Source organism: Nuphar pumila, chromosome 6, assembly GCF_984573655.1.
Source record: "Nuphar pumila chromosome 6, dmNupPumi1.hap1.1, whole genome shotgun sequence".
NCBI lineage: Eukaryota > Viridiplantae > Streptophyta > Magnoliopsida > Nymphaeales > Nymphaeaceae > Nuphar > Nuphar pumila.
The window spans coordinates 90,647,438-90,719,526 of record NC_143254.1 but is presented as its reverse complement, the minus strand read 5'-3'; the positions used below and the strand labels follow the sequence as shown (position 1 = coordinate 90,719,526).

General features: G+C 37.8%; 2 protein-coding genes and 1 long non-coding RNA gene across 5 annotated transcripts; 2 read left to right on the top strand and 1 right to left on the bottom strand.

Moving 5' to 3' along the window:
• Positions 1-2,539: 2,539 nt before the first annotated feature.
• Positions 2,540-5,605, top strand: LOC149835122 (microtubule-associated protein 70-2-like). 2 transcript variants are annotated; one of them, XR_016432596.1, is made up of 3 exons: positions 2,540-3,119; positions 3,325-3,478; positions 4,642-5,605. XR_016432596.1 is itself a non-coding variant. In XM_090010416.1 (3 exons), exons 1-3 carry the CDS (start codon positions 2,996-2,998, stop codon positions 4,666-4,668), a joined length of 237 nt encoding a protein of 78 aa, XP_089866542.1. In that variant the 5' UTR covers positions 2,540-2,995; the 3' UTR covers positions 4,669-5,605. The 2 variants fall into 2 exon arrangements, 1 of the variants encoding a protein (XP_089866542.1); XM_090010416.1 differs by having other exon boundaries at positions 3,393-3,478.
• A 412-nt stretch (positions 5,606-6,017) lies between these two features.
• Positions 6,018-8,511, bottom strand: LOC149835121 (uncharacterized). The gene is made up of 2 exons (XR_016432595.1): positions 7,924-8,511; positions 6,018-6,198 (listed from the first exon to the last, which is right to left on the bottom strand). It is a non-coding gene; the product is annotated as an uncharacterized LOC149835121 (long non-coding RNA).
• A 20,320-nt stretch (positions 8,512-28,831) lies between these two features.
• LOC149835120 (B3 domain-containing protein Os03g0212300-like) lies at positions 28,832-51,988 on the top strand. Of its 2 annotated transcripts, none has more exons than XM_090010414.1 (3): positions 28,832-29,156; positions 29,523-29,939; positions 51,424-51,988. In XM_090010414.1, the coding sequence occupies exons 1-3, from the start codon at positions 28,905-28,907 to the stop codon at positions 51,694-51,696; spliced, it is 942 nt and encodes a 313-aa protein (XP_089866540.1). In that variant the 5' UTR covers positions 28,832-28,904; the 3' UTR covers positions 51,697-51,988. The 2 variants fall into 2 exon arrangements, with proteins under 2 accessions (XP_089866540.1, XP_089866539.1); XM_090010413.1 differs by having other exon boundaries at positions 29,496-29,939.
• Positions 51,989-72,089: the final 20,101 nt, after the last annotated feature.

Genomic DNA, 72,089 nt, shown 5'->3' with positions numbered 1-72,089 from the left:
TCAACTTAAAGAGTTATGGAGTCTGATTCAGAGTTTTTACCCTTACAGAAGGGGGGTCTGAGGGCTCCTCCCAGCGTGTTCATGGCCTTTTGCCCTTACAGAAGGGGGGTTCGGGGGCTCATCAACCCTCTCACTCTCTCTCTCCCTTCTATTTCTGCTTCTGTGCACATCCATCAGAAGATCCTACATTGCTCCATCAAGCACCGACTGACCTGCACATTGACTGTTGTGGGTCCTTACTGATGAGCTGCCTCTAAATTTATTCGTCTCTGGGTCCTTACTGCACTTGAAGTTGAGTCGTTGTATTTTTTGTTGTTCGGTGGGTGGTGAGGCCCTCCTCTACTCTCTCAAGACTCTTAGCTTGGGCAATCTTTCTTTTGATGATTGTGGTTGTAATGTATCGTTGAAGTTAAAATGGAGAATGAAATGACAATAGAAATCGCTAAAAATTTACAGAAATAAACTAGACTCAATAACGAAAACACCATTTTTTACGGATTTGGAATATGACCTCCGGTTAGGGAGATATGGCCCTGACAATTTGGTCCTAATTCGGGTAGCGATTTACAGCGATTTGCTTACCGAATAACACTACAAATCGCTATAGCGATTTGCGGAAGACACTACAAATCGCTATAGCGATTTGCGATTCATATTGTCTTCCGCAAATCGCTATAGCGATTTGTAGTGTCTTCCGCAAATCACTATAGCGTTTCGTTGGAGACCCGAAAATACTAGAAATTGTTGTAGGAAAGCCCGATAATACTACAAATCATTGTTGGAAGGCCCAAAAAAAATTTGGTTTGGAGGGCGCTGCCCCCCCGAGCCCCCCGCCAGGGGCGGCCCCCCCTGGACCCCCGCCCGCTGACCGCACAGCGGGATCCGCGCTGGGGGGGAGCCCCCGGACCCCCCTCCTGTAAGGGCAAAAACTCTAAATCAGGCACATAAGTAGAGAGAGAAGGGAGAGAGAGTGAGAGGGTTGGTGTTCATGGCCTTCTCCAGGAGGAACTCTTTACCTCCCTTGATTTCTTCTCTAGAGAGAGAGAGAGGATTTTACAGTGTTTTACGAAGAAAGAAGAAGAAGACTTTGAAGAGTCAACATCATCCTCGACTTTCTGGATAAAGGACATGTTTGTCCTTTTTTTGAACAGAGAAAGAAGAAGACTTTGAAGAGTCAACATCATCCTCGACTTTCTGGATGAAGGACATGTTTGTCCTTTTTTTGAATAGAGAAAGAAGAAGAAGACTTTGAAGAGTCAACATCATCCTCGACTTTCTGGATGGAGGACATGTTTGTCCTTTTTTGAACTGTTTGTTTTTTCTTTTTTGAATGAAGGGCATTTTTGTCATTTTCTCAAACCATCACTTTATGAGAAGAATAGCAAGAAAGGGTACTTAAGTCTTTGCAACAACACCAGAGTCCGATGCAAAGTTATGTCAACATACACGAGAATACGAGCCCCATGTGCTTGTATACGTGGTGCTCATTCAAAGCCCCGAACACAGACGTGAGATTCAGTGAATCATCGAGGGCGAACATACACCACCCTCTCATAAAAAAGCAACCGGGCCTTTTACATAATTTATATAACACAGAAATCGTACATAATCGGTCTATCTTTAGGATTCATTACATTGAAAAGCCGCCCCCCTACATCATATTGTTCCTTTGGCAATAGATATTTTCATGATAGACATTGGTTATAGTGATATTGTATATGACCAATGGTCCGTTATATTGAAGCTAAACCCTGCACATCTGGCTTGAGGCTCATGGAGACTAGGGATGGTAGTAGACCAGGGGAAAACGGGACCCTGCCCCACCTCGCTCTGTTTGGACCGGGGATAAAGGACATGAAACAGAGATGGAAGCAGGGATAAAGGATAAAATCAAAACCCGTGCAAAGATGGAGATGGGAACAAACTTATGCTTTCCCCCGCCCTGCCCCATCCCCAATCCTTCTAAGGGATGGCAATGGACTGAAGGAAAACAGGGTCTCGCCCTGCCTCACCCCGTTTGGACCAGGGATAGAGGACATGAAACTAGGATGGAGGAGGGAGGCGGGGGTGGAGGTTAAAATCCAAACACGTGCAGGAATGGAGGTGGGGATGAAGGTTTGGATTTTGACACGGGGCAGGGGTGGAGACCTTGTCCCCCGCTCCCGCTCCCGCTCCCGCTCCCGCTCCCGCTCTTGTCCACTGTCATCCCTAATGGAGACATGTGAGAATGGCCCCCCATTGGCAATAGATATCTTTAGTTACGACGACACTGTATACGACCGAGGGTCGGTTCTATTCAATCCCAACCCTGCACATCCTTGAGACATGTGAGAATGGGGCCCACACACCTCCACCAATGATGCTGATGTAATTAACATCATAGTAATGAGTCTGTGCTAAATGAAATTTTTGCTAAATTAACTTAATGTTCTACGTCGTTGGATTTTGCTTAGATCCAACGACGTAAATACCAAGTACTTAACACTTTAGGGTTCTCGAATCCCTCTCGTCTCTTCTCTCTCCCTTTCCTGCTCCTCTCTCGGTTGAAGTCCTTTTAACCAAAATGGGCTCTCCCCTCTCTTTCTCCTCCTTACGGTTGCAGGAGGCGGGACCATCACCGATGCGTCGCTCAACTCTCCTTCTCTGCACTGACGAAGGACTCGCCCACCGTCGGATCATCGCTAGAGACAGAGAGGGAGCGTCGCCGTATCGACAACATCACCTCCTTAACTGGTTTTCCCTCTCTCTCTCTCTCTCAATTGATCTCTCTCGCTAGAGCATCAACGGAGGGGTTTTGATTTCTGACGAGTTTGACGTGGGGGTGGATCGAGATGGCGGTTCCGCTAGCTGTGGATGCTTTAAGATTCAAAAGATAAATATGATTTTTAGGGTTTTTTGTTCGATTTTGATGCTTTAAGGGAGGTTCGAGAGATTTTTTGGGTTTCCTCGTGGTTCGCTGTAGGTTTTCCAATGGCGGACTTGCAGAACCGAGGGGATGATCCAGGCATTGAGACTTCGAAGTCATTCCTCAGTTCTTTTGGGTCGTTCAAGAGTGAGAGCAAGAGCAGAAGGAAAAGTCAGCATTTGTGATCCAGATCGACTCGAGAACGAAGTTAAAGGTGACATTTTCATTGGGCTCTTGCTATGCTTATTTTTTATCTGATTGTTTTTTATTTTCTGAAGAAATTTGGTTGCATTTTCCGTTTTCCTAATTACATTGTCTGGTTTGAGGGTTTGTATTTTTAGAGACTTCCTTTACTTTTTAGAGGGATCTAATTTCAGGTTTCAGATGACGAAGATTAGTTTTCTCTTTGTCGTTCACAGGTTGCACGTATTTTGGGTTGTGTTACATCTGATTTTAATGTTGTGCTCAGGCTTTTCTTTTTGTGTAGATAAGGACAGGGAGTTAGGAGAAGCCCAAGCAAAAACCACGGCATTGAAATTATCAGAACGTCTAAGGAAAAAAACTGTTGAAGAAGTAGGTTTTGTTTTTTTCACAGTCATTTTGTTGTCATTATCCATCATTTTTATTTTTATTTTTTTATTATCATTGTTGTTGTTACTAATATAGCTTCAACCGTTACTCTTACCACTGAAAACATCACCAATTAAAGTTATTATTATTTTCTTTCATTGTATGAGTTTGTTATTTGTTATTATTATCATTTTATAAAGAACTAGATTTGCAAGTAGAATCCATTAAATACATGTTTTCTGTAAAAATGTTTAAGATGCCTATACTTAGAACATCAAGTACTTTTTGTTGTTCTTTGTCCAAACCAAATTGATCTAACCTTAAATATCTGACTTATCTTATATATGTGATATTTTTGAATAATTAACTATTGGTTAGTTGGGGAGATGGAACACACTGTTGCTCTGGATTCCTGGGATCAGACCAATCAAACTATGAAAAATTTCAATTTAGATATCAAATTGCAATTAGAGGCACACATTTATCTTTATTCAGATGTTTGGTTATACTTCTTAGTTTTTAACTATTAATTAACATATGAAAGAGAGGGCGACAAACTTATGATATTTGTTAAAGATGTATAGCTTGCACCATCATGTTTAACACTGATGATACACAAATGTTTTTCTAAAGCTCGTCTCTTTGAGGCTCCCCAACCTCAATAATAAAATACTTTACATTCTCTTGTCAGAGCTGCCTCAGGCTCACTGCCAGAGGTGAGGACCTAGCTACCTCAGGCAGACTGCTTGAGGTGATGACCGAGCTAACTCAAGCTCAGTTCCTGCGAAAATGAGTAAAGAGGGTACGGTGATATGGTGCTATTTTTTTTGTTGGATATTGGGATATTCATTGTAGAACAGTCAGTTAATTGTCTATGTTTTTTGGTTATTGTTTTCTTGAATATTACCTTTACATGTCAGTTTTTCCTTCACGGGATTTGATTGTTTCCTATGGAATCAAATGATTTTTTAATAAATGGCCCATCCACCTGCTTGTTCATTGCTTGGCTGTCTTATTGGTCTATTGGCAGGGATTTTGCAAATTCTAGGAATTCAAGGCTTTCATGAATTTTATAAATTCTAGGTGTTTTTTTGTTCTAATATTTATAATATAAATTTAGTTAATATACAACTTTTATTAATTATTTTTGTATGTTTTTACTGCAGGTAAATGAAGATTATGTAAAGGCATAGAGAGGTCATCTGCCACGCTCTCAGACAACCTCTCAAACTGTCATGCTCAAACCACCTCTCGAACCATCATGCTCAGACCTCTCTCTCTCTCAATTTAGAATTTAAGTTTGGCCATTGATATTTTAGAATATAGGTTCTAACATTGAACCTAAATTAGGGACTTTGTTGAAGTTTTGTAATTTAAGTGACACATTTTGTCTATATCACTTGTAACTTTAACTAGATTGTTGTTCTTTAATTGAAGTTTGTAACTATTATTCTCATCACACTAGCATTTTGGTTGCTAGGTCCCATTCAAGGCATTTACTTGTTTGTGATGATGAAATCTAGAGTTTGATACATGGTTTGGATGGACGTGCAAGTTTAATCTTATTGGAAAACTCTTCTTTTCCTCTAAATGGATGCATAAAATGTCCAACCCATTATTGCAAGTTGGGTTGTACACAGTCCAAATCTGCATAATGTGGTATGCTTTAATCTTTGTGGACCCGCCTGGGTTGGCCCAGTTTTGGGTCCTACGAGGTAATCAAGTTACCCATATGGATCACCACATTGAGCTCCAAGGGGGGATGCAATATGCATTACATGCCCTTGAAAGACAAAAAGGGTTCTTCATTGAGCTTGTTAAGTAGCATTCTAACCTATGACCATTCAATGAAAAAATATGGGTGTTGCTTTCCCAAGATTCTAACGTATGACCAGTCAACACAGGAGAAGGCACACTTATTTTGGTGAAGATTTGAGTGTGGTGTTTAATGGTTGACACTACTTCTCGACTTATCTCATTACATTTATCATTTTGGATGTACCAATGTAATCAAGCGGGGGAAGGAGGGACCTTAGCCATGAGGAAGTGGATATTAGGTGCACACCATTAATGCCCATAAAGAGAGGCGGGTGGACATTTCCCCAAGTCAACAAATCAAACAATAAGCAACCTGACGTAATGACTACACCAAAATTTTTCTTGAAAAAAAGCTAGTGTAAACCCAAAAACACAGTTCATAAACCAACGGGGGCTCGGCTTGTCTGGTAGAAGCAGCTAGTGCACATCTCCTTGTGTTGGGACGTTGCAGGTTCAAAACCCAATGGTATAGTTGTATAACTGGTAGGGATCTGTCTAACCCCAGCTTGCCTTTTGAAAAACGGAACACATAATTCATAAAGCAACTAGATCAACTAAAAAAAATACAGTAGTTTCTTCAATTTTTTTATTCCCAATTTCAACTAACATAACTTGGCTTTTAATTGGCAATCAAAGATCCATCTATCCATCAACAAAAAAGGAAGTACATAGAAGGTGACATTAAGCATCCACATATTCTGCTAATATTTTCCCAAGGCTCAAGTGAGAACTAAAAAACTTAGTTTTAAAGTTAGCCAAGCTTAAATCAAGTTAACAATGAAAGCAACTAGTCCAATATACATCCATTTATACAAATAACATGTTTCAAATATAGAGAGGAATGCATCTTGAGAGCAGCATATCCATTAGCCAGTTCCAGCATTAGGTCTTTTGGTATGATGCATCTTGAACAAAACAACAATAAGAAGACAATCAAATAGTTTAATGGTCAAATATACAAAATTGGAAAGAAATGCTTATGGTCTCATTTGATATACAAAATTAGAAAGAAAAGATTTAATAGATACATATATACATCAAACATATATGATGATAATTTTAAGATTTACATATCAAGCAAGCATGTTCTACCTAAAAGGAAAAGAAAAGATATGAACTAAACTTACCTGAATTATGAAGTCATTCCCAGTTCCTAAATGAAAATCACCAGTTTGCAAATTCTTGCTCAAGTAACTTTCATGAAGCCAATCTTGTGTCTCTTGAGTGACATAATTATCATTATATCCACTTTGACGCAACATGATTCAAAGTCGCTTTCTAATTTGCTTGAGATTCAGAATCACATGGAGTCTCATGTGATTTTGAATCTCAAGCAAATTAGAAAGTGACTCATTTGCAAAGATTCACTCTCATTCAAATGAGAAAGTAAATCAGAATGATCCAGCCGAACGTGCCCCCAATGTAGTTAGTAACTTTTAGTTGAGTAATTTAATCAGTTAAGAACCAAGTACATATATGCAGCCACCAAATTCCCTCCTAAACCATGCCAACCAACACGAACTAACATTTACATCAATGTCTTCACTAGAACCCATCTGTATCCTTCTCCTCACGCCAAACACTATTTTATGTAGGCAAATCTTGGAATAAATGAACCAAAATTACCCCCCACCCCCTGTGACTGCATTTTACACAAGAATCCATTCATACCACCCCCCTCCCCTGTGAATGGATTTACGTATGAAATTTTTCACAAATGGGATGACATTTCCATCATGGAATGTCTTTCCCATGGAGGTATTTTCTTATTGGTGGGAATAAAACAAATGAAGCCTAGGTTAATATGGCCACACAACATCTGAGCCACATGCATTTTGTCAACAAATCCTCGTAACATAGATCACCAATGAAGAAAACCCCTTTTTACACATTTGCAAGATGGTTAGCCACCAACCATCACCAGATATATTGCAACCATAGATATCTGACAATTAAAAGTCAAAATATATTGCAAATTTTTATTAAGATGGAAAAAAATAGACTTAGATTGAAAAGAATCACTATCGATTAAGAGCCGAGGTCTCTTCGTTGACTGTTTTTTTTTTTTGTAAACCCAACCTAATCGATTATGACAAAAACTATGAAAAAAAGAGAGCAAACGGAGAAATACATGTCTATATCAAATATAATACAAGTCTCAGTTTTGGTTTTAAAAATGCATCTCAAATCTTTGATTTATGAACAAAGATCTCAAGCGTAATTACAAATATAGCTTCCAGGAATTTCTCCGCAAGAAAAAAGTTTCCACAGACTTTAAATCCAAGTTGTTTTTCTCAGAAAAATCTCAATAATTTTTTCAAAGTATATATATAAATGACACAAAACACGCATAATATTTCAAACTTCTAGAATATTAAAAATTATTCAACATGTACACCTAACAACAACAACAAGAACTTTCCATTAACAACTAACAATTAATGAATAAAACTAATGGATTGTAAGAAGTATATGTATCTAAAAAGTAAAGGAAGTCTCTAAAAATACAAATCCTCAAACCAATCAATGTAATTAGGAAAACAGAAAATGCAACTAAATTCTTTCAGAAAAGCGAAAACAATCAGATAAAAAAATACGTAAGCAGAGCAAGAGTTCAACGAAAATGGCACCTTTAACTTCGTTCTTGAGCCGATTAAGCTCCATCTTCATCACAAATTGATGAAGTCCTCCTCGGAGCCAGATCGCAGATGCTGACTTTTCTTCATGCTCTTGCTCTTGAACGACCCAGAAACACTGAGGAACGACTTCGACGTCTTGATGCCTGGATCGTCCCCTCTGTTTTACAAGCCCGCCATTGGAAAACCCACAGAGAACCACGGGGAAACCCGAAAAAACCCTCGAACCTCCTTTAAAGCATCAAAATCGAACCCAAAAACCCTAAAAATCCTATTTATTTTTTGAATCGTAGAGCACACAACTAGCGAACCGCCATCTCGATCCACCCACATGCCGAACTCGTCGAAAATCGAAAGCCACGCTTGATCCTCCGACGAGAGAGATCGATTGAGAGAGAGGTTTCAAGTGAGGAACGCCTCTCCTAATGCTTGAGAGAGAGGGAAAATGGCAAACTAGCTGATGAGGGATTGTTGTCGATACAGCGACGCTCCCTCTCTGTCTCTAGCGATGATCCGACGGTGGGTGAGTCCTCCGGCAGTGTGGAGAAGGAGATTCGAGCGATGCGCCGGTAATGGTCCGCCTCCTGCAACCGTAGGGAGGAGAAAGAGAGGGGAGAGACTGTAAGTTTTGTTTAAAAGGACTTGAACCGAGAGAGGAGCAGGAGAGAGAGGGAGAGAGAGAGAAGAGACGAGAGGGATTCGAGAACCTTAAAGTGTTTTTTTACGCCATAGATTAAACGAGATCCAACAGCGTACAACATTAACTTAATTTAGTAGAAATTTCACTTAGCACGGACCCATTACTCTCTAATATGAAGGTAGAGAGGTGGGGCCCATGATAGAAACCATTGCTGACTTCAGATCTCTTGTATTTGTAGTATCTGAAAATACAAATCTAAATGTAGAGATACCTACCACAAGTCTGACGATTTAAATGAAGCAAAGTGTTAACCGGATGAGAAGAACTCCAAACCTTATATTTCTTCTTTTTTGGTTTTATTTTTCTATTGATGTTTTCTTATGATTGAACGTATGAGGTATTCACAAACCTTCATATACTTTTTGATAGAGAGTAGAGACAAAGTCTACAAAAGTCTAACAAATGCAGTTGGACAGTTATCATTCTCCTTATCCATAACCAAGAGGAATTGGAGTTGAGGTAGAGTTCAACTCCTTTCATCCAAGCAATTACCGAACGTGCACAACTAATTCCACTTGATGAGAACATGTAAAAGTTATGCCCCCTTAAGATTGGGTGTGAATCCAACATTCTTTTACTTGGCCATACTTGTAAACATTATCTTAAGGCGTATTTGGCGCCCTATACTGTGGATGAACTTTTGTGGAAATCAGTTATGGGGATGACACAATTAAGAAGTTCATCTTAAGGATAAAGAAGTTATTGGGAAACTGTATCTTGAAAGGACTTTTATACATTAATAGTGTGTTTGGTGCATTAGTTAAAAAGGCCTTCCAAAGCACTGTTTTTGTAGTAAAGAACCAACTCACCCTTGACCTTTTAAAATGGACACAATCTTGGGTTGGGTATAGGTTAAACCACCCAACCCAACTTGAACCCAACTCGAGGTGGGTCGGGCCAACCTGAACCCAACTCGAGGTGGGTCTGGTTTGGGTCCATTTCACATCCATAAAATTGTGCCAATCTTATTTATATCCCTTTTGTCTTACATATGGAACCTGCTTATACATTGATATAATGTCATGTACTGTCGAGTGCTTTGACACAATTCTAAAATATGTGAAATACACACAAATAACAAAAAAATTAGCTAAATACATGACATATTTTGTTGACCTAGAAATATAACTTTCAAGATAGGAAGAGAGTTGTCGGCCTTAAGTACAATATAAAATTGGTTTTGTTATGTTATATTGTTCAAAATTACCAAAAGGAGAAAACATGACATTATAAGACCAATGAAAAGCCAATTTACTGATGCACAAAAGTATAATAAAATAAATAAAAATAGCAGTGGTCGACATAATGTATAGGAATACCTAAAACAACCAAATTAAGTTTAGAAGTAAAAATGATAGGGGACACCCTGAAAGCAAATGCTGCCATTATAAAAATTTCAGGGCAACCATTTTCAGATCTGGCATGGTTTGAAAAACATGATAAAATAAGTAGCAGGGTTTGATAACAGAGCCAAGAAGGAAAAAAATAATGCATGCATCAAAAGCCTTTCCCCTTAAAAGTGACACAGTAAGTTAGATAGGCTCATGTGACACTAGGCTAGATAAGCTCATGTTAACAAATCCCTAAAATACCAAAATGTAAAACTTCAAATAAGACTATGTTTTTCCTTCAATGGGTTTCATGTCTGAAAAGGAAAGGAAAATTACCACAGGTGTAAAATCAGGTTATTTCTTAGTTTCTTCTTCACCTAGATCAATATAGATGAAAAAAAAATTAATGCTCTTGAACTCTGACAGAAAGAATCATGTAGAAAACAGTACCTAAAATTCACTTCTCAATTGTCTAGGACTTTCACCAACTTGTCATTTTTAAAATTAAGATCAAGAAAAAAAGTCACAAATATGTATCATAAATGCAGAATACTGGAGATACTTTGCTATCCATGTCACATGATTGAAGTTGTTGCATTAACTGCTATCTCTTTGCAGTAATTAGCTTGAACTCTTGTTTCTTCAAAAGATAACTTTGCATCTCAACCCATGGTCCAAAATTGAAACTTGAGTAGATTCACACCAATAGTGTGCTTCAGATGTAGTCCCAACTTATGTTCCCACAGTGCAACTGAAGAGCCCCTTACCACCAATGATGATGTATACCATATGTCATCCCAAATTGTAGCTTGAAATTTTGAAATTAAGCAAAAGGTTATGAGGATCAAATACGAAAACATTCCAAGCACCAGGTCGAGAAAGGATTTTATTTGGGCTTCCATATTAGACTTTCTTTAGAATTTTCTATAAAAACACTCCAATTTGTCACAGAACAAGGAAGAATGATGGTACCACTCAAACCAACAACGTGTTTGATCGTTGCCAAAATAACTTGAGGAAAAAGGTGAAAAGATACATACACATATCATTTCTCAGTAAGATATATAATATATAACAGTTACAGATTAATTATACAGCAAGAAAACAAATTCTAGAAAAGGAAAGAATTCATGATATATTTGGTTACATATATTTAGTTACAAATGCAAATCAGTAACAGACTGGCAGGCATGATTATCAGATCTGGATAGCTCAATACTCCCCCTCAAACTGGAGCATGGAGATTAGTAATGCCCAGTTTGGAAAGGAGAAACGAGAATTGGTCTCGACCAAGGGCTTTGGTGAACAAGTCCGCGACTTGATGGTTAGTGGAAACATAAACTGGGCGGATGTGCTCGGCAATCACCTGATCACGAACAAGATGGCAATCGATATCAATGTGATTTGTACGCTCATGAAAGATAGGATTAGCAACAATATGGTTTGCAGCCTAATTGTCACAGTGCAATGTAACAGGGCGTACGAAGGTAACTTGGAGATCGTGAAATAAAAATTTTAACCAAATTATTTCACACACTGCATTCGCCATTGCTCGGTATTCTGCTTCAATGGAGGATCGGGAGACAGTTTGTTGTTGCTTTGTTTTCCAGGAGATCGAACTATGGCCCAAGAAGATGCAATATTCAGTGACAGAGCGACGGGTGGTGGGGCAGGTTCCCCAATCAGCATCACAAAAAGCATGAAGTGTAAGATGAGAAGAAGATGAGAGAAATATGCCTTGACCGGGATGCTGCTTAAGATAGCGAAGTACACGGAGAGCAGTTTGCATATGCGATTGACGGGGGGGGATTGCATGTAGCGACTCAACATGTGCACTGCAAACTAAATATATGGACGTGTGATGGTGAGATCAATCAACCGGCCGACAAGGCGCCTATATAAAGTCAGATCTCGAATTAGGTCGCCATCCTGTGTGTGTAAATGTAACCATTGCTTCATCAGAAAGTTAGCTGGCTTGGCTCCCAAAAGTCCATATTCATTGAGAATCTCAAGTGTATACTTGCGTTGAGACAAGCAAATACCATCAGTGGATTGAGAAGAAAGGAAATACTTAACCTGTCCAAGGTCTTTCATATGAAATTGAGAAGAAAGGAAAACTTGCAAACGAGCAACAACACTTTCATCATTGCCTGCAATGATTAAATCATCGACATACAATAATAGAGTCAAGAAAGTATGATTAGCAATATAAGTAAATAGCGTGTAGTCGGCTTTGGATTGCTGAAAATCAAAGTTTTTGAGTGCCATGGCAAACTTTGCAAAACAATTTCGAGGAGCCTACTTCAAGTCGTATAGAGACTTATGCAGCTTGCACACCAAATACTTCCCCTGCTTGGAATATCTGGGTGGTAGGTTCATATAGACTTCTTCATGAAGGTCACCATATAAGAAAGCATTATGAACATCCATTTGATGAAGAGTCCAATTTTTAATGGCAGCCACAACAAGTAAACAACGTAAGGTAACAAGTTTGGAGACAGGCGCAAATGTCTCATGATAATCAAAACCTTGACGTTGTGAAAAACCTTAAGCAACTAAATGTGCTTTATACCGTTCAATCGAACCGTCTGACTTATACTTAATTTTGTAAATCCAACGACAACCAATAGGTTTGAAATGTGATGGCAAAGAAACCACTGACCATGTCTTATTCTTTTCTAAGGCTTGAATCTCCGCAGCCATAGCATCTCTCCAACAGGTATCTTTGAGTGCTTTAGTGTAAGTTGCAGGTTCAGAGTGGGAAAAAATAGAGAGGAGAAAGGCTTTGTGTGAAGAAGATAATCGGTCAAAGGAGACATAGTGAGAAAGTGGGAAATGGGTACTTGAGGATCCCTCCATAGGTCTCGTAACTGGAGTAAGCAGAGAACAATAAAAATCTCTCAATTTTACAAATGGATACTTACATCGGGTGGATCGACGAAGAGTGGCATCTTGACGTGATTCTAGAAAAAGGTCAGATGCTGCATCGGTGAGATCAAGAGATAACGTGTGGGATGGGTCTAGGTGAGTGACATCATGAAGGTCAGAACTAGGGGGCGTGGGAGATAAAGTAGAAGAAATTGGACTATCAAGGTCAAGTTCATGAATGGGCTTGTCAAGACAGACCTGGGCGTCCGTTCAAGAACACTATGAAAAAAAAATATTTTCATGAAAAATAATATCTCGACTAGTAAAAACATGTTGGGATTCTAAATCAAACACTTTATATGCCTTTTGACCAAAAGGATATCCAATAAAAATACATGTTCTAGCATGAGTGTCAAACTTTGAGTGGTCTTGTCAAGATTCTTGGCATAACAAAGACACCCAAAAACTCAGAAATGATCATACGTTGGTTTTTTGTTATAGAGACGTTGAAAAGGAGTTTGTTTGATGGGGTGCAGTTAATTAAATAAGCAGCAGTGAAAACACACTTGCCCCAAAATTTAAAAGGAAGATTAGCTTGAAAACGAAGTGCTCGGGTGACTTCTAACAAATGCCTATGTTTGCATTCTACAACTCTATTTTGCCAAGGTATAGAGATGCAACTATGTTCATGAATAACACCTTTGTGCGCAAGAAAGTTTTGAAAGTCATGGGAAAAAAATTCAGATCCATTGTCGGACCATAATTTTTTAATATCAATATTAAATTGAGTTTTAATCAATGAGAAATTTTTTTTAAGAAGAGATTGAGTTTCAGATTTGTGATGCATAAGAAATACCCACACAACTCAAGAAAAAATCATCAACAATAGTTAAGAAATAATGAGCACCAGAAAGAGAGGGATGAGAATATCCTCCTCAAATATCGCAATAAATTAAATTAAAAGGGGTAGAAGTGGAAATTTCAATTAACGAGAATGAAAGACGAGTCTGTTTAGCTCGTGGACAAACATCACAATGACAATTTCTTGAAACAATTATGGAATCATAATGAAAATATTTTTTTATACGTGAACTAGACGGATGCCCAAGTCTCTAATGCCAAATGTCAAAAAATGTAGACAATTGGCAATATCCTGAGATATTTGTTGATCCAACCATCAAATAATACAAGCCATCATGTTCTCTACCCACTCCAATCATCTTCCCCGTTGAAAGGTCCTAAATAACATAAGAATGAGGAGAAAAAACAACAGAACATTGTTGATTTTTAGTCAACTCACTAACCGATAAAAGATTAAAGTGAAATAAAGGTATATGAAGAACATTATGAATGCTGAAATTGGAAAAAAGTTTGACAGATCCTTGATGAGAAGCTTGGACAGTTTTTCCATTTGAAAGGGTAACAAAGGAAAAATTATGAAGAGAACGAACATGAGTCATAGAATCAAGGGTGGAGGTGATATGTTTGCTAACACCTGAGTCAATTATCCATAAAGATGGGTTAAAAACTGAACCTGCAAAATTTATCATTGAAGAGTTGTCTTTGAGGAGATCCTTAAGCTGTTGATATTCTTCCAAAGTAAGAACCGAAGCTGCGGCAGTGGGTTTCAAACTTGCATTTGCATCTTTGGTAGAGGCATATGGTTGCCATGAAGGAGCCGAGATGTTCTAGACTGAAGAAACAAATGAAAGTGACTTATGCAGGCGATGCTCTGAGGACATCCATGGAGTTTGAAGCATTTGTCCTTGACATGTCCAACACCATTACAATATGAGAAAACTGGGTGTGTTCCAACCGGTCGATGTACCCCTTTGTTTTTCCAATTTTGAGAGTCATTTGCAAGCATGGTTGCATTATTCTAAGATTGAGGAGATGCCTCTTGAACATCCCTTTGCTTTTCTTCTTGAAGAACCAGTGAGTAAACTTTAGCAACGGAAGGTAAGGGTTTGATTAATAGGATTTGTCCTCGCACAACATGATATGAATCGTTTAATCCCATAAGAAATTGAATCACCTTTTCTCATTGTTGTTGTTCAGCAATGAGTTTCATTGCACCACAGTTAGACGTAGGTAGAGGGGAATAGGATAACAATTCATCCTAGTAACTTTTCATCTTAGAAAAGTATGCATAAACAATCATAGAACCTTGTTGTAGACGACAAATAGCAGACTGAATCTGAAAGATTTTAGGGGCCATGTAAAACCTGCAAAATTTTGATAATTATCAAAATAAATAAATAAACTCTGCCTGTGTAGTTATACACTGCCGGTCCCAAGCCCGGATAAAGGAGGAGGGTTGCGGTAGGCCTGTGACAGCCAGCATAAAAACTTTGTCATATCCTATGAAAATGAACCAATATGAGAATTTCGTTGGGGCGTTCCCTACTGAGCGACGCGCTGTACTCTCTAGGCCCGGAGGCAGTGATAAATGTGCAAGGGTTGCTAGGTCGTCGCCCAGAAGCGACGCGTCACACCGGCGCCCGGGTGTGGTGTCAAATAGGCAAGGGTTCCCTCACTTTGTTGGACGGGTGGGGGTAAAGAAGTTAGTCCAAGACCATAAAATTAGGTTAGCCACTTGGAACATAGGGTCTTTAACTGGTAAGTTGGTAGAGTTAGTAGATGTTATGTGTAGGAGAAAGATTGATATTTTATGTCTTCAAGAGACCAAATGGGTAGGTGAGAAAGCTAAAGTGATAGAACCTTGGGGATATAAGATTTGGTATACAGGAATAAATAGGAATAGGAATGGAGTAGGGATTGTTATAAGTCGTCAGTTTATAGATAATGTAGTTGAGGTCCGTAGGAAGGGTGATAGAATTTTACTTATTAAATTAGTATTAGGTACGGATATTATTAATATTATTAGTGTTTATGCACCTCAAGTAGGTTTAGATGATTCCATTAAGCATCAATTTTGGGAAGATTTAGATGGAGTAGTACAAGAGACATCTTATGGAGAAAAGCTTTTCATCGGCGGTGACCTTAATGGACATGTAGGCATTAGTAGGGATGGATTTGAGAATATCCATGGAGGCTATGGTATAGGAGAAAGAAATGAAAGTGGAGAAAGGATTTTAGATTTTTGTTTGTCCTATGATATGATCTTAGCAAACACTTGGTTTAGGAAGAGGGAGTCTCACCTAGTAACATTTAAAAGTGGGGTTAATACGAGTCAGATAGATTTTTTCCTACTTAGAAAGAGAGATAGGGGTTGTTGCATCGATTGTAAGGTTATACCAGGAGAAAGTGTAGCTACACAACATAGAGTCTTAATTTTAGATCTTAGAATTAGACAATGCCGCAAAAGGGATAGACATAGGATAGATCCTAGAATTAAGTGGTGGGCACTGAAAGGAGCTAAACAAGGAATGTTTGTAGAGCAGGTAGTTAAGGAAGTTGATTGGTGTCTCGAGGAGGATTCAGAATCAATGTGGAATAAGATAGCGGGTGGTATGAGAAAAGTAGCTAAGGAGGTATTGGGTGAGTCTAAAGGCGGTGCACCACTAGGTAAGGATACATCATGGTGGAACGAGGATGTCAAATTAGCTATTAAGGTTAAAAGAGAGTGTTATAGAAATCTAAGTAAGAGTCGTGATAATGAGAATTTGGAGAAGTATATGATAGCAAAGAAGGAAGCTAAAAAAGTTGTTCGAAACGCGAGGGCTAAGGTATATAAGGAGGTTTATGACAAGTTGGATACCAAAGAAGGCGAGAAGGATATTTATAGGCTTGCAAAGATGAGAGATAGGAAATCGAAGGATTTGGGTATGGTTAGATGTATCAAAGATGAAACGCAAAGGGTTTTAGTCAAAGATGAGGAGATTAAGGAGAGATGGAAAGATTATTTTGATAAACTATTTAATGATAGTCATGCTCAAGATCTTGGAGACTTCTCCATTCCTTTTCATGAGATAAATCGTGACTTCATGCGCAAGATTCAAAAGAAAGAAATTGCAGAGGCTTTGAAGAAAATGAAATCAAGAAGGGCAGTTGGCCCAGATGGTATACCTATCGAGGCTTGGAAATGCTTGGGAGAGAAAGGTTTAGAATGGTTGACAAATCTTTTTAACTTGATTTGGCGAACAAATAAGATGCCTAATGAGTGGAGGAAGAGTACTTTGGTGCCTTTATATAAGAATAAGGGTGATATACAAGATTGCACAAACTATCGTGGTATAAAACTCATGAGTCATACTATGAAACTTTGGGAGAGGGTGATTGAGTCTAGGTTGAGGAAGGTTGTCATGATATCGGAGAATCAATTTGGTTTTATGCCTGAAAGATCAACTATGGAAGCTATACATCTTCTTAGACAACTTATTGAAAGATATAGAGAGAGGAACAAAGATTTGCATATGGTTTTTATTGATTTAGAGAAGGCATACGATAGAGTACCTAGGGACGTTCTCTGGTGGACAATGATGAAGAAAGGTGTTTCTCTCAAGTACATTAGTATAATTAAAGATATGTATGAAGGAGTAGTAACCAATGTCCGCACTTGTGGAGGGGTGACAACCAATTTCCCGATAACGGTTGGGTTACATCAAGGATCTGCTTTAAGCCCTTTCCTATTTGCAATAGTGATGGATGAGCTTACGAGATCAATTCAAGAAAATGTACCGTGGTGTATGTTGTTTGCTGATGATATTGTTTTGATTGATGAGTCTAGAGCTGGGGTTAATGCTAAGTTAGAATTATGGAGACAGACATTGGAAGCTAGAGGTTTTAAGTTGAGTAAGAGTAAGACTGAATATATGGAATGTCGGTTTAGTAAGCAACGAAGTAGTGATGGGAGTGTAGTGAAGCTTGGTGAGCAAGATATACCGGTGAATGATTATTTCAAATATTTGGGATCCATCATTCAAAAGTATGGAGAAATTGATGGAGATGTAAATCATAGGATAAAGGTTGGGTGGATGAAATGGAAAAGTGCTACTGGAGTGCTGTGCGATCGTAGAATGCCATTGCGGTTGAAGGGAAAGTTTTATAGGACGACTATTAGACCCGCTTTACTATATGGTACGGAATGTTGGGCTGCCAAGAGACATCATATTCAAAAAATGAGTGTAGCTGAGATGCGGATGCTTAGATGGATGTGTGGAAATACAATAAAAGATAAGATTCGGAACGAAGAGATACGTAAGAAGGTAGGTGTTGCACCCATTGAAAATAAGATGCGAGAGAATCGTTTACGGTGGTTTGGACATATTCGGCGAAGGCCTAATGATGCTCCAGTTAGAAGGTTGGAGAAATGGGAAAATATATTAGTTAAAAGAGGTCGGGGTAGGCCTAGGAAGACTTGGATGGAGATGATAGGAAAGGATATGAATGCTTTGAACCTCACCGAGGACATGGCGTTGGATAGAAATGATTGGAGGAAAATGATTCATGTGGAAGACCCAAAATGAATTTCTTTTTTGGTTCATATCGCTGACCCCAATTGTTTTGGGATGAAGGCGTAGTTGTTGTTGTATCAAAATAAATAAATAAATATTACAATTCTTTAAAATAAATATGGTGAAGTGATATAGAGTCGATCCAAATGGATCTTGTATCCAAACAGGATCAAATGGATCTAATATTTAGATTCAGATAAGACGTATGGATTCAGATCCTGGATGGATCCGAAACCCAATTAGAATCCAATTGGATCTTAATGGATCCAAATATGGTTGAATCTCAATCGAGATCCAAGAATGTAGTTAGAAAGTTCAGAAGATCTAAATATATTTTTGATCCAACTCGTATTTGAGATTCGTCAAAAAAAATGAATTTGTATATAAAAGAATTAACAAAGACAAATAATACAACAAGAGGTGAAGTAGTGTTATGGCAAGAGGTCTTGCCTAGTTATGAGGCAACCTGAGTTCAAATCTCATTAGCCATATACATGGATTTTAGGAAGAGGACATGTATTTTTGTCAAAAACATCATTTTTGGGATTTCAGCCAAAACATCAAAGAAGGGTAAATACATTAATGTTGCAAGAATATGCAACAAAATATGCAATAGCGCATTAGTGGGGTTTGTTGCCCCTAAGGGAAGAGAACTCCGGTTCAAATCCCCCTGTGCGTCAGGATATTTTTGCTAAGAAGCCTTTTATTACAATTTTTGAAATTCGAAATGGTTCATAACTCCTCATTTAAGAGGACTTTAATAGGAAACTCATTTTTTTTAGAAAATGAAGGTCGAATGAAGGGTCTTGATTAGAAACCCAACCATCTAGCAGGGGAGGGCTCCCTTCCCACGATTTTCGAAATGGGAAGGGGGAGGTTTCAAAACAAAGGAAATGAAGAGCATCCCAAATTTCAAATTTAGTTGTGGGGGGTTACAAAACCTCAATTAAGAAGGTCGATTTCAAGAAAAAAGAAAAAAATGAAAGAATGAGAAGGGTTTACAAAAAAGTCAAATTTTTGGGCTCTTTCCCCTTTCTCTCTCGCGTCTTCTCCTCTCACTCGTGTGACCATCTTCCTCCCTCTTCATGTTTTTTCCAACTTCAGCCACTTCTATCCCTCTATCTCCCTCTCTTCTTCTCCTTTAACTCTCTTCTACCACTCTTTGTCAATTTTGCTCCACACATTTTTAGAGGTGCTGGACACGGTAAAGCTAAAAGGGAGGACAACAACCATCAACCCAGTCGCATCCCGAACATATTCAACGAAGCATTTCGTTAAAAAAAATGTAGAGGTACATTATCTCTATGCATGTGCGCAGTGCCATGGGGCACCTATGTGTGTTAGATTAGTCAGATGTATTTACCATAATCTGGGCATATAAATAATTTTAAACTTGTGATAACTATGTATAGTAAGGTATAGAGTTTTTAAAAAAAAAAAAGAAGAGAGAGAGCGAGATATTTCTTTAGATCTGTGTGGGCTCAGATTCCTTATTGCATGGGCATACAACCTTTTAAACCAGATCTGCACATTTTGGATGATTGACCTGTTATAAACTTGTGTAGTCATGTAATAGATATTTTAATCTTCCATCTTGGATATGCTTACAATCATTGAAATCCATTGGTGTGTGTTAAGACAGAAGCATAAACCTACGTACTCTTTAAGTGTTTGATATAAGCATGGTCCTTGAATATGTAATATATAAAATTTGTAAATTTTAGATTTTTCATTTTTATGTGGATGAACATTAGGTTTCGGCAATTACACATAGTTAGACAAAAAAATGTACCACTATCCATTGTAGCTCTGTACACTTCCCTTTGCATGACTCTAAAAAAAAAATTCTTCACCATGGATATTTTGATATGCTCTTATGAATTTGAGTATAGGCTTGCATAAGGAATTTTTTTTTGGCTCACTCCTAATCATGGGATTTTTAAATAGGCTCAAATGAAGTGTATTTGATCGATCATGTATATATGACTGGGATGGACTCAGCTTCAGTCATTGATCGGGCTGCGAGATGGGTCATCAAACCTAGTCATTTATCTAGCTGTGATTTGGGCGATCAGACCTGGCCATTTTGGCTGGTCTGGTTCAACCTAATATTGGCTGACATGAATCCAACAATGACATGCATGGCAGGACGGACAATGATTGTTGCTCGTGCTTAGGTGTAGCATGTGGATGTCAAATCGAACCAGCCGAGCAGGGCAGACAACAAGTGTTGTTCGTGCTTACACAATCTGCATACACATCGCTAAATCCATAAAAAAAACATATATATATATACATATATATATATATATATATATATTTACAGATTTCAAATAGTTTGCTTACATGACATGTAATATGAGGATATTGAGAATGTCCAGATTCGAACACACGACCTGCACACACATCATCAAATCTGTCAAATTAATATTTCTAGCATATAGATAATCGGCTTACATGATGTGAAATTTTTACACAAAAAATTTCCAACATAATATCTATTTCATATTTCATTAAAAATGCATAGTGTGGATCACAAGCTTGCACACCCGATGCATAATTTTTACACAGAAAATTTCTAGCATACTATATACAGTTCATATTTCATTAAAATGTATAGTTTGGAAAACCGGTGTTTACATATGAATGTGTGTTGGAATGGCAAAAATATCCCAGTACATGCCATCATACAGATTATTGCACATAAGAGTGTATGTTACATAAGTGAGCATAGAAATTGTCTATGTATGCAATTCGGGTATGTGTACCACCTGTTATGTATGCAAATCTATAGTGTAAACACTTGTGTGCGCTTATGGATTAGTGGATGACCCACAGAGCACTGACTGTACAACTGCATACAAGGGTATGATTGCGAATTAAATGAATACATGTATAGGTGAACCAACGAATTTAAGCCAACACCACTGCCATAACAAGCCAGTTGGGCCTACTGACCGAACCGACTGCTAAAGAAGGGCAGCCTGGTGTAGTCGTTCTGCTATGTTAAGCAGTGGTAACTAGTGTCTCACCCTAGTGGTGCATCTAGGGGGATGTGCCAACCTGAGCCATTTCGTTAATTTCGGGTTACTAGTAGGATACGCCACCTTGTTGATATGCCATGAAAAAAAATTAAACTAAAAATGTTTTTGCAAAGGATGTATATTTTACAGCTTGTGCAAGGAAAAGATTGGGTCAAGTCAAATCAGCTTGAATAAAATATATATATATATATATAATGTAATATTAACAAGGGCAAAATGCATTGTAAACTTAGAGTTTGGTTATTTGGGCCATAGAGATTATTGATGGTCAGGTTACCTTCTTTCTCGCTCATTCTGATTATGCTATCAGTAGCCTCAACTTGATAGTAATATACTTGAGATTAATGAAACAATAATCTTGAGGTGTGTGAAACAAAATCATGTTCACCCAAACATACTCGCATTCATTTATGATACATAAATAAGTAATGTAAGCAAATGAGGATGCATGATATTTTAGTTGCATAGGATGTACAGGTAAATATATTTTGCATGAAATTTTGATAAATATGCATAGAAGGAATTGGGTACACTAATTAATGATTAGGTGCAATATGTGGTATATTACTTTTGACATATAACTTGTATCATATGAAGTTGATTGTTGAAAATTTGCATGTTGTTATTACATGTATGCCTGCATAAGGGATCAACTTGTATATGAACCTATGATTATGAGAAAACTCTGATATAAGAACTATAATGTTAGTTCAATTGCTTTTACTTTGGAAATCTATCAAGCATGATCGAGTCTCACAGACTCTTGCCCATCAAACACATGAGATTATGTATGTTGCACTTGTGAATGTCATGACCATAGCTCAAATTAAAAAATGCAAATAAATTAATGCATGAGATTTGATAAATTCTATTGATATGGTGGGTCATGAACTATGAAACATTCAAAATTAAGTTCACAGTTTTGTAAAACCCTTGTAATGCCATACAATCACTTATGAAATGTTAAAGTTGGGATATGTCATGTGGTAGCATAACCAGTGGGGTACGATACGTATACCCTAGCACAAAAACAAAAGCTAAGATAATGCATATACAAGTACTTGGTTCGGGTTTGAACCGAAATGACGAAAAGATGTATTAGTGCCTATTGCACACTAAGTTAAGAAATGTGCATACACTGAGATCACCCCGAGTGTGGGTTGGGATTTTGGAAATCCCTGGTGATGCACTGACTCACACACAAAAATAAACAAGAATGAAAGTTATGCAAATATAATATAAATATGGGATTTTGGGTATACCTGAAAGACGGTATATGTTACTGGTTTTTCGGGATACTGGGTATACCTGAAAACAGTATATGTTACTGGTTTCTCAGGGCTCTGGGTACACCTGAAAGACAGTGTATGTTACCAAACCCATGGTCTACCTTGGAGAGGGTAGATGGTACAAGCTCTATGGGACAATTATGTTTTGTGAGCGCGAGGCGTCTCACCCGGTCCCGAGTCCTCGGAGTTAGGAAGTCAGGACTACTAATGTGTCCTAGGTGGTAGATCTAAGTCTTCTATAGAAGTTACAAGGTGCATTCTAATTCTAGTTTTAGCCATTAGGGAGTACTCTCTTGGTCGTGAACCGTTCCCTTTAGACCTTCATACGGTTAGTCATACGGAGTATTAATTAAAAAAATATAACAAACCCCCGTGTGGTCTCGGTCCGCTACGATGTCGAATGCTTGTGCATACCCACAGGGTAATTAACAAGAAAACATATAAAGTTAGTGCATTTCTGAAAATCTTCAAGTAGTTTCATAATGCTTGATGTTGCAATTTTCCGAGTATGTTATGATTCATTCATGTGGTGCTTAACTCAGATCTGTTTCCTTTACAGGAAAAATGTGATAGCTTAAATGTGAGTCATAAATATGATGTGTTATACATTGATGTCTATACTTTATGCAATATGTCATGAAATTCTTTAATTAAGTGAATTATAAATCCATATTTGTTCAAAAGTTGTTACTGCTTATATAAATGTGTAGCACATATACTTGTACACATGACACTGAGCACATTCATATGGATATTATGCTTCTTACTCAAACGGGGTAGTCTGACCCCTTTTGAATTAATATTTTCAGGAAACAAATAAAGGCGAGCAATTGCAGCCGTCGCTGCGGACAGTGCTATGTGATTATATCTTCTGTGGATGTTCTGAGGAACTCTGACTATAATAATTCATTAAGTTTGTTATGTATAACTTGTAACATTAAAATGAAAGAGTTTAATTCGTCTATTGACATCACTTCTGTACTATTAATTGTAACCTGCCCGAATAAATTGACTAAGGATTTAAATAAAACATTTTCGTTGTTGTTTAGAAGAAAAAAAAATTATTCCAAAATTTTCAAGTTAATTATTTGAGGCGTTACAGGCCGACCTTTGGGTAAATCGATCTTTAAGATCATGCCACACTTCAAAAGTTGTAGATGCATAAATAACACTATTCACAATATCTCGAGAAATAGAGTTCAATAACCATGATAAAACCATGTGATTACAGCGCATCCAAGCATGAAATTCAGATAAAGACGCATCAGGTTGAGCAACTGATCCATCAATGAAGCCCAACTTGTTTTTAGCACTAAGTGCCATGACCATTGCATGACTCCATGTAGTATAGTTGTCGCCATTGAGGAGTTGAGAAACCAAAGTAGTCCCTAGGCTATCTGAATGATGCAAATAAAACAGGTTTAAAGAGTCGGGGTTGGAGTCTGACTTACTTGATGTAGCCGTAGATGAAACCTGGTCTCCACTCATGATGAGAGAACCTCACAACAATTGAAGAAGATGGAGCTTGATCCGGCGTGTCCAACTTGCAGTAGCGAAAACAACAAATCAATATGCTGAGGTGTATACCTAATGTTTTACACCAAAATATGGCCAGAGTGCCATCTGTAAAGAAACAGAGAATAGGATCCTCTGCTCTGGCTCTGATACCATGAGGAAAAAGGTAAAAAGATACACACACATATCATTTCTCAGTAAGATAAACAATATATAACAGTTACAGATTAATTGTACAACAAGAAAGCAAATTCTAGAAAAGGAAAGAATCCACGATATATTTGGTTACATATATTTAGTTACAAATGCAAATCAGTAACAGCCTAGTAGGCATGATTATTGGATCTAGATAGCTCAATATAACTCAACATAAAATGCAAGCAAAACACAATCAAGAATGAATGGAAAACCCTAATTTCTTTGATAAATAAAGACTAAATTTATTTCTAAAATTTGAGTTGAACTTTAATTTGGATTTAGTTTGAATATCAATTTGGAAATTAATTTCAATTTGGAGTTACATTTTATTTGAGATTTAATTTTAATTTAGAGTTGAATTTTATTTGTGATTTAATTTCAATTTGAAGTTTAAATTCAATTTGAGATATCATTTTCAGGAGAAGAATAGACAATACAAAGTGATTGCGAGATGATGTAGAGACCATAATGCATGAATTTTTGATATTCCTGGGACAACTTGAAATAGCTTAGTTATTTTCACTTCTGCTTTTGTTATGATCTGAACATTTGGTTTACCATCAAATTTTATTAGTAATGAAATGAATAGAGTTGCTTTGGTTTTCCTGTGACGTACACAAGATGCTTAACCTGGAGTGGATTGAATAGTCCCGTTGTTGTATTTATAATTTTTTTTTTGAAATTTGGGTTAAATTTTGGGTCGTTACAAATTTAATTTGAAACTTAATTTAGATTTGGAGTTTTATCTGAATGAGAATTGATAAGTTGGACCCAGGGATGCCCCCCCCTTATGTGGGCCTCTCCTACTTGCCCAAAATCCTTTACTTAAGCTTAAAGTCAAACTACCTATAAGTTTCCTTAATTAATTAGGAAACTTAGAGTAGCTTAATAGTTTCCTAAATGGTGTATGAATCCTAATACATTATGATTTTTAAATTACATGAATTTTAAATGAAGTTTAATTTAAATATGAATGAGAGGAGCTTCCTTAACTAAATAATAAACTCAAGAAGAAAATTTTGAAATGGAATGTTTTACCTCCCTCCTCCTACACACCCCTCTAGAATTCTCTCTCTTGCACGCCCTTAGCTCTATCTCTCCTACCTATTTCTCCTCTCTCTTACTTCTTCCTCTCTCACACCCCTCTCTATGAGAAAAAGGAGTTGGTGTGTCTGCATCTTATTGGTGGTGCATACATTGGAGAAATTTGGGTAGTGGAATCGGTTTGGAAGAGTTTTTTTTGATAGATTTTTTGATTTTGAGATAAGTACATCATAGTTTTGCATGTGTGTATGGGCAAGATACATGAATATATTGTGCAATGATCCTCAGATGCATATCAACATGCATTTCAGCCTAGATCCACCTAAGTACTGATTTGTTTTTTAGCATATAAGTTTTAACAAACCAAAACCCTTTTTCGAAAAATATTTTTGAGAAAAACATATTTTCTATAAGATTGTGTTTGATTTCGGATGTAGATTCCTGAGTATGTATTATCTTTTTATGATTACAATATGATTAAATGTGTGTAAGCATGAATCTAATGTATTCTTAATGGATCAAAATCGTTGAATGTAATTTCTTTACGGCTATAATGAAAAACATAAAGTTCTCATGTGTTTCTTGAAAAATGCATGTTGTTATGTGTATTTTGATCTGACCAGTTGTAAAATAAATTCTGTTTTTCTACCATAAATTCATAAATCTTGTAAAATTATGTAAATATTTCATATATATGAAAACACTCTTAGTCTAAAACTGAGACTCAGATGAGTCGCAGTTTGGGAGATATGCCCTCTGCAAGTCGATACAAGAATCCTTACCTAGCAGTGATTTTGTGGAGATAGAAAAATTGTGTAAAAATCATATCTCTCAAAATACATAAGATTTATGGATGATATTTTAATGTTTTTTAGTTTGGATATATAAAAAAATGATTAAAATCTTGGAGGTTGATTCCTCGTGGTTTGGAAATAAAAAATCAAGAAAGTTGCTTTAGAAACTATAATTTTTTTGAAACCTAATTTGTCAAATAACATAAATAACAGATATGACATAATTTTTAATTCTCTGTTTGAATTAAATTTAAGTATAAATTTTTGAGAACTTGAGAAAGACATATCAAGCCACCCACTATAAAAAACTCAACTTTTAATTCATTATATATTATTTATCATTGATTTTTTTTTTTGAAAAAACAAAATGGGGCAAGATTGTTCTATGAACATAAACTCGTCAATGCTTACATAATTTTTAATTCTTAATATGTGATGAGTTAAGGTTTAGATTTTTGTCAGTATACATGTAACATGTGTATGAAGCTACTATAAAAATCTCAATTTCAAAATCATTTTAGTTGATTTATGACAAAATTTATAAGGACTGGTAAATTTTATGATAACAATCTTGAATTGTGAATTACATATCACGGTTTCAAAAGTAAACTAGATGAAAATGATTTGGTTTCAGAGATAAACCAGATAGACACATGACCTGTTAATGCACAATATATGGGTTTATTAAGGCTGAACAATTATGTTATCACTTATAAACAACTATTAAATGCTATGCTGTAAGATTTTTTTTTATAAGGTGATACTGAGCTACATGATTTTATGATATACAATATGATGTTATGATGTATTATAAAACATAATATGCATGCATGCACATGTGAATGCTCATGAATGAGCTTGTGACTTGAAAAACTAATGTGGTGTCATAAGTGCATATATATGTTGTGTGGCATGTGATGATAATGTATTATAAGATATGAAAATCATGCATGAACATAAGTTCGCTCATGAATGAGTAACTTGTTAAAAAGAACCAATGAGATGTTAAAGGTACACCATGTTATAAAAAGAATATATATGCTCACATAACATAAATATATCAAAACATCAGTAGACGAGAGTATAAAATGCTCGACTGGTTTAAAGGTACTAAGGCATACTTAATGGGTTATCAACATGAATGAGCTAATAAAAATATATAACTACCATGAATGAGTAGTATGATGTTCATACCATGAATGACAATATAAAAAATTACTCTAGAGAGGTATTTGAACTATTGAGTCATAGAGTGCTAAATGATATGTGGCACATATAATGAAATGCAATGACACCCCTAATAAAAAGGACCCAATAACTCATTCAGACTATGACTTACCTTGGAGAGGTTAGGTGGTACAAAACTCCGTTAGACAATTATGTTGTTTTATGAGGGCTAGGCATCTCACTTGGTTCCTAATCATTGGAGCTAGGAAGTCAAACTACCAATATGTCTTAGGTGGTAGGTCAATGTCTTCTGCAGAAGTGTACGATGCATCATGTTTTTATGTTGCCACTGGTGGGATCTCTTTCAATCATGAACCATTCATAGTAAAACCGATTCCATGAGACACTCGAGACATTAAAATATATAGCATATTAAACCCCTAGTGGGCTCTTCATCTCGACATCTGGCCATCTGAGTGTCCACATGGATACATGCATGAGAAAAATAAAAGCCTTACACTTGAAACACATTTATTCTTTGAAAACTTTTATTAAAAACACGTCCTAATAATGCAAAAGCTTAATTATGGATATATTTATGTTTTGAAATATACTGCATGAATTTGATTGTTATATCTGTCTGAATGCACAAATTTTATTGTTAAAGATATCCATTGAAATGCATCATAATTGTTTGAATTATATTGCTTGAATTATATTGCACATGTTCTGAAAGATGTATATTTTTACGTATGCTTATCTCTTTACAAACATGTATGATTATTGTGTTTCTACTGAGTTTTGACGAGTCTAACCCATATAGCACAAACATATAGATAATGAATAGAGAGTTGAAGCAATGGCGAGATACTACCAGTGGTACAAAGAACCAAATAGTTATATATGAGATTAGTCTTAAATTGAAAGACTTGTCAATTTGTGTGATAATTGTTTATAAACAATTCAGTTAATTGATCAATGATTTTAAATTGATCTATGAACTATATTTAAATTCTTGAGTTGAAACCGAATTACAAATTATACTTAACCTGAGTCCAATACAAAAATTGAATCCAACTCCATGCTGTGTTTTAGATACCTGTAATTTGCCCATCTAACAAAAAAACTAAATGTTTTCATTGTATTTCTGTTTTTTTTATAAAGAGTTCTTATCTTTAGTTATTTTCTTCTTGAATTTAGTTTTAGTAGGTTAATATACACTAACAAATGATAAGTCGTAAATAAAGCCTAGCATTATATGTTTTCTGAGTTAAAATTTTGAAACATTTTATGCATTCAACTTTGATTTTGTCTCTTGAGGTTTTCGGAAGCAGATCAGGTCATGCTGAACACTGCGTTTTTGCTCATGACGACATCGTGGCCATTCGATTTGTATTTTAAAAAGGTAAGAAGTCAACAAAACCACGTGGCATTCATCCAAAATGCAAACAGACGGCCACGATGTCGGCATGAGCAAAAACCCTCATGTTCAGCATGACCTGATCTGCTTCCCCCTTTTTACATGTTGGTGATTGCTGTCATGCTGTAAAATGCTCGGATGAGGCGGTGGTGCAGAATCGCAAAGGGCCAAACTCCATCCTTTGACATATGACAAAAGCGGTGCTATGTGTGCATTCGTCTCTAAGGACAACAGAGAAGAAGATGAAACGCAACGAGGCCTCCTCTCTACCTGCGAGACCGAAGGTGGGAACGAACGGGTCATCGAATTCCAAGGCCAGAAGCCAAGAGACAGAAATCCACTGTTTGGAAGAATCTGAGGCTAAAGAACTATGCGAGGGATGTTCATGGAAGAAGCCGCACTTCTTCAAAGTGTTGATGGGAGATTTTCACGAGTGCCTGGTGATGGTTTTCTTCTTTTTTCTTTAACATTATCAATCCCCATCCTCTATTAAGAAATGGTTATGTCGGTCAAGATGTTTCCTTATAGTAGCAAAAAGACAATGGTTGTGTGTACTATCATAAGATTGGGATGGGAAAAAAAGAAAGAAAGTTTATTGCGTATTTTATTTCATGTTTTTAACGCTCTATTTTCATATTTAGTCTTATTTTTTAATGTTTATTCTCATACGTTAATAATCCTTTTCTCCTCTTCTATTTTTCTTTGTTGAAAAACAAAATCATTCCTTGCTGTTAATCTCCTTGTCAAATTGATGATAAATGTTTACTAGTTGTTCACAGAAAATACCACCTGCATTTCTGAAGCAGCTAGCAATTGGAGAATCTGGAAGAGCTGTGATAAAAGACCATTCCAGTAGATGTTGGGATATTGAATTGTTGAAGAGGGGTAATGGTATGATATTTGGCCAGGGGTGGAAGAATTTTGTTGAGGGAAACGACTTGGAAACAGGGGATTTCTTGGTTTTCCAGTACGATGGGGAGTTACATTTTACCGTCACCATTTTTGACGAAAGCTCATGTGAGAAGAATTTCAACGTTGGTAACTCTAATGCAAACCCCAGAACATATTTGTTTCCTGATGAAGCCAAGCGAGAGTGCCCATCCCGTGGTGAGACCAAAAGGGAAAAAAAACTAGGAGTCAAAGCATGGGATGCAGCGTGTTCGTTCAAGACCACTAATCCATCTTTCAAGAAGTTGGTAACGAAGTCCATCCGTCACGTTCTGGTAAGTAAGCCTTCACTGCTGTGGCGATCACTCTTTCTCTTCGATATAAGTTGGTTCTTGCTAGCTCTGAGATGGAGAATATCGACTGAGGCATAGTTCTGTTTTGAAGCTCTGAAATGGTGGGATTCTACACAATGGTGAAGAACCACCCATCTGAGAGATTCAAACTGTGCCACATGCTTCTTCCTATTTAGTTAGAGAATTATGCTCTGTCAATATTGTTTATTTTCACTTGGTATGCTTTTGTAGCCCCCTTTCCCCTCCTTTGGAGGTTGTTTTATCTGGTTTTCTATCATAGCATAGTTGTTAATGCATCCTGAAAGGTTGTAAATATATTTAATGATCGCTTGGTAGGTTGTGAGGATGATTGAATTGAATGTTTAATAAATAAGGAAAACTTCCGAATGCATCAACGAGCTTGTTTTGTAGGTCAGGTACTACTAACTATTAAAACAAGAACAGCCCAATCCATTTATCCATGATTACTACAAGGATTTATTTCTTCTGCTTTTGTAAATAAGATCATGGACTTGTATTCTGTTATGCTGTTGAAGAGAAACTGCAATGTCAATTGTTAAAGAATGAGTTGTTTCAACAATATCTCACGGGTGGTAGAGTTTAGACTTCAAGGAAGATTAGCTGTTACTACTGACAACAGTAGTGAAGCTTCTTGTGAAGGACTAAATAGCATCTGATGGTTATAGAAATCTTCTTGCATGTGATAGGAAGTGAAAGAAAAACTATAAAAGTGATGTGCATTGAGTTGCAAAAATGAAATCATTTTTATTGAAATGGACAAACAAAACAAAATACTATTTAATCAAGAAAGAATGGGGTACAATTTTACCCAGTAAAATCCAATTATTGTTGGAATGTTACCACAAACTAAAATCCTCATGCAGCCTTTGATACAGTTTAAGGCTCAGTGATGGCACAAATATAAGGCATGCTCTCCCCTGTCTCTGAGCATGTAGTGGTGCTCTACGGAAACTAAAGCCGCAACTCACATGTATCAGCTTGTAGTGCCATATGAAGGCCTAAAGTCTACTGTAAATGGAACTTGTGCTACCCATGATCAAGAAGCGTTACTTGGTGGAGTATTTAGGGCTAACAAACAAATCCACCTTTGGCTAACTAAGATGAAACCTTTAGAAGAATGTACCAAGTTACCAACCATGATTTGATGCTTTCATGTCTCAGTGCAGCATTACATAGAATGCCCAGTATACTAATCTGTACTATCACACACTGAGGCGATCTCTATCAGTTTTATAAAGAGAGTAAATATATCCCTGGAAAGAGAACCATGTTGCCATGATAAACACATCTCAGGAAGGAAAACCATGATGCCATGAGTAGAAACAAAGAGAAAAGAAACTGCCATTTTGATGCAGAGCAGGACCGAGCAGCCTTTGGTTTTCTCTCTTTCTGTCAGCATTTGTTTCACTGCAGCCGTTATTTCTGTTTTTCGTTAATTCCTTCATCATTGTATCTCCCTTTTCAATAAGTGAATCAACGTATTTTGATTGGTCTACTGATCCTCAATGCATCAAAGTGATATCAAAGCACCAGCCCTCCTCCTTGGTCAACGACATGGCGCAAGAAGCGATGAACGATCCTACGAGCGGGAAAGAGCGGGAGGAAACCGGCAACGAGGATCCGATGATGTGGATGATAGACATGATGACCAAGATCCAAGAAAATCTGCTACGCGTAAGCAAAGACATAGCCGACATGTCAAAACATATGGACGGTATCGAAGGCTGGATTGTCACCTTTGAGTTGCCAGTGGAGCAACACGAGACGTTAATGCAAAGAGCGAGAGCAGAGCTGGATGACGACGCATCCGATCGTGTGAATGCAATACTCGCGAAATCAATCCAGCCGACGCACTCTCATTCTGTCTGCGCCACCATTTCACATTCGGTACCCTCTCTCCATCCAGAATCGGTAGCGGTTGTGAATCACACAGCCGGTACCTTCCAGCCGAACCAGGGGATCACGGCAGGATCCCCCCACATCTCGGGTGCGCTACAGCCCTGGCCTCGAGCCACGGTGGCTGTGTCGCAGGCCGGGCCTGGTCTGCATGACCCCAGTGTCACACTGGGCCCTGCTGCAGGCCCGGGTTCGTCAGCCCGACCCGGGAAGGAACTCCCCTTCCCTCCTGAGCACGTGCGTGGAGGCCCTGTGGCAGCACACCTGCGAGCTGGAGCAGGGGGATCCCTGTGGATGGGTCTGAACCCGAGAGGGTCCGGACCAAAGTTTATGACAGCGGGACCTAGACCCGGATCTCGAGGACCATCCTTTGGGTTCCAAGGAGCGGGTCTGAGTCTTGAACCCCCATACCCGACCTACCAAGTTGGGTTCGGTTCGCGGTTCGCCCCGAATCAGACCCAACCCATTAGTTTTGAACCCTAATACAGATCCAATACCGACCCAAACCTATATCAGACCCGAACAGAGCTCCAATTTGAATTTGGGCCGGGTCAAAACCAAACCCATCCTGTTATGGATCAAGGATCGAGTTCTAACTAGACCTTTCCCCACCACAACTCGATCCATGATCCTACCTATCCCATTCTGGGTTCGACGAGTAGCTTAGGTCTTGACCCAATCCAGATCCAATCGAGTGAATCAACCCAGTACTACACCAACCCGACCCAATACCCATACCAAACCCAATCTGTTAACCCGTCCCCGATCCAGAACCCGGTACCCTACCCGACACACTACCTCTACCCCTAACCCAACCCATAATCCAAACCCATATTATCCTATTCCCACCAACCTAGAACCCGTGAACCAACCAACCCTTTCACCTTTAGTAGTACCTCCTGTTATACCGGCGCCTCAACGCCGGCCGCAGATGGCTCCCACCCACGAGCGGGCCAGACCAAGGCAGATTCGGCAGGGACCGGTGCAGCCTGAGCGTCGACCACACGTCATGGGAGTTCGCCAACACCAGCCTCCAGTCGAGCAGTACCGTGACGAAGATGTTGTTGCCATGATGGACGATGAAGCCTTCTGGAATGAGCACCCTGTAGGAATGGTAGAACCTCGTCAGCAAAGAGCGCCAGAACACCCCTCCACCTACGGGGTGAAGCTAGACCTTCCAAAGTTCGCGGGACGATTCGACGCCGAGCAGTTCTTCGATTGGGCCTACGCCATGCAGTTTTTCTTCGACTACCACACTGTAACTGAGCACCGCCGTGTCTCTCTAGCGTCCACTCGATTGAGGGGCCTAGCGCAGACATGGTGGGTTGAGCTACAAAGGTCAAGGGAACGGCAGGGGCAAGAGCGTGTGCAGACATGGGGAGAGATGAAGAGGTTGATGCAGTCCAAGTTCGTGCCTTCAGACCATGTCAAGAGAGCCTACAAGGAGTACCTGGGTCAAGGCACCCATACCATGGCAAAATACACTGCTAAGTTTCATTATCTATCCCTATGAGTGCAGATCGAAGAGACCGCCCGCCAGCAGGTCATGAGGTATATTTCTGGTCTCCGTCTTACTATTTCTGATGATTTCAGCTATGTCACAGTCGAGACATTGGATCAGGCCAGCAGTTATGCAATGAATGTGGAGAAAAAATTGAAAAGGAGGCAGGAGTATAGAGTCTCCCGGAGTGACCAGTCCAGTCGACCCAAGTCGAGTTTCTCAACCAGGGGAGCGAGCTCCCCTAGGATGGAAGACTCAAAGTTCACCCCAAGAGTAGACCCTATCAAGCCTGACCAGTCCAGATCAGCATACCATACCAGATCCAAGGCCAAGCCTAGTGAGTCTACCATCCATTGTTTTAGGTGTCAAGAGTTAGGACATGTAGCGTTCAAGTGCCCCACCGTGAACAAGAACGCTCATTTCATCGAGGGTATTGTTGAGTCAGCATCCGATAGTGAGAGTGAGGGTGAGTCATCAGTTGAGGGAGAGAATGAGAGGGAAGTCGTAGAGTTCGACGGTAACGTCGAAAATTTGTTGTCCATCCGTCATGTTTTGACCGCACCTCGAGAGTTGATCCCTGCAAGATGGTTGAGGAACAACATTTTTAGGACTCGGTGCAATTGTGAGGGTCATGCGTGTAATATTATCATTGACACTGGGGCTTGTGAGAACATGGTGTCTGAGAGTGTTGTGTCCACCCTGAATCTGAAGACGGAAAAATTGTCCTAACCATACAAGATGACGTGGTTCAAAAGAGGAAACGAGGTTCCCATTACCCAGCGTTGTTTAGTTCGGTTCTCCATGGGAGAGCATTACCACAATAAGGTGTGGTGTGATTTAGCCCCTATGAGTGTGTGTCATATTCTTTTGGGACGCCCTTGGCAGTTTGATCGCAAGACCATTCACGATGGTCGTAGGAACACATATTCATTTATTTTTAAGGGGCATAAAATAATCCTCCTCCCTATCAAGGAGACCAATTTTCTCGCTGTGGATAAGCCCGAGCGAGTTCCCTGACTCGCGGGCCTATCATACCGAACTTTTTTGAGCCATTGCAAGGAGGATGGTTATTGTTATGCCCTGGTGGCTAAGCCGTCTACGAGTACATCGTTGCCCGTTCCCGCGGACATCATGCCCCTTGTTGAGGAGTTTCACGACATTATGTCAGACGACCTTCCTGATGGCCTACCTTCGATGAGGGTGGTGCAACATGCCATTGATTTTGTCCTGGAGTCGAGTCTCCCTAACCTCCCCGCGTATCGCATGAACCCATCCGAGCATGCCGAGTTGTTGAGGCATGTTTAAGAGTTACTGCAAAAGGGTTTTATTCGTGAGAGTGTGAGTCCTTGCGCAGTACCCACCCTGCTCACTCCTAAGAAATATGGGCCCATGCGCATGTGTGTCGACAGTAGAGCGATCAATCGCATCACTGTCAAATACCGTTTTTTCATTCCTCGATTGGATGACATGTTTGATATGTTGGCCGGTGCCTCTATTTTTTCAAAATCGATTTAAAGAGTGGGTACCACCGAATCCGTATCCGAGAGGGGGATGAGTGAAAGATGACATTCAAGACACGTGATGGATTGTATAAATGGTTAGTCATGCCAATTGGGATGACCCAAGTGTTGCGTCCTTGTATAGGAAAGTTTGTCGTTGTATATTTTGATGACATTTTGATTTATAGTTCTTCTTTGTCTGATCATTTGAGTCATTTGCGTCATGTCCTAGAGATTTTAAGGAGGGAGAAGTTGTATGTCAATTCAAAAAAGTGTGAGTTTATGATGTCAAGTGTTGTATTTTTGGATTTTATTGTGTCGTCTGATGGAGTTAAGGCGGATCTTGCCAAAGTCCGTACGATTGTAGAATGGCCTACCCCAAAGACTATAGGAGAGATCCATAGTTTCCACGGGTTAGCCACTTTCTACCATCGTTTTGTGAGAATCTTCAGCACCCTCATGACCCCTATCACGGAGTGCTTAAAGGGTACTAGTTTTCATTGGACGTCTGCCGCGGGAAAGGCCTTCACGCTCATCAAAGAGAAAATGACTAGTGCTCCCGTCTTAGCTCTTATTGATTTTAGCGCAGCCTTTGAGGTTGAGTGCGGCACCTCCAAAGTGGGAATTGGTGCAGTCTTGAGTCAGAACCGCAGGCCCATTGCTTTCTTTAGTGAAAAGCTGACTCAGGCTAGGTGCCAATACTCCACTTATGATGTCGAGTTCTATGCTGTGGTACAAGCCCTTCGTTCTTGGAGGCATTATCTCATTTATAAGGAGTTCGTCTTGTACACGGATCATGAGGCATTGAAGTATTTAAATAGTCAAAAGAAGTTGAGTGCTAGACATGCCAAGTGGGTCAGTTTCTTGCAAGAGTACACTTTTACGATTCGCCATCAATCAGGTACTCTTAACAAGGTAGCTGACGCACTTAGCCGGAAGAATAGTCTCTTAATGACTATGTCCATCCAAGTGATTGGGTTTGAGCAGTGCAATGGGTTGTACCCGACGAACCCTAATTTCCAGCTGGTCTGGGAAGGGTGCATCTCCTCTGCCACCACGGCAGACCCACGGTTCACTATACATAACAGTTACCTCTTTCGAGGTAACAAGTTATGTGTGCCTGCGTTCTCTCTTAGACTACAATTGACTTCTGAGTTGCATGAAGGAAGACTAACTGTGCATTTTAGACATGATAAGACATTCACATTGTTAGATGAACGCTACTTTTGGCTCCAAATGCGCAAAGATGTTGTCAAGTTTGTCCAAGGTTGTCGGGTATGTCAAGTGTCTAAGGGTCAACGTCAAAATAGTGGTTTGTATACTCCTTTGCCCATCCCTGAGAGACCTTGTTTCCATGGATTTTATTGGGGGTCTTCCCAGAACCTCGCATCGTTTTGATTTCATCTTAGTTGTGGTTGACCGATTTTCCAAAATGGCTATCTTTGTCCCGTGTAAGCGAACCACTGACGCCTCGTTAGTAGCCTCATACTACTTTAAGGACGTGGCCCGCTTTTATGGATTATCTCACACGATCACCTCAGATCGTGATACTCGCTTCATGAGTCATTTTTGGAAATCATTATGGGCCTTATTGAAAACCAAGCTCCAGTTCAACAGTGCATACCACCCGCAGACCGATGGCCAAACCGAAGTCGTGAACTGCACCTTAGGGAACCTACTCAGGAGTCTAGTTGGGGAGAATGTTAAAACTTGGGACCTAGTCTTACTGCAAGTCGAGTTTGCCTACAATAGTTTCATCAACCGGTCCACGGGCCAGTCTCCTTTTCAAGTGGTTTGTGGTCGTTCACCAACCCATGTCGTAGATCTAGCACCTGTGTCTAATCTCTCAAACCCAGCCCCAGGTGCATTTGATGTTGTTGAGTACATGTGTGATATTCACATACAAGTCCGAGCCAAACTTGTTGAAAGTTACGAAGCTTACAAAGCTTTTGTGGAACAAGGTCGTCGTGATGTTCATTTTCAAGTAGGTTAGTTAGTATGGGTTTACCTGTGCCCTGAACGTTTCCCAGTAGGCACTTATGGTAAGTTGAGCCCTAAGAAGCATGGCCCTTTCAAGATCCTCCGACGATTGGGACCGAATGCCTACCTCCTTGAACTGCCTGAAGATTGAAACATTTCGCCTATCTTCAATGTGTCTGATCTATATGCTTACTGTGGTGACAACAAGTCGTCAGAGTCGACTTCTTCCCAACCAGGGGAGAATGATGCAGAGCAGGACCGAGCAGTCGGATCTTCACAGTGTGACCCTGGCGCGAGACCGGACTTGTACAATGGGATCGACGATCGGACCCAAGTATTGGATCCAACCTCGAGCACGGTGCCACGATGTAGGGATACACCCCTGCGTACATACTCTCGACGAGCGAAGAATGGAAACAGTGCAGCGCACGCCAACAACACCAGCAAGAGTTGAGAGCATCGGGTCACCGTCTCGGGTTCCAGATCCGAGATCTAGACCCAGTGCACAGCCTATTAAATGCCCAGCCCTAGGGTTACGTGCAGTTGAAGAATATTGAGGAGTTATTATCTTTTTATGGTTTTCTCTCTTTCTATCAGCATTTGTTTCACTGCAGCCGTTATTTATGTTTTTCGTTAATTCCTTCATCATTGTATCTCCCTTTTCAATAAGTGAATCAATGTGTTTTGATTGGTCTACCTATCCTCGCCGCATCACATTTCCAATCTACATCTTGTCAGTGATGTGAAGATCAAGATGAATTTGAGAGGTCCTTTCTACAAACGGAACTGCCATTTCTAATCTACATCTTGTCAGTGAAGTGAAGGTCAAGATGAATTTGAGAGGTCCTTTCTACGACTGATTGATTAGTGATCACTGGTAATTACACATGCTTGCTGGCAAGGCTGGCCAGAATCTTCTTGCATCATCTCATGAGGCATGATTGTTTAGGTGTAGGCAACAGCATATCTGCACTATGTGCCTTTAGTTTCATCACTGATACTGTGAATTAGAATTGCTTTCTTCGCTTCCAGGATAGACACGTAGGTTTTCCTTCAACTCCTGTCAAGAATTGCCACCTTTCAGCTTTTTTCTGCTGCTTTCTTGGTGGAATCTATCTCAAAAGGGCAACTTTACAATGGGAGTTTTCATCCAAAATACGGCACATGGTTATATGTCCATGTCATTGTAAGTGGTGCTTGTCATGTTTCCTAACAAAGTCCAGATCTCTGTTTTTACATCTGGTGGTAGTAAACCTATAAACATGCAATAGATTTCTGATCCAGTATTTAGTACTGATTTCTTTTTTTTTCCCTTAAAATCATTTAGGATGAAACATGAGTTTAACCTGAAGCATGAATAATAGCCATAAGTCATTTCTTAAAACAGTCTTACAGTGACTGCAACTATAGATCCTTTACGCAGAAAATGATATATATGTTAAAGCTAACATTGACAGTCAGCCACATTTGGATCCAAGATCCGATTTATGGGTTAAACCTGATAAGGATAGTCCTCCAATTGTGGCGCCAATCAAGGATCACGTTGCGAAGCCATTTTCAGGACTTATCCTCACCAAATGTAACAGTCCTCCCAATAAGGAGCCTATCCAAAATCATAAAGAGATTTCCATCCAAAACCGAACTGTATTTGAGGAACAGTTTTGGGAAAGATCTTTGAGACCTACTAAACATTTGTAACAATATTATATAGTGGAAAACCTTATACACATTGAGTGTTGAGTGTGTGAGGATCTTATACCGTGGATGTAGGTGCGTGTCACCAAACCACGTTAAGTTTTGTGTTCTCTTTCTCTCTTCATTTTACTCTTGGTAACGCGTGGTGTGATTCCCTTCTTCTCTCACTCTTTTAATATATATATATATATATATATATATATATATATATATATATATATATATAGAGAGAGAGAGAGAGAGAGCACAAAACTATGGTAGTGTAAAAGTATCTTTTTTGTGCACAAGTGTTCCATGGGTTCATTGATGGGGTCCAAGAAATGCCCAGAAAAGTGTGTTGTCCAGCGATGGTAGTGTAAAAGTATCTTTAACAAGATACTATAGTCAATGGAACAATATAAATGTATGAACATACACACACCAAGAACACTTGGAACACTTGTGCACAAAAAGCACAAAACACGAAAATCACAAATGTGCAAATGCACTCATAAGTTTCATAAACAATAAAAAGGTTGGGCAATAAACCCCAACACCCTTGAAAGAAATACAAGAGGGAGTGCCCATATTTATAGGGCATTAGGAGACCTTGGAAGGGGCTCCACATAGTCGTTGGAGCCCCTCCAACGGTCACAAATGTGACCGTTGGAGGGGTCCAACGACTAGTGTGTTGGGCCCCTCCCAAGGTAGGTACAATGCATTAAAAGAAAAGAAAATAAAAAAGAAAAATAGAAGGAAAAAGAAAATACAAAAAATATATTCATAAAAAAGAATGTGTAAAATGCCTAAACTACCCCTAAGACTAAAATAGGAATATATATATATTTTATATATATAATAGGTAAATACATATACATATATATAATATATGTATATGTATTACCTTATATATATAAAATATATATATGAAATTACAAGTTTGATTTACATAATTTAACCCCCCCCCTCAAACTTAGGGCAAGATGACCGATAGTTTGCCAAGAAGGAAGTTGAACCGCGGGACGCACAAGGCTTTAGTAAAGAAATCTGCCAACTGATATTCGGACGTGACATAAGGGAGATCAATGACTCCCCGGAGATATGCTTCACGAACATAGTGACAGTCCATTTCGATGTGTTTAGTCCGCTCATGAAAGGTGTGATTTTTCGCAATGTAGATTGCACTCTTGTTGTCGCAACACAGCTTGGTGGGTCCTTCAATTGTGATCCTCATGTCTTCCAGCAGTTGATAGATCCAAACAATCTCCATGGTAGTAGTTGCCATAGCACGATATTCAACTTCAGTTGAGGAGAGCGACACCTTTTGTTACTTCTTGCATCTCCACGAAATTAGTGAATCTCCTAAGAATACACAAAAACCAGTGGTGGAGTGACGGTTATTTGGGTCACCTCTCCAATCAGAGTCAGTATAAGCAATCAATTTTAAATCGGATGAAGAGGACAGAAAAACTCCCTTATTTAGAGTACCCTTTATGTATCTTACGACTCGCAAGATGACACTCATATGAACTGATGTAGGCGCATGCTGAAATTGACTTGCAGTATGGATTGCATGGGATATATCTGGTCTGGTAATACTCAGATATATCAAAGATCCTACAAGCTGTCTGTAGGGTGTAGGATCCGAAAGAGGAACCCCATCATCAATTTTCATTTTTGCCCCTACTACTGCAGGAGTTTCGCAAAGCTTCTTATCTGTAATACTTGATCTGTCAATGATCTCAGAAGCAAGCTTAGTTTGAGATAAGAAGTAACCTCTAAGAGAGTATGCTACTTCAATCCCCAAAAAGTAAGTTAGATAACCCAAATCAGACATTTCAAATTTATCTTTCAAGATAGATTTTATACTTTTAACCCCATTAGAATCACTCCTAGTGATGAGCATGTCATCAACATATAATAATAAAATCACAATCCCTGCATTGGATTTTCTAACAAATAGAGCAGTGTCTGTAAAGCAAGAAACAAATCCATTTTCGATCATTACAGAGTTAAACCTATCATACCAGGCCTTGGGGGCTTGTTTTAGGCCATAAAGTGCTTTTTGAAGACGAAACACTTTTTCCTTGGGAGTCTCCATTCCAGGTGGAGCATCCATATAAACTTCTTCGTTTAAATCACCATTAAAAAAAGCATTTTTAACATCCATTTGATAAATGTTCCATTTGTTGATAGAAGCAACGGTTATAAGACATCGGACAATGACCATACGAGCTACAGGAGCAAAATTTTCTTCATAGTCAATACCATACTCTTGACTATATCCTTTTACAACCAAACGAGCTTTATATCTTTCAAGGGATCCGTCACTTTTAGTCTTTACCTTGAAGACCCATCTGCACCCTATTGTTTTCTTACCTTTAGGAAGATTTTGAAACTCCCAAGTTTTAGCTTTTCTCAAAGCTTCAAGTTCATTGTTCATTGATGCTAATCCATTCAGGATACTTTTGTGCTTCTTCAAAATTTCTAGGTTCTATATAAGAATGAATGACACTAAGACATGCTCTATATTTAAGTGAAAAAGGGTCATAGGAAATAAACCTAGGAGTCTTTCTACTTCTTTCGGTTCTACGAGGAATTACTTCGTTCTGAGAAGCACTTGGACCAGTATCATCATATCTTTCAAGAGCACTTCTAAAGTTGTTTCGATCTCTATGAGTATAGGTGATAGGGTCTCTAGGTAACCCTTCATCAGTATGTTGATGTGATGAAGGGAACAAAGGGACGTTTTCCTCAGATTCAAATTCATTTAAGTTACCTTGATCTGACTCATCATCACTAGAGTCATCATCTTTATTCAGTAAATCAAATAGAAAAGAATAGTTCACATTCTCATTATGAGATTCACCACGTTCGAATCCACTAAGATTTTCCAAAAAACTCACATTTCTGGAAACATATAGTTTATCACTTTTGACATCATAACAACGAAAACCCTTTTGGGTTTCAGAATAGCCAAGAAAGGCACAAGGAATGGCCTTAGGAGAAAGTTTGTCATTCTTATCAGTAAGAACAAAACATTTACATCCAAAGACCCTCAACCTGCTATAATCAGGTTCCTTCTCGTATAATTTTATAAAGGGAGAAATTTTGCCTAAATTTTTCGATGGAAGTCTGTTTATCAGATAGACAGAGGTAAGGGCTCCCTCAGCCCAGAGATTCTTTGGAATGTTTTGTGAAATGAGTAAAGTCCTAGTTGTTTCAATGATGTGCCTATGCTTTCGTTCGGCTAACCCATTTTGTTGGGGGGTTTTCGTACAAAATTTTTGGTGAAGAATACCAAAATTTTCAAGGTAACTTTTGAATTCATTTGAGAGGTATTCTCCTCCAGAGTCGGACCTAAGGATTTTTAGGGATCCATTGAATTGATTTAGAATCATCATATGAAAGCTTTTAAAAGTTGAGAAAACTTCATGTTTATGTTTAAGAAAATAAATCCAACAAAACCTAGTATAGTCATCCACAAAAATCACATAGTATGAAAATCCTCCTTTTGACATTACATGAGCCGGACCCCATACATCAGAATGAACAATTTCAAAAGGTTTTGTCGTAAACATGGATCTTTGAGAAAAAGGCAAACACTTCATTTTCCCAAGAATACATTCATTACATATAAAATCACTTTTACAAAGATGTTTAATAAAAGACAAATAGGAGATTTTAACAATATTGGGATGACCCAATCTCTTATGCCATACATGAATATCTTTGTTTTGAACAACATTACAAAATTGACTCTTGGGAACTTGAAGAAAATCAACGTAGTAGAGGTCTCCTCTTCTAGAGCCTTCCCCAATCAATCTCCCGGACTGACGATTCTGTATCCAACATTTATTAGAAGAGAACTTTATATCGCAACCATGGTCCGAGAGTTAGGAGACAGAAAGAAGATTTAAATTAATTTTTGGGATAAGACGAATTTTTTGAATAAAAAAATCTTGTCTTTCAAAATTGCCTATTCCTTTAATCTCAAGAGGTGTTCCATCCATGGTTGAGACAAAGGATGGAAGAGTATTTTTAGAAAAATTTGAAAGGGAGCAAGTACTTGGGGTCATGTGAAAGGATGCTCCGGAATCTAAAAGCCAAGATGTCTTACCGGGGGAAGAAGATGACATAGTAGCTCCGGAAATGCCTCCCTTGAGAAGAGGTTGCAAAGCATCTACGATTTGTTGAAGAGAAAGAGGCTCACTTGATGAAGGTCGTTCTTCCGCTTGGGATGCCATAGCCGTTGCAATAAATTTCTTCAATTTAGGACATATAGGTTTGATATGTCCCGGTTCTTTACAAAAGTGGCAAGTCAAATTGCTATAGTCCCTCTTGCCATATCGATCATTCCCTCTTTGGTTCTTGAAATGAGGAGGTCTATAGGTCTTCACGTTATTCTCCGGTCTTGACACAGTATTAACCAATTCACCATCTTCTTGAGCGGAAGAGGTAACAAGAATGCTAGGATTATTCTTGCTAATCCCCATACGGGTTGCTTCACCACTTAGCTTGGTGATAACATCTTCAAGGGAGGGAGATGTAAAAGCGGAGAGAAGAGAGGACCGAACTTGTTCAAATTCGGGTCTAAGGCCGTTTAGAAAATTGAAGAATCGGTCTTCCTCAAGTTGTTTGTGCCTTAACTCGATAGCTTCTCCACTCCATTTTGGTTCAAGGATGGCAAGCTCGTCCCAAATAGAGGATAATTCGGCAAAGTACTCCCGAATGGTCGTATCATTTTGTTGGAGGGTTAAAGCCCTCTTTTGGAGAAAGTACTTGTGAGATAAGTCTCTTGAAGTGTACATTTTCTCAAGATACAACTAAGCTTCGGAAGCTTTTTTAAATTTGATGATATTGGCGTTAATCTTGGTCTCAACGGATGAAAAAATCCAAGATAAGATCTTGAAGTTCTTCATTTCCCAATCATCATGCTTTTTTTAATATTCTTCAAGAGCCTTTAGTCTCTCATCCCCTTCAAGGATCTTAATATCCCCTCCTTCAATGATGGTGATTTTGGGTTCCGGTTCCGGTATTGAACCATGAATGTAACCCCAAAGCCCCTTTCCTTTAATATGGGCTTCCATATTACCGGCCCAAATATGATAGTTTGAGCCATTAAACTTAAACCCAAGAGAGAAATGGGAGTCTTTTTCACCCATTAGAGAGGAAAGAAGACAAGAAATAATACGTACCTTAAGTATTTTCCGCGTCTTTCTTTATTAAAGAGGCTTCTAAAGTATTGTCCGAAGAAGATGATCCACTTCAATCTCAAAAAGCTTGAAGGCACGCTTTTCAAGATACTCAAACGGAGGAAAATCGCAATTACTTCTTCTTCAACGAGGCTCTGATATCATGTAAAAGTATCTTTAACAAGATACTATAGTCGATGGAACGATATAAATGTATGAACATACATATACCAAGAACACTTGGAACACTTGTGCACAAAAAGCACAAAACACGAAAATCACAAATGTGCAAATGCACTCATAAGTTTCATAAACAATAAAAAGGTTGGTCAATAAACCCCAACACCCTTGAAAGAAATACAAGAGGGAGTGCCCATATTTATAGGGCATTAGGAGACCTTGGAAGGGGCTCCACATAGTCGTTGGAGCCCCTCCAACGGTCACAAATGTGACCGTTGGAGGGGTCCAACGACTAGTGTGTTGGGCCCCTCCCAAGGTAGGTACAATGCATTAAAAGAAAATAAAATAAAAAAGAAAAATAGAAGGAAAAAGAAAATACAAAAAACATATTTATAAAAAAGAATATGTGTAAAATGCCTAAACTACCCCTAAGACTAAAATAGGAATATATATATTTTATATATATAATAGGTAAATACATATACATATATATAATATATGTATATGTATTACCTTATATATATAAAATATATATATGAAATTACAAGTTTGATTTACATAATTTAACAGGTAGAACCCAGATTATCAATGTTGATTAGTTAACCTGGCTAAGACATGATCAGCTACTCCTTAGCTGGATCATATCTTCTCTGTTTGAACCTATTCATGCTCACATCGTCGGGTTATGGTCCTCACATGAAGTGTGGAAAGCTCTTAAAAGTACCTATGCTGCACAGTCTCTTTCCAAGGTGCTGCAGCTAAAAGATCAACTGCATAACTTAAAGAAAGGCACCAAATCTATAGATGAATACTTTCAGAAAGCAAAAATGTTTTCTCATCAATTGGACATGGCCTCACGTTCTGTGAGTGATGAGGATATGGTTCTACACCTATTGAGAGGCCTTCCACAAGAATATGCTGCTTTTAAAACTTTGATTTTCACACGAAGTGAACCGGCTTCCATTGAAGAGCTTGACAACTTGTTGCTAATTGAAGAAGCTCAATTTTTGGGTGTTAATCATGATGAATTAATTTCCAATCCATCTGCAAATTTTGTGAACCATCAAAACAATAATGGTCAGTCTAAGGTCTATCAAAATAACAACCGAGGTGATGGCTATCAAAGAGGCAGAGGTCGATATAGAGGAAGAAATTATGGATGTCCAAACTATGGTGATCAAGGTCATGGCTCAGTAGTGTGCCAATACTGTGAGAAGCCCGGTTACACAGCTAAGTGATGCTTTCATATCACTCAAAATTCTCCAAAGAATCAAAACAGTTATCAAAACAATGCTCGGGAAGCGCTACCTCAATCATATCATGCCACTGTTAACACAATGGAATAAGGAAATTGGTACCCAGACTCCAGAGCTTCCCATCATGTCACACATGACTTGAATTATCTATCTCTGTATTCTTCGTGTGAAGGAAAGGACACAGTTAAGATAGGTGATGGTACATGTTTGAAAATTTATCACATTGGCTCATCTAAATTATTTATTGATGGTTCCAAATGTTTGCTTAAAGACATCTTAATGTTTCTCATATTTCTTGAAACTTGCTTTCAATTAACAAGTTTGCTCATGATAATAATGTAGTGTTTGAATTTCACCTGGATTATTGTTGTGTTAAGGATCCTACTTCAGGGACATAGATCATTCAAGGGAGGATCCGTGAGGGGCTCTATCAGATATAGTTACCTAGGACGAGCATGAATAAAAATGCGAATAATGTGGAGGTGGCTGAATGTGCATATTGGTCTTCTTTATTTTCATAGTGCTGTGAATAATGTGTGCAATGCTTGTCAACAAGGGAAAAGTCATGCTCTTTTCTTCACTGTGCCTTCTCATAAACTTTCCAAGCCTCTTGAACTCATTTATTCTGATGTGTGGGGACCTGCTCCAATTATTAGATTGGATCGTTATCGTTTTTATGTTCACTTTGTTGTTGCTTTTTTGAAGTTTACTTGGATATATATGATTGCTCATAAATATGATTTGGCCAATGTTTTTTGTCATTTCAAAGCGAAGGTTGAAAATCTATTTAATAGAAAAATAAAATCTTTACAAATGTATGGAGGAGGAGAATATAAAATATTAGATCCATTTTTGCTTGAATGTGGTATTTCTCATAAAGTCTCATGCTTGCACACACATGAGCAGAACAGGGCTGTCGAAAGGAAGCACCATCATATAGTTGATACTGTGGTAAGTTTAATGAGCCAAGTAGTTGTCCCAACCAACTATTGGACATATGCCTTTAGCATTACAGTGTATTTAATTAACCACCTCCCATCTCCTATCATCCATAACCAATCTTCCTTTGAGATTTTATTTAAACAACCACCTTATTACAAGTTTTTGAAAACCTTTGGAAGTGCTTGCTACCCATGTCTTCATTCATACCGCTCCAACAAACTTGACTACAAGCCTGATCGGCACGTTTTTGGGTTATAGTAACAATCATCAGGGATATCACTGCCTCAATATTTCCACGGGAAAAATAATTATTTCCTGACATGTGTTTAATGAAACCCAATTTCCCTTTCAACAACCGTTGATGTCTCTTTCAGTGTCAACTCCCACTAAACCCATAGAGGATTCTGATCCTATTCCCTGCCTTGTTAATCCTTTACCCCTCCTACCTGTGTCGACCCCTTCGGATCCTATTGACCCATCTGTTCAGACTGATGCCCCTTCTCCGGCTATGCCATCTCCGGCTATGCCGTCTCCAGCGGCCCTTGACTTAGTGTCAACTCAACTTGACCCGTTGGTTCCTGCTGAACCTCTTCGAACTCACCCGATGGTCATTAGATCCCAAGATGGGACCCGTATTCCCAAGGTTTACCTCGCCACTTCTTATCCCTTACCCATTGCTCTTCTAACCTAGTTCACTCAGGATTTTGAACCCAGACATTTTCGCAAGCCAATCAGAGCCCTCATTGGCGTGTTGCTATGACCACAAAATTTGTTGCTTTAATGTAAAATGCTACTTGGACACTTGAACCTCCTCGTTCGACCCAAAATATTATTGGCTTCAAATGGGTGTTTAAGATTAAACGCAAAGCGGATGGATCCCTAGAGTCTTATAAAGCTTGTCCTCTTGCAAAAGGGTATGATCAGGAAGAAGGTATTGACTACTTTGAAACATTCAACCCAATAGTCAAACCCATCACTATTCGTATGATCCTCACCATTGTTGTCAGCTATCAGTGGCCTGTCAAACAACTTGATGCCCAGAATGTTTTTTACATGAGGACTTTCATGGAACTGTTTATATGGAACAACCTCCTGGATTTAAAGACCCACAGTTTCCAAATCATGTTTGTCGCCTTCAGCGAGTTCTTTATGGTCTCAAACTGGCTCCCCGAGCCTGGTACCAACATCTCAGTAACACCCTTCTTGCTATGGGGTTTGCCAATTTCCACAATGACATGTCACTCTTTATATTACGGAAAGGGTCTCTGGTTGTTTGTTTTTGTATATGTTGATGATATTTTAGTGACTGACAACTCTTGCTCGTTTATCTCTTCACTTATCTCTCAGTTAAGTGCTTTGTTTGCCATTAAGGATTTGGGAGACCTGAACTTCTTTTTAGGTATTGAAGTTGTTCCTACTTCTCAGGGTTTTTTGCTCTCTTAGTGAAAGTATATTATTGATCTTCTCAGCAGATAAAATATGATTAGGGCCAAACTCAATCCAATTCCATTATCCACCACTCTCACCCTCTCCAAAAGTTTTGGCACGAATTTCCATGATCCAACTCTATATTATAGTATTGTTGGGGCCCTACAATACCTCACTCTTTCCCGACCTGATTTGGCTTATGCAGTCAATAAAGTTTGTCAATTTATGGCACACCCCACTGTGGATCACTGGACCGTGGTCAAACAGATCTTGCGATATGTCAAGCACACGATTTAATACAAGTTTTTAATTCGTCCTACTAAAGACTTGTCTCTTTCAACATACTCTGATGCAGATTGGGCTGGATGCCTTGATGACCGAAAATCCACTGGAGGCTATGTTGTCTACCTTGGCCCCAATTTACTGTCCTGGAGTTCCAAGAAGAAATCCACCACGCCAGATCTAGCTCAAAGGTCGAATACTGGTGGTGGCCAATACTGTTGCTTAGCTTATTTGGATTCAGTATCTTCTTTGGGAACTTGGTGTCACCTCTAAGTGTATACCAGTCTCATGGTGTGAAAATGTCAGCGCTACCTATATGGCAACTCATCCGGTTTTTCATCAACGAAGCAAGCATGTGGAAATTGATATTCATTTTGTTCGGGACCGCATTCACAAAAAACTTGTTGTCCACCACATTCCCTCCAACGATCAGATTGCAGATATTCTTACCAAACCACTGCCTACTATCAAATTCAATGAGCTCTGATCCAAACTCAACGTTTTTCTCGGCCCGTTGAGTTTGCGGGGGGATGTTAAAGCTAACATTGACAGTCTGCTACATTTGGATCCAAGATCCGATTCATGGGTTAAACCTGATAAGGATAATCCTCCAGCTGTGGCGCCAATCAAGGATCACGTTGAGAAGCCATTTTCAGGACTTATCCTCACCAAAAGTAATAGTCCTCCCAATAAGGAGACTATCTATGTCACATGGGTGCGGGTGCAGGGATTCAGCACTTCCAAAAAACCTGGGTGCGGGGGTGCGGTAGGGGCAAAAATGTAAAAATAAATAAATAAATATATATATATATATATTAGAAAAGGGAATAATAATAATAATAGTAATGTAATAATAAACATATATTAAAAATCTAGAAATAATTTTAATGTATGGATCCACAGTTGGATCCAACATGCGGATCCACACCGCAAGAGAACCGCGGATCCACCTTGCTGCAAGATCCCGGGTCTTGGACTCGGCCCGTACCCTACGAGGAAAAAAAAGTATAATTTAAGGCAACCCGATACAGGTTGCTCGATAAAACGAAGGTGGTTCCCGCAAGGTGAAATCGCAAAGGTGTTAGAAAGTGGCTTTGAATACATTAGGTTCAATAAAGAACCCATACACATGCACACGAAGTGCAAATAAACCCATTAAAGGGAACAACGCAAGCACATAATGTGCTAACACATAAACCCGCACAAGGGGCAAAAATATGACATAAAGTCATAAGTTGAATATTATTGAAGAAGAAGGAAGAAGGGGGTATAAACCCCATACAATGGAGCATAAGCTCCTCTAAGGAGTAAAGAATACAAAGGGGGAGACCCCTATTCATAACACAAGAGAGGGGCCACCAAGGGGGCTCCCAAAGGAGTCGTTGGGAGCCCCCAACGGTCACATTTGTGACCGTTGGGGGCTCCCCAACGACTCTTTGGGGAGCCTCTCTAGGTGGCGCAAACCACAAAAAAAGGAAAAATAAAAAGAAAATTAAAAATAAAATTACAAACATATTCCAAATGGAATATGCGTAAAAGCTGTGAAATGTCTAAACTACCCCTATGCCTATAAATAGATAAATATATATTATATATATATAATTAGGATAATACATATGCATATATACCATATATGAATATGTATTATCCTTTATATATATAAAATATATATAATATTACAATTGTCGAATGATACATTTTAACAAAAGGGGGAGGGGGCCGGAGCATAGCCACTAGGAGGACGGGGCGCTCCTACCTTTTCGGGGATCACCGTTCTCAAATAGGGGTCCCAAACCCCTTCTCTTCCACTCTGCCTCCCACGCTCTCGTTCTTGCGCACGCCGGCAGGAGCAATCGATGCCCTCTACATTTCCCTCTATCTCTTTTTCCCCTGCCTCTCATCTTCCTCTGTTTTTTCGTTCTCCCTCTCGGCCCGAGCTCGACAGTAGCGGCACTGTCAGACCTCCACTCTCACGACAACAACCTCCTCGCCGGTTAAGGTAGGTTTTACTGTGATTTCGCACAACTACTGAGTTTTCAAGCATGCTTTGGATTTGCTGTAACTCTCAACTCGAAAAATTGGGGGTTTGGGTTTGGGTTTGCCGTGAATCCCCAAATAAAAAATTTGGGATTTAGGGTAGGGTTTATTACGATTGTTGAGGGTGTATTCTGTTTCATGTTGCAATGGGTTGTAATACACCCAAATCGAAAAGATTTTGAAGTTTTAGAGGGGTTTTCGTGTGGATGCAACTGCGGGCCTTTTTGTGTGCCAAAATGGCCCTGGGTGCGGTCAACGCACCCAGGGTCGGGTTGACCGCACCCGGTGCCGCACCCGCACCTGCGTCGAGTCGCGTCGATGCGGTTGCGGCACCTTGCTAGCCGAATCCCTGTGACATAGGAGACTATCCAAAATCATAAAGAGATTTCCATCCAAAACCAAACTCCTACATTTGAGGAACAGTTTTGGGAAAGGTCTTTGAGACCTACTAAACATTTGTAACAATATTACATAGTGGAAAACCTCATACACGTTGAGTGTGTGAGGATCTTATACCGTGGATGTAGGTGCGTGTCACCAAACCACGTTAAGTTTTGTGTTCTCTTTCTCTCTTCATTTTACTCTTGGTAACGCGTGGTGTGATTCCCTTCTTCTCTCGCTCTTTTAATATATATATATATATATATATATATATATATATATATATATATATATATAGAGAGAGAGAGAGAGAGAGAGAGCTACTCAATCTGTAGGAGCTTAGCTACCAGTGGAGCCTTGCTGAGCATCCATTGTGCATGTGATGGACGCTCAGCGTTTTTTCCTGCAAAAAACGCTGAAACAATGTCAAAATCATGCAAAAAAGGATTTAGCGGCGGTTCTCGACCACCGCTAAAAACAATTTTTTTACTGCCGGGCGCATCCCCTAGGGGCGTTGGCAACATTTTTTACCACCGCTAAAGCTCAAAACGGCGCAAAAAACATGATTTTTAGCATTTTTGTGCCGTTTTCGTGTGCTGGCCGTTCATCACGCCCGTTGGACGGGCAGCGTCGTTCCACTGTAGCTGCGCACCTATGGGTTGCACAGATTTTTTATATATATATATATATATATATATATATATATATATATATATATATATATTGCTAGGACAACAAGAAACCCCTTCATTACAGACTGTACATTGGCAGGCCTCCTGTTGGTAAAACCCTTGAGGTCACCAGCTTCGACCTTGTGGCAAGGGACACCCCTATGTGTTTTATTCTCATCTTTACATAATACCTTGAATAATAAAAATTGGATTCGGCTATGCACCAGTAATTTCTTCATGCTATAATATAAATTTTCAAGATACATAGGTGGGGACAGCCCTGCCCTGCCACCGAGATTTTGGTAACCCAAGTGTAGTGATTTACTGAGCCAGTTCTGAAAATTAATCTGTATTAAATAATTTAGCCTGAAAATCTTGCCTATGATGTTTAATTCATCTTTTCTCCTTTGATGGTTAGATGTGTAGATACGATGGGAATAAAAATCAAGAAATTTGATTGCCAGAACCCGTCAGGTCAAAACGTGGAACTAATATAACAATACTCTTATCTTGTTTTACTCAGCATATTCCAACTGACTTTCTAGATGCAAATTTGCCAAAGGAAGAACATCTGGTTAAGCTTGAAAACCCTGTTGGTATGCGGTGGTCAGTCAAATGCATCGTGAGAGTAAAAAGATCACAAAGTGCTGGGCAGCAGATAATAAGATCACTGAGTGCTGGGTGGCGCACCTTCGTTGATGAAAATCACCTGAAGAAAGGAGATGCGTGTGTCTTCGAGTTTTTCAGAGAAAGGTGTGAATTCAAAGTCCATATTTTCCGTGATGGTGCAAAATGAACATCTTTCTCCCAAACTTTGGAGCAATGGGAATGGCAGCTCAACAAGTATGAACATATATCCATGGACTCTTGCCAATGAATGTTCAAATACTGTTTTTATGGCATATTATCTAAAGATGCAGATATTTGTTTCCCAAAGTACTTTTGCCAATATTTTGTGAATATGTAAATATAAAGGTGTGCAGCACGAGTGTGCTTCTGCATGCTGGCATTTTTCTGTCTTCTCTGAACGCTATGATATGATACTCTTTTGTTTAAAATAATAAACATGTAGGCCTTATTCTGAAAGATATTGTGGTTGTTACTTGGCATGCATTCATGCCACAGCATCTTTTCTGTGCTAATTTAAAAGAAATGATGTAAATGTATATGTGGTTATTGCATGATCCTGGGCTTTTTGAAAGGTACTGGCACCTTGGCTTCATTGTGAGCCCTGTGAGTGCATATCTCCACAACAAAGTAGCCCATCTGGTTAGTGTTGGGAGAATCAATGCCGGCCAGCCACATATAATGGTTAAAGTGGCCATGGGGATGCTTATTGCTTGGTACAAGCATTTCAGTGAGCATTTGAAGTTTGATGTGTGACATTTCACTATGTCAAGTGATCATTGAAACAGTGAGTACATGTACGTGCAGGGTAGTTTTTGGGCACTGGCAATATGTTTATTTTTCGTACAGTACCGTCATTTTTCGTTATTTGATTGTTAAGACTCCACATGAACCAAGATATTTGCTTATTTGATTTCAATTGGAACATCCAGCCCAGTCGCTCTAGTCCTTTAATTGAAATAAACTAAAACCATAAAGCCTTAAATGGGTTAGACTTGGTTCATGTAGGTTAAGACTGTCAACTGGTCAGGTATCCGACCCATCATGGTGTACCCGAACACACTCAAATAATTGTCATATTCAAATTCAGGTTTAGGTTTTACCGAGTCATGAAAATGAAGTCCTAAACCCAGATCTGTATAATTTTAGAAGTTTATTTTTATTAAAAATGCATATAAATCACTCGGATCAAATTGGGTATCCAGCAAAAAAAATAAGTCGGATCAAATATCCGGCAAAAATCATATCCCAAGCCCAGACTGCATATTAACAGGGACTATTTCAGTTTGATTATGATATTATTCGGCTGTGTACTTTTTATGCCTATATACCCAAAAATTGTTCATGTCTAGAGTGTTTGATTTATGATCAGGATATGACATTCTTATGAAACTCAGGCAAAGAGTTTCCAACGATTGAGATCCAAGTCAAACATTTAAATCAGGGAGAGATGAACTCCAGAAAGTCAGATTTCTGAACCTACCTAATCACATGCTAAGTCCTAGCACATTTAGTTCAGAAACATGGTGCCAAAGGGAGCAGATTGCCAATAAGCCCTTCCAAGTCCTTAGTTGGTAGGCACGTCAGAATGCCAAATCTGGATTGGGTCTCATATCCAGACATGGAGTCCGCTTCTCTCTCTCTCTCTCTCTCTCTCATTTACTTTGTAATAAGATACCAACGGTGGCTCCGCTTGTCTGGTAGAGCAGTTAGTGCACAACACCTTGTGTTGGGGCGTTGCAGGTTCAAAACCCAATAGTATAGTTGTATAACTGGTAGGGGTCTGCCTAACCCCAGCTTGACTTTAAAAAAAAAATTATGTGAATAAGATAATTGTTACAAGGGACAAATGGTGTGAACTTTGTGTGAATTGGGTATTCCAATGTTTTTTTTCACAAATCCGAGCTAGTAGATGTGTTCGACATAGTCCATTTGCCAGGAATCAACTATCGAAACGTGTTTTTCTAAAAAAAAAAACATGACTTTTTAACACTTGAATATTTATAAAATTATGGGCCATTGATCAAGCCCTATTGAATGTTGTAATTGGATGATTCAAGAGCCGTTTCTCCGTAAAACTGAACAAGAAAATCACACCCATATGGTTGGATTGAAAAAACAACTTAAAAAACTTGGATTTTGATGCAGGAGTGGAACAATACATATCCAGGTCCACATCTCTTGTTGGATCATTTGAAATCCATATTATTTAGTTTGATTATTTTGGTATTTAAATCATTTGTAATGGATCTTGGATATTATCGAAATTGTTATTTTTCAGTTATTTAGTTGATTTTTATGTGAAATTAATTTCTTATAATTTTTTATTATTTTCTAATAATTTTATTGAATTTTCAGATTTATTTCTTGTTTTTTAGATAATTTGTAGTTGGGTAATTTTATCTTAAATTGGTCTCTCAGTTTAAATCAATTGGTACCAGCCAAAATCCCGATCGTGTTTATGATATAAAAAGTGAAAGCATGCTTGACCTCGTTGGAGGCAATGGTTTTTCGAAGGAACATTGATTTCTCGCTGATTGTTCAGTCATTGAACAGGTTGGAAGAAGGTAAAAAATCAATAAATCGTCAATTTGGGGTGACAAAACTATGACTCGATGGTCTTAAGCAGCGTCTGGAGAGGCAGTCGAGCTAACCGTTGAGTCAAGGGCTGGAATGCTCTTGTCGACTGTCCGCTCCACTACTACTGCCGACGGACAGCAGAATACCGCCATCGCTAATGTCCTCCATGCCACGTTAATGACCGCCTCACCACCATCACCTTCTCCTCTACCCATTCCACCACAGTCGGTGAACACTGGTGGGGCCCCCGGTGATCCACCACCGAACTGGAATGGTCGGCGGCTGGTCAACCCACTGACAGGGCAGGTCCCCCATTGCCGTCGGCAACTCCATCGGAGGGGTTCGCAGCCCCTCTTCTCCACTTCTTCTGATGATTCCGGCAGACACCAACCGAACCACCAGACACGAGGGCCCGACGATAGCCCAACTCGCCAGACAGGAGGTCCCATCATTCTTCTTCTTCTTCGACAGGGAAGATGGTGTTGGGGGTATGCTCCTCCTTACCGGTAGCCTGCGCAGGAACAGAAAAAATACACAGCAAAAACTGTGTTAAAAAACAAACAAACAAACAGAGGAGACTTTGAACCTGATGCCAGCTGTTGCCGATGGTGGAGGTCGACTGGTGCAGAGGAGAGTGGTTGATCAAATAAGGAATGGTTTCTTCTAAGCCGGGCTGCGGCCTCCATGAGCGCAGGCTCTCTTTATGCAACCTGTGAGCAAGATCTATTCTCTGCCGATGAAAATCGACTCTATGAAAAGGTATACTTAGAAGAAAACCCTGTCTCTCAATTTCTCTGTATTTTTCATGTCTTTGGGTCACTCATGGTACCCATATATATAAAACACAGGGTGAGAACGGTTTGCGTAACCGTTCCCTCTTGATCATGTGCTGATTTATCGAAAAGATCACTTCGGATGGAGGGTGTATCCGCATCGTGGATAACCACCATTACTTTAGTGGTGGTTAATTCAACATTCTCTCACTTGATCCGACGATAAACCCTTAACCAGAAAACTTTACGGGAATGACTTGATGAATAGATTGGCCTTTATAATCTATTTTATAGATCCTTAATTGAATCTCTAATCCTTATGGGATTAAGGACAAAAATAATGAGAATCAAGAACTGAAAGTGATCACTTTATTTATATACATATGTCAAAAAGAGTTTAACAAGCTTATCCTCATTACATGTTTGAAATATAATTCTGGTGCTAGCCCTTTAGTAAGAGGATCAACGATCATCTCTTTAATACCAATATTAACAATATGCACTAAATGATTCTCCATCATTTCTTTAACAACAAAATACTTTAATTTCATATGCATACATGATGTAGTATTTTTGTTATTGTTCGAAAAAGACACCGCAGCTTCATTATCACAGTAGACCTTCAGTGGCTTCCCAATGGAATCAACCACCTTTAACTGTGATATAAAGTTCTTTAACCATATAGCCTGCGAGGTAGTCTCGTATAATGCTATGAATTCTACCTCTATGGTGTGGGCAACAGTGGTCGTCTGCTTCCCACTCCTCTAAGAGATCGCGCTCCCAGCAAGTAAGAAGATGTACCCAGTAGTAGACTTTCTACTATCAAGGCATCCTCCTAAGTCCGCATCTGAGTAGCCAATGACCTTAAGGTAATTAACTTTATGATACGTCAACATATAGTCTTTTGTCCCTTGCAAGTACCGCAAGACTTTCTTGGCAGCCTTCCAATGGGGTATGCCTGAGTTAGACTGAAATCTGCCAAGCACCTCTACTGCAAAAGAAATATCTGGTCGAGAACATGTCTGCGCGTACTGCAAGCTGTCAACAACTGATGCATATGGATAAGCACTCATCTGTGCTTTGTCAATATCATTCTGTGGACAATCCTTTAGGCTCAACTTGTCACCTTTTGATATGGGTATTGAAATAGGAGAACAATTCTCCATCCCATATCACTTTAACACCTTATCTACATAGGATCTCTGGGAGAGGCCTAGAAAACCTTTTGCTCTGTCTCGACGAATCTCAATGTCAAGAACATAAGCAACCTCACCCATATCGTTCATATCAAAATGTGATGCAAGAAACTGTTTTGTCTCTGAAAGCAACTTTATATCGTTGGTTGCAAGTAAAATGACATTCACATACAACATCAATATAATGAACTTACTCCCACTTTCCTTAAGGTATATACATTGATCAATAATATTTTCTATAAACCTGAAAGTCATAATGACTTGGAAAAATTTGATATACCACTATCGGAAGGCCTGTTTAAGTCCATATATTGATTTATTGAGCTTACAAACCAGATGATCATTTTCAAATAAACCAAGAGGTTGATCCATATATAGCTCTTCATTCAGATCCCCATTGAGAAACGTTGTTTGCATATCCATCTGGTGTATCTCCAAGTCATAATGAGCTCCAAGGGCCAAAATTATCCTCATTGACTCTTTAGTTGAGACAAGAAAAAATGTCTTATTGTAGTCAATGCCCTCCATTTTGGTGAATCCTTTAGCAACCAATCTTGCTTTATATCTCTCTATGTTACCTTTAAAGTCCTTTTTGGTCTTAAAGACCCATTTACACCATACAGGTTTTACTCTCTTAGGTAACTCGACAAGATCCCACACTTGATTTTTAACCATAGAGTCTAACTTTTCTTTCATGGCTTCTATCCAATGTGTATATTGTTTGTTTTTCACAACTTTCATAAAAGTCAACATGTCATCATCTATATTTATAAAATCACCAGGCTCTTAAAGGTACACACTATAATCAAAATGTATGGCAGATCTCCTAATTCTTGTGGATCTCCAAATAGGTCGTTCTTCAGGTTCAGATTGAACCTGATCATTCTGTTTGTACTCTTTCGTATTGTCCACAATAGGTTCACTTTGGATTTGTGCATCAACAACTGAATGATCAACCACATCATTATTAGGAATAATAATGCAATATCTTTTGGTGTTTTTCTTAGCAGGTGACAAAACTGAATCTTGTACTTCCTCAAAACCAAGGTTTTGAAGTGCACTTAATTCTATTGAACCATCTTCTAGGAATTTTGCCTTATCCGTTTCAACAATCTGTGATGAGTGAGATGAGCAATAAAACTTGTACCCTTTTGATCTTTCTGGATAACCAATGAAATATCCACTGATTGTTCTTGAATCAAAGGCTTTAATGTGAAGGTTATACAACTTAGCCTCTACAGGACATCCCCATATGTGCATATAAGACAAAGATGGTTGCCTACCTGTCCACAGCTCATAAGGAGTTTTAGGCACAGATTTTGTAGGTACCTTATTTAAAATATGCATAGTTGTCCTTAAGGCTTCACCCCATAACTTAATGAAAAGTGTTGAATAATTCAACATAGCTTTGACCATTTCTTTAAGCGTTTGATTTCTTCTTTCAGCTACAATATTCTGATAGGCACTACCAGACATGGTATATTGAAGCACAATGCCTTCCTCTTTGAGAAATCACGCTAATGAACCTTCCCTTAGTCCCATCTCAGTAAACCTATCATAATATTCACCATCGCTATTAGACTTGACTATTTTAATAACTTTATCAGTTTGTTTCTCTACTTCTCTCTTAAATTCCTTAAACATTAAAAAAACATCAGATTTTTCAAAGATCAAGTAGAGATACATATACGAAGAATAGTCATCAATAAAGGTGACAAAATATTTTTTGCCTATGTAACAGAGGGTAAAAGGTCCACATACATCTGTGTGAACTATCTCTAATATCTCACTACTGTATTTAACATCCTCTTTATATGTGTTTGTATGCTTAGCCTTTATGCAATCAACATATGGGTCATTATCAGTAAAATCTAGAGATTTCAAGATCCCTTTATTTACGAGTCCCTTCATTCTCTTTTTAGAGATATAACTCAACCTTTAATGTCAAAGCATGTAAGATTTATCATTTATCAGGGACTCCTGAGTTTTCCAACCAATGCATATCTCACTACTACATTTATTTTCAACCAATGCGTATTCAGAAGTCAGGGACTCCTGAGTTTGGATCTTCACATTCAATCTATACAAACCATCATAAACTGATGCATAACCAATTTTAGTTGAATTTCTATAAATGAACAATTTGGAATTTTCAAACTTAAAACAATATCCAAATTTATCCAATTTTGAAATTAAAAATAAGTTTCTACTATATGATGAAATATAAAATACGTTGTGAAGATCCAAAACTATGTCTGTATCTAGAGTAATCCTGCACCTTTCACATGTGAATATATCTTGTTTTTCGAATAGATGCTCTTCTCATGCATTGTTGATTCTTTTTTTCTTAGGAACAATTGTAAACAGTTGAAAATATAAACATTAACACAAGAATCAATTCACCAGCTATTTTCAGGAATTTGTAATAAATTACATTCATGATAAACAAATGAAAAATTACCTTTCTTTTCCAACCACTTTTTGTCTTTTATGCAATCCATCTTTTTGTGTCTCTTCTTTTTACAAAAAAAGCACTTTATCGGATCAGAGTTGGATTGCTAGCCTTGGGATGTTTTATCCCCTGTTGGCTTCTTCCCACTATTTCTCTTAAATGCATTCTTCATTGGTCTTACCTTGAATGCATGAGAAGCCATATATGCACTCTGCACCTTCTTTCCTTTCAACCTCTCTTCTTCTTTAATACACTTGGACATAAGTTCATTGAATATTCATTCATCATTATGTGTGTTGTAAGAGATTTTGAAAGGTCTGTACTTCAAGGGTAAGAACGCTAGAACTAAATGCACTAAAAAAGAATCAGAAATGGTGAGCTTCATGTCATTTAGCTGAGATGCTATATTTCTCATTTTCAAAATGTGCTGACGAATATTTCTCCCTTTAGTATATTTCATAGATATGAGTTTAGACATCATGGTACTGACTCTAGACTTGTTTGAACTCACAAATTGTGCTTCAATAGAACTTAAAAACTCTCTAACTATTTTGCATTGTGGTATGACACTACAAATATTCTTAACCACCTTAGATTGCAAAAGCAACATGTTAAGTCTATTCGAGCGCTCTCACTTCTCAAAAGCAGTCTTTTGATCAATAGTGTATTAATCAGTTAGAGCAACATGTTCTTCTATCCTTAGGACCAGATCCATATACCCTAATATAAAAAGTACAGTCTCTTTCCAATCACTACAATTTGATCAATCTAGAAAAGGTATAAAGCTAAAGTCATCTAAAATCACAGGACTAGAAACTGCATGACAAAAGACATGTATCAAGAAGCATTTATACAAGACTAAAACTTTAATGGAAAAAACAAAAGAATAAAGACCCTTAATATGCTTATTTTCAGGCGAGTGAAGTGAGTCATTAGAGTGCTACTTTGGTAAGAGCTCCGACATGCGAAACCTCTTCGCCTATCGGCCATATTCGGTAAAACTAAGGTTCTTGTGAAGTTAGACCATCGACACAAGGTACCTTTGGATACACATGTGTGATGTATCTTGATATATTTACCTTATTTCACCCTACTTAAATTTCAAACACGATAAAACTACCTTTGGGTCATTTATCGTTTCACGAATCTAAGTACAATGTTAATATCAACTTAAACTGTATGATAGTTTTGAAATTCTTTGACGACATATGTGTATTTAGTCACTTTGGTGACGTGAATACCAAGTCATCTAACTATCCTTAATGACAATATTAAACAATCATTTACGCATGCATAATTTCAAATAAATGCATGAATAATAATAAAAACCAAACTTAAATGGGTAAAACTCTGAGTCCTCAAGCAGGAACCGGTCTAAAAGCACTCTGAACCGGTCTGAAACAACCCTGAACCGGTTATCCAAGGGTCCGAACTAGTTCTAAACCTTATGAACCGGTGTCAAGTATGAACAAAGGTTCATAAAAAACCCTATAATCGTATGCCAAAATCCTTGTGTTTTCTTATATTTATGAAAACATAATTTTAGCATCTCGGAACCGGTGAGAAACTGGAAGAAACCAGTCAAAAATGGCTCTGAATCGGTTCTGAAAGGGGCCAAATCATTCTCTGATCCGGTTCAGGCCAAATAGTGCATGGACCTTACTGGATCCGGGTCAGAACCAGTTTAAACTGGATCCGGGTCAGACCCGACTTTAATTGGATCCGGGTCGGACCCAACTTTAATTGAATCTGGGTCGAACCCGGTTTGTAACTGGATCTGGGTCGGACCTGGCTTTAATTGGATCTGGGTCGGACCCAGTTTATAACCGGATTCAGATCTGACCTGGGGTTTGACTTGATCTGGGTCAGACCCGACATGAACCGGATCCGGGTCTGGCCCAGTTTTAACTTGATCCGGGTCGGACCCAACATGAACTGGATCCGAGTCTGACCCAATACCAGACCCGATCCGATTCCATCCGATTAAAAAATGAAACTGTAAAACAGAAAACCCAAGGGTTTTCTGTTTTCTGCAAAAGGTGGTTAGGGTTAACCCAAATCACTGTCGGCGACCCATGTCATTTGTCGGTGACCCAAATCGCCGCACCTGCCGGCGACCAATGTCGCCACACCTGTCGGTGACCCTCACAGAGCTCGGACCGGCGTTGCACCTCTCCTTGCTCGACGATAGAGGAAACAAGCTTTAAACCCTTGTGCGTTGTCGGACAGATGCCAACCATTAGATCGACGACAGTCCATGGCTTCCACCGGCAATGGTTGATGCTCCTGCAGCCCAACGGCCACAGGTAAAAACCTGAAACCCCCTTTTTTTTTGTTTTGTCGCCCTACGACGACAGTTGCCAGTGCCGACGACCAGCTGTAGCGTCGCCCCACGGCGACTTGCACAACCAGACGACCAGCACACACCTCGCGCAGTGGATGCGGGGTGTGGGTCCATAACCCATTGTTGGGGTATGCTCCTCCTTACCGTTAGCCTGCGCAAGAACAGGGAAAATACACAACAAAAACTATGTTAAACAAAAAAACAAACAAACAGGGGAGACTTTGAACTTGATGCAACCATTGATGGACTGCGGCTGTTGCCAATGGTGGAGGTCGACTGGCGTAGAGGAGAGCCAGTGAGCAGTGGTTGATCAAGCAAGAAATGGTTTCTCCTTAGTCGGGTTGCAGCCTCCACGAGCGCAGGCTCTCTTTATGCAACCGGTGAGTAGGATCTATTCTCTGCTGATGGAAATCAGTATGGAGAGATAAGAACTTAGAAGAAAACTCTCTCTCTCGATTTCTCTGTATTTCTCATGTCTTTGGGTCGCTCATGGTACCCATATATATAGAGCACAAGGTGGGAATTGTTTGCGTAATTGTTCCCTCTTGATCATATGCTGATTTATCAGAAGGATCACCTCGGATGGAGGGTGTATCCACATCGTGGATAACCACCACTACTTACTTTCTTCTTCTTCTCCAGCCAGATAGGGTCAAACCACCATCGGATTGCTGGACGATGGGGCTGCGGCAGACGAGATCGACCGATGGAGGCCTAACCCACCGATGCTCCCTCTCGGTCGGATCTGGCCGGTTGACGTCCCCCATACATGCTGGTGGTGATGTTGGCGTGACCTGCATAGAGGTGGAACTCTCCCCTGATGGACCTTCACTGGGTTTCCCACTGACAGAGGGCACATCGCTGGTGACCTTCTACCAGCTGGACCACGCTGGCCGGCACCTTCCCAATCTGTCAGAGGAGGCATCAACTCAGCCCACCTAGAGGCAGTGGAGCTCGCCTCCATCAGTGACCCTAGAAGAGGAAATGAGGTTTCACGGGACCAAACCGGGTTAGGGTACCGGTTCTCCTTAGTAAAGGTTTAAGAAATCAGCTTATACCAATATTTTCCGGTTTAGAGTCATTCAAGACCGGTTCGAGGGTTTATATGACCTGTTCCAAGTCTTTTTATACTGGTTCTTGCATCTAGACCGTGCTCCCACTACTCTTGAACCTGAATCCAGCTTCTTTTTACCCAAACTCAGCCAGGTTTGGTTCACATTTCCATTTGGATCAAATCTAAAACCAATTAAACTAGACCCAATCTACTCCCTTTGGCCTTTTATTTGATATGTGAACATCTTGAACCCAATCCATATTCTTAGCATATCATATCCATTTGACCCAAGCTAAACATACATAAACCAGATCCGGTATCATTGGGTTCAGGAATACTTGTTGGAAATTTCTACGTTGGCTCATATGTAGCAAACACATCCATTTGGAGTTATTTTGCACTAGCCACCAAGGAACTACATGGTCCCGGTGTTCTTCCTATTTGAATCATCAACAAAATGGATCCTACTACTATCAGCCTTTCTTGATCCACTCTTTAGAGATTGCATCACATTTGCGGTTCTTAGAAGTTGAGTGAAATTGAAAGAAGCATAAGTGAGATAAAGACTTAAGGGCAAGTCTTTCTCCAACCCGGAGATAATGATGCATGAGTAGAGCCATACATATCGGGACCCACATTCCTCTTTGGATCATTTGAGATCCATATTATTTAGTTTGGTTATTTTAGTATTTGAACATGTTTTATTAGATTAGGATGAGTTTTATCTTTTAGAGGGAGTTTAATAGGATTAGAATTCATCCCATATAAATATAAGGAAGATCTAGGATTAGAGACAATAGTTCATAATTGGATTCTCGAAAATGTTTTTCAGTTATTTAGTTGATTTTCTATTTTGAGTTAATTTCTTGTAATTTTTCATTATTTCTCAGTAATTTTCTTAAATTTTTAGATTTATTTTTCATTTTTTGAGATAATTTGTAGATGGGTAATTTTATCGTAAATTGGTCCCTCTCGGTTTACATCAATTTCTGACCACTTCTGTTGGTTGTTGTCCATAAACATCTTCACACTGCATTCTACCTATGAAAAAAGCTTGACACAAGAGTGATTATGACCAGGGACTTGACAACTACAACTCACAACTGCCTCTTTTGATCAGCATCCACCTTTGTGATGAACCTCTTTAAGCCAGGTTATACAAGCTCTTGAATTGGATGGTGATCCACAAGAAGCAATCTGTAAATACTAACCAGTTATTGCAGTGTTAACTATGGCTCCCCTTGGTTGGTAGGAGATGTCAGTGCACGTCACCTTGTGATAGGACATTGCAGGTTCAAAACCTAATGGTATGTTGAGTAACTAGTGGGGGTCTGCTTAACCCCAACTTGTCTATCTAAAAAACTATGGTTTTAATCTTGTATTGAACACAACCTCCGTGAAATAGTTTAAAGAAGAAAAATGATCAAATGGACATAGGCAACTGAATATGCTGTTGTTTGGCTAAAAAATTATAATGTTTTGAACCTAACCCTTTGGCCAAATAACCGTCTCTTTACCTAAGCTGTGGGAAATGAGTTTTGGAGGGAAAGTTTGTTTTATGAAATATGTTTAGTTCATACTGAACATTTTTGAGAAACACATTCAGTTTAAAATGTGTATGATTGTCTTAGAGGGCAAGGTCCTTAGGGGTTTGTCAACTGAACTTTGAACTTTCTTAAGCAACTTGGCTTTGGCCTTTTGACTTGGACTTAGATTTAGTTTGGTTCAATCTAGTCTTAGTCTTGGTTTGATTTTGACCAATCTTTTTAAACAATTTTGTACCTCATAAAATCTCTTAGAAAATTTATTTTACTAAACCGTTTTAGTGGTTGCCCAAGGCATTCAAAAGTCATTTTTGACCTATCTAGAGAGTGAAACATAGCCTTAACAGCTAGCCTCAACATCTTTGGCATGTTGGAAAGGCGAGTGTATGCATGAGATCTGTTTGGGTGTCCATTTGAGACCTTGAATGGGTGCATGGTACCTGTTTCAACCTTAAATGGGTGCATGCCAACTGTTTGCCCTTTATGGGTCCATGCAAAAGGTCCTTTATACCGTTCTGATAGGGTTTATAAAACCCCCACTACCTCAAGTCATTCCATCAATGAGCTTAGCCCTTCTCCTCTATCTTCTTCGTGTTGTCTCCCTCTCGCTCACGGGTGTATATAAACCCCAGCTACCTCAAGTCATCACATCAATGAGCTTAGCTCTCTCTCTCTCTCTCTCATTTTTCTTAAAGTTGTTCATGATGACTGTATTGTGGTGGTCAACCTTCTTAGTGCTTGCACGTTGAGGTAAAAACTTAGTTGTATCTCATAAGCGAGTTTATATCCAACCCTACTCCACTCGGGTTCACACCCGATGGGGCAATTATTGCTTTTAAGAAAGTGAAATTATTGCTCGTTGGTGTAAGTTTTATGAAATAGATTTTTGAAAGATATTTTTGATAAAAATATTTATAAAAGCCATACACCAAATACTAAAAACCGGCTCACACTAATGATGAATCTGAGTCGAACTCAGGAAACGGGAGAAAACTTTGTATTCCACACAGATTGCAAGCTTTATTGTCTAAAAAAAAAAAAGAGTAACTAGCTATTACAATGAATAACCCTCTTACAGAGGGCTCAAAAAGAATAATTAATGGCTTTATACAAACCTAAATTAACGAATTAAATAAACCTAATCTAAAAGAAAAGAAAAAAGGGTCTTTTGAGCTTTAGTCCTTTTTTTATCTTCATTGCTTCCATTTTTGACCTCAGGATGCTACAAAAGGCTTTTAGTGTTTCACTGTAGGCTCCTTTACTCTTTGCTCACTTGATGAAACATTCCTTGAGGGGCCCTTTAGGGGCTTTTAGGGGACCTTTTTGGGTTCTTTGAGGGCTCTTTTGAGGGCTCAAAGGGCCTTTTGAGGGGACCTTTTAGAGATATGAGAGGGCTTTTTGGGAGTACTTTTGAGAGTCTATCGCACATCCAACCGCGCATAAAAAAAAATACAAACCGAGCATAACAACGCAAAAAAAACAATACCAAAATCTAATATTTTAATAAGAAAAATCAAGAAATTAATCTAACAAACTATGCTAATTGTATGACAAAAATTTTGAAATTAACTAATTCAATTAACTGTATAAAAATGTGAATTCAAGAGATAAAAGAAGCAAATTAACAACTTAACTATCTTATATCTATTCTAACGAATCAAGAATTGACTAACTAAATAATCAAGAAATAAGAAGAGCGCATTAACCAAATTCAATTTCAAGATATTAAATCTAACAAGATTCTAACTAACTAATTACAAAATGCTAACTTGTTGTACATAATCCAATCTAAACTAATTAATAACAAACTGAAAATAATAACTAACTTAGATCTAAATAATTATCAAGAACCGGATTCAAGACTAACAATTTAAACTATTTAAAAACTAAAGAAATGACAAGATTACTAATAAATAACACATGCAACTAATAACAAAACACATTATATGGTGTCCTAACAAATTAACAGATATGGAATAAAACAAAAACTAACCTACAACTATTTAATGAATTAATCAAATTAAACTACAAACATGACTTGACTATTTAAGAAATATCAAAACTACTGGGCAAGATGGAATCAAGAACTAACTCAGATTAACTAACGTGCATCAACTAAAAACTAATCTAATTAATACATTAAATTAGAATTAACTACAAAAATTGTGATTAATCTAGAAACAACAAAATAAAAAATTAACTATTCAAGAAAATGATAATTGACTAATATAGTAAACTGGCTAATATAATTAAATCTAAACTACTTTTTAATTAAACTAATTTATGTCTAATGAAATTAACTAATTAATTCTGATCGAATCACCTAAAAGCAAGAATTGACGTGAATTTAAAATTAAGAACTAACTATAAAAATTGATACTATCCAATTCGGCTATTAATTAATCTATCTTAATAAAAATGATAATTACACTAAAACACCTAATATCTAATCTAATTAATGAATTCAAAATTTTTGAAACTAAAAGAGTAATTAACTATTGATAAATACAGAAAAATTAAATATCCTATTCGATGAAAATAAAAAATAATTATAATATCTAATTATTCTATCGATTAAATTAATTTAATCTAATAATTGAATAAAACTAATTTAAGAAATTAAAAAATATCAAGAACATGAATTAAACACTAACCAAACTATTCTAATACTGAAAATAAATAAAAATTATTCAAATCTAATTGACAAAAAATAAAAAGATTATAAAAATCCTAAATTGGCTAATTTATTCTAATCTAAATAATTAATATAATAAATACTAAAAATAATGAACCTATTCTAAATTAATTCTACACTAAATCCGAACCTAACCTAAATGAAATATAATTTGGTTAAGGGAAAACATCTAACTACATGCACTAATTCATTTAAAATAATATGACTCCACGAAAATCGAGGAAATCGGTTAAAACTAAATTACTTTATTTTATTTTTTATTTTTCTTTTTGGCAGCGGATAAAAACAAAACTCATCTATACTATATGCAGTGATTAAACTATGTTATATGCAATGATAGAAATATTATTCATGTATTCTACGAAATAAATAAAAAAAACTAATCTAAATAATAAACTATGGAGAGACGAAAGAGAAGAAGCAAACCTCACGATTCGCCTCCAATAGTGGTGTTGAGAAGAAGAAATGGTTTTTCCTCCGAGTTGCACATACCTTCGACGATGGGGACAAGAAGAACCAGCACTAGAAGAGATTAGAAGCAAGACATGAATGGGAGAGAAAGAGGAAGAGAATAGGGAGAACCGGTTGAGAACGAGGAGGAGGAAGAGAAGAGAGGGAGGAAGGAAGAGGCACACGTTTTTCTCAAGAGAGAGATTCCCCTTATGGCTGGAAAATATGTTTTTATACTAAAAAATTAGGTCACACATTTTTTTCAGAAAACTCCAATTAGTTTTCAAAATTTTCAAAAGAGTCCACATAGAAAAACATGTTTTCAGAAAAAAGAACTTTTAAACAAATTAAAATATTAGTTGAACACTTCTAAACTAATTATACAAATAATTAAAAAGTCATAAATGAATCAAAACACTGAAAAACACAGAGAAAGGTTTAAAAATGCAATTTTACCTTTATTTTAAATTTTAAAGCAATTTCTCAAAAATACTGATAAGAATGAGCTTTTAATGCAATTTTTTGCTGGATCATACATAAAAATATATGTATAAGATGCAAAATATATGCATGATCACCCGCCTACAAGCTTTAGTTTTCACATGTTGTGAAGAAAATTCTAACAATTTAAAAGCAACAACTAGCTCTATAGAGTCAACTATGAAGGTTGGAAACCAGGAGCTTCCTAATCTCTCTCAATTCAATGAAACCAATTTCAAGTTGTGGCAAAACAAAGTGATAATCTTCCTTACCATGGACAAGGTACATACATGTTGAATGAACCCTATCCTCTAGAATAAGAATACAAAACTTTTGTTGAGAATAGGAGGCACAAGTAATAGGTAGATGACTATGTGTATAAAGGGCACGGTCTAAACGCTCTGTCCGACCCGTTGTTTGATCTTTATTCAGAAGTAGACTCCGCACAAAAGCTTTGAAAAGTTCTTCAGAATAACTACAACACTGAGGATGCAGGTAACCAAAGTTTCTTTTTAGCAAATATAAGAATTTCAAGTTTTTTATGATAAACTACTTCAACCTTACATTGATGAAATGCAATTGTTTACTCACTCATTTAAGGTAGAAGGCATGCACCTTAATGAGTCCTTCCAAGTGGTTGTGATAATTGAGAAATTGCCCAATTTATGAAAAAATTGTTATAATATGTTAAAATATAAGAATCAGGATTGCACCTTGAAACAATTTCTTTCTTATCTTCATATTACAGAAAAATCTCATTACGGAGATAAAAAAAAAGTGGTTAAAGAAGTTAGCACCAAGGTTAATATGATGAATCATAAACAATGGTTCAAGCCCAGTTTGAAGTCTAAAAAAAAGAAACTCAAATATTTTAAGAAATCCAAATGTGAGATTATTTCTTGCCATGTGTAAGGAAAACTTGAACGTTATGTGAGAGAGTGTTGTCATTGTAAGAGACAAGGCACCAAGGCAGAAGCTTCTAAAGAAAACCTATTGGTTGCAGTAAGCTCGATCTTCATAGTTCAAATGGACAGAGGGTGGTATGTGAATTTATGGTTAACAATTCATACTTGTCATGACCAAAATATGTTTAAAACATACGAAGTTGTGGGATAAGATAAACTAGTTTACATGGGAGACTCTGTTACTGCAAGGGTTGTAAGAAAAGGGATTGTAAAACTCTAATTCACACCTAAGAAATGTTTTACTCTCACAAATGTGTATCGCATACCCACCATGACTAAGAACCTTGTATCAACCTTTCTACTGACCACACATGGTTTAAAGCTAGTATTTGAATTCGACAATTTAATATTGTCAAACAACTGTGTTTTATAGGCAAAAGCTTTGATCAATAAGAGTGTTTATGTTTCTGCATACTTTCTTGACTCTCTTGAATTATGACATGCTAGACTTGGTCGTGCATTTTGATTTTGTTAAGATTAATTCCTATATGCAAGCATCGTCATTATAATGAATGTGATATGTGCATTCAAGCAAAGTTTTCTAAAAAAGTTTTCATCAAGTGGAAAGAAGTTCTAAAATTCTTGAACTCATAGTAGTGATTTTTGTGATTTGAAAAACACTCCCAAAAATGGAGGTAGTCTTTACTTTATAACTTTCATTAATGATTATTCAAAATTTGCTTATGTTTATCTTATAAAAAGCAAAGATGACTCATTTGAAAAATTCAAAACTGAAATTGAGAATTTTTATAGGTGTAAGATTGCATCAATTAGGTCAAATAGAGGAGAAGAATATTTGTCTCATGATTTTATGAAATTTTGTGAAGAGCATGACATACACATATAAAATATTTCATTACACTCTTGAGTATGATAGTGTTGCAGAATATAAAAATAGAATTTTAATTGATATGGAGAATGTAATGCTTATTAGTTCTAGTCTCGATTTTAATTTAAGAGCACATGTTTTATTTCATGCATATTATATTTTAAATCATGTGTGTTACTCAAAATTAAATGTTACTCATTATAAATTATGAAAAAATAGTAAACCATATTTAAGTTATCTTAAGGTTTAGAGTTATATTATTTATGTTAGATTGAATGAACCTAAACAAACTAAATTAGGACCTAAAACCAACACATGTTTTTATTGGTTACTCTCAAAATAGCAAAGCTTATATATTTATGAACTTAAAAATTAAAGTAATTTGTAAATCTGTACAAGTTGAATTCAAAGAAGATCTAACTTTCAAAAATTTGCAAAATCTTTATTCTACCAATGTTTTATGTGAATCTGTATACAAAAAGCTTGTTTTGGAACTGAGAATATAAAAATAAAAAATAAGATAATTAAAAAACCAAAGGATTTTTGAAACATATTTTCATCTTTACATAATTGATATAGATCCATTAACTTTTTTAGAAGTTGTCCTCATATGATGTCACATCTTAAAAAGAAGTTATTCAAAGTAAAATTGATTCAATTCTTGAAAATAAAACATGGGTTTTAATAGATTTATCACTTGATTTTAAAGTACATAATTGTAAATGGATTTTTAAAAGAAAACTTAGAGTGGATGGATCAATTGATAAATTTAAAGCTAGATTAATAGCAAAAAATTTTAAACAAAAAATTAGAATTGATTATTTTGATATGCTTGCTACAATCTCTAGAATTACTTCAATTAGAGTTCTTATAGCCTTAACTTTGATCTTCAAGTTTGAAATTCATCAAATGGATGTTAAAATCATATTTTTGAATGCTAATCTAGAAAAAAGAGATTTACATAAAATAACTTGAAGGTTTTGTAATTCCTGAACAATAAAACAAAGTTTGCAAGTTGCTTAAGTCTATATGGTTTGAAACGAGTTCCACAACAATGACATAAAAATTTTTATTAAGTGGTTTTGAGTTATGGTTTTAACATTCTTGAATATGAAAAATGCATTTATACTAAAGTTTATTGTAAAAACATTGTCACTATCTTTAGATGGCATGTTAATACTTAACAACAATATAAAATGCATAAATGATACTAAGAAATTTCTTCTTTTTTATTTTGATATAAAAGATATAAGACTTGCTGTTGTGATTCTTGGAATCAAACCTGTTAGACATAAGCATGGTTATGCTTTGACTCAATTACAATTTTTTGAAAAATTACTCACAAAATTTGATTATTTTAGTTGCAAATATGTTGACACTCTGTTTGATCTTATTGTTAAATTATTTAAATACACTGAAAGAAATATTTCTTAACTTGAGTATGTTACTACTATTGGTAGTCTTATGTATGCTATGAATGAAACTAGACCAAACATAACATTTTTCATAAGCAAATATACTAGCAATCTGGGACCCGAGAATTGACATGCAATCTACAGGGTCCTGAAGTACCTTAAAGAGCTATTGGATTATAGGTTATTCTACGTGAGGAAACCTGCTAACCTTGAAAGGTATAGTGATGCACATTTGAATTCAAATAAAGATGATTTCATATCTACAAGCGGATGGGCCATTACCTTAGATCTGGGGCAATATCTTGAGTATCGAAGAAGCAAACCATCATAACCCAATCCATTATGAAAGTTAAGCTTATAACACGAGCATCTGCTAGTATGAAAGCCAAGTAGTTGAGGAATTTTTTTATTGGGATTTCATTTAGTAGCAAACCCTTGCCCCCAGTAGTGATTCATTGTAATAGTCAAATTGCAATATATAAAGCAGAAAGCAATATATACAATGAAAAATCTAGACATGTCAATCTAAATCATAATACTGTTAATAACTAACTCAAGCAAGGAGTAATTTCAACTGAATATATGAAATCTTGACAAAATTTGGTAGATACACTTATAAAAGGTATTTTATAAAAAATCAGTAAAAGTACATATGAGGCAATGAGATTAAAATATACTAAAGAAATTACCCGTGAAGAAAACTCAATTAAGTGATTCAGGTCAATTGAGTTTTTGGTTCAAAAGAAAGAACAAGTCACTGAAGTAATTGGGTGAGCACTAAAAAATCTATGTAGATAAACAATATATTTATGTCTTATTCTGATGTAAATGATCGAAAACTTGTGATATAAAGATGAATCTCACGACTCTAAGTGAGATTTGTAGGCGAAAATAGCTAAGGTGGTTCAAACAAGTTTCTGCTTTTGAAAGACTCACTTATATAAATGTGAAGGTATGGGTCACCTTCTATGAGATTTAAGTTTTCTCTAGAGCACTCATAAAGTGGGATACTGCATAGGACCCTGAATATATGCAATATTTATATATTGATGACACACATAGTTACATGAGAGGAATGTATGTGAATGGGCCTAAGAAATCCACAATAGAGACGAAGTTTAAAGCTTAACTACTTAATTTTTAAGACTGTTTTTACATTAAGTGGATGATACATTCATGTATATGACTTTTATGAACAACTTCATGTTTTACCTACTATAATTTTGATTCACATGAGGGATTGTTGTTGTTTCGCTCATAATTTATAATCCTTTGAACTAGGCTCTTTGACCGAATAACCCTCTCTTTACCTAAGTTTTTTGAGAAATGAGTTTTGGAGAAAAAGTTTACTTTATGAAATATGTTAGACCCATATTGAATATTTTTATAATCACATTGGGTTTAAAATGTGTAGGGTTGACTTAGAGGACAATGCCCTCAAGGGACTTGTCAATTAAACTTTGAACTTAGACTTGAATTTGGATTTGGATTTGGATGTGGACTTGTACTTGGATTTGAATTTGGCTTTGGCTTTGGACTTATATTCGAATTCAACTCGGCCTTACTAAGTTTGGTTTGATTTGGTCTGGTATTGGACTTGGTTTGAGTTTGACCAATCTTTTTATTAATCTTTTTGGATAATTTCATACCTCATAAAATCTCTTAAAAAACTTTTATTTTATCAAACCGCTTTGGTGGTTAACCAAGGCAGTCAAAGGTCATTTTTGATATATCTAAAGAGCAACACTTAAGCTTTAACGACTAGTCTCAACGTCTTTGAGACAT

What these genes read in the sequence shown, in the direction of transcription:
- LOC149835122 (XM_090010416.1), top strand. Translation starts at nt 2,996, where the DNA reads ATGATCCAGGCATTGAGACTTCGAAGTCATTCCTCAGTTCTTTTGGGT. An exon ending in ACTCGAGAACGAAGTTAAAG is followed by an intron (nt 3,120 to 3,392) that starts GTGACATTTTCA and finishes CTTTTTGTGTAG; the next exon opens with ATAAGGACAGGGAGTTAGGA. An exon ending in GGAAAAAAACTGTTGAAGAA is followed by an intron (nt 3,479 to 4,641) that starts GTAGGTTTTGTT and finishes TTTTTACTGCAG; the next exon opens with GTAAATGAAGATTATGTAAA.
- LOC149835120 (XM_090010413.1), top strand. Translation starts at nt 28,905, where the DNA reads ATGACAAAAGCGGTGCTATGTGTGCATTCGTCTCTAAGGACAACAGAG. An exon ending in GAGATTTTCACGAGTGCCTG is followed by an intron (nt 29,157 to 29,495) that starts GTGATGGTTTTC and finishes AGTTGTTCACAG; the next exon opens with AAAATACCACCTGCATTTCT. An exon ending in AGTCCATCCGTCACGTTCTG is followed by an intron (nt 29,940 to 51,423) that starts GTAAGTAAGCCT and finishes TGTTTTACTCAG; the next exon opens with CATATTCCAACTGACTTTCT.